We start from the raw sequence: 72,089 nt of genomic DNA on the forward strand, positions 1-72,089 counted from the left end.
TCGAAACTTCAACCTAACAAAGAGCAAGTTGAGAGCGGGGGAGGGAGAAGCAATTAATGACGCTAATGAGGGGACGGAAGGAGATTTTGTTAAATGATTTTTGTATTTTATCCTTAAAAGTTATATGTTAATTGTGGGGCCAGATGAAAGTACTAATAAAGCGGAAACTGGCCCGCGTATCAGTTTGGTAGCATAGGCGAGCGAGAAAGGACGAATTATGTTTCGCTCGCGGGCCCACTTCATGATGGCGAACCGCGTGAACCCCACTCCGCGATTGTGCACCGCATCATGCCTTCAACGTCGTCGTTCTCGTTCATTCGGCGTGAATTGAGGAAAATTGAAAAAGTTGTAGCGAAATACATCTGGCTAATCAATTCGAATAATAAACGTGGTAGCGAATTAGGTGTAATTTTGGGTGGGATTTAATTGGTCAAAACTTTTTTTTTATTATTTTTTTAACTTTTTTATTTGTTTAGCGTAGCGACAAAGGAAAATTTGAGAGAAAGTTGCCTCTTCGATATAAAAATATACCAACGTTCAAATTTCCAACATTCCCCCGGCATCAGCGTTTCATGTTAAATGACAAAAACACCCTTACTCCCTTATTTAATTGAAGGTCATTCAAAATCCCAAAACCTTGGAGTTTGGGCTGTTGCCTGTTGGGCACAGGGCCACATATTCCTACTGTGTGAAGAGTAGCCCCAATTCAGATTGAGAGTTGAAACATCATTGTAGAAGGAATTAAGTTTGCCTCCTTCGTAGAAGAGTAGCCACATATTCCTACTGGGTTTTTATGTGCACCTTGTGTTAAAGTTTGGCTACTTCGTAAAAGGAATTAAGAAGGATATAAGGAGTATCAGTCGGTGGAAAATAAGGACAAGTAACCCATGCAATATGATCTATGCTGGGTCATGATGAAGTTAGAAACACTAATTTAATGTTTTTAGGAATGTCTATTTTAATCATAAATAACAATTGTATCTAAATTTATATTGATTAATCAAAAATATTTCAAGTAAAAATAACAACAATACCAAATACAACCATAGCAATGCCATTAGTGCCACTTATTAGGCTCGGTTTGAAAAGAGTGCAAATGCAAATATGTGCTATGCAAATACATACAAAATAATACTAAGGCCCCATTTAGTACATCTTTTCATGCAGTCTTTCGGCTGCTTACAAGTCGGGAAGACCGAAAATCAGTCTATTCCCGTTTAGTATACAGAAGATCTTGCCGTCAAAAGATGGGGTGCCAAAAAGACGTGGGAAGCCCATTTTGGGCTGATTTTTGGGAAGCTCCAAATGAAGCTTCTTGCGTCTTCTGTGTTTTAATCTCATGTAGAAAGAGTGGAAACAACGCACAGAAAGATGTGTGTCTATCAAACGGTATTCGGGCTGCCCAAATCTTATGTCAAAAGCTTAATGTGTTTATTGACTGTCAGAGCTATGAGAAGATCTTCTCAAAAAGATTTGCCAAACGGACCCAAAAAATAAGGTTTTATACTCTACATATTTGCATTTGTACTCCTTCCAAACTAAGCCTTAGGTGTTGTGAGGTAAACCATCAATTTTTTATTTTGTTGAGGTTATTTTGAGTTAAAACAACCACATAAAATGTTTCTACTAGAAACATAAATCAGGGAGTAAACATCAAATTTCCTCCATTATCAGCCCCTTTGAAGAAGCATTCTAATTCTGGTGACTTAGCTCTTAATGGGCATTCTACATAGCAATGTAGAGATATATTCTAATGCATCACATACTAGTAAAAATGGATATATATATATATATCATCATAGACCTGTTCGTGGGTCAAGTAGCTCGACAGGCTCCCCTAGCCCAACCCATTATTTTTTAGGTTTAACCAAAACTTTAGGTCTATAGGCTTGGGCTTGGGCTTTAAACACTAGGCCCAACTATTTTTTGGGTTGGGCTCAAGCTTTCTCACATAAGACTTGGCTGATAATATTACATATAATAAAAACATATCTATGTTATCTATTTTATTAAATTACATTGTAAATAGAACATTTTATGTGTAGACTATGCTTCGGGCTTGACTTTGAGTTTTAAGCTTTATATAAGGGTCAGGTTGGAATTACGATCTAGGCCCAATGGTTGAGATAGGCTCAGGCTCAAGCTTGAACATTTTCGGTTGATAAAGAAGCCAAGCCTAGCCTAACCCCAACCCTAAACGGGTATATACCATTGAATACTCATAAACCCAATCTTCAAAACAAAGGTTTTTTTCCTCATTCTATGCTTCTAGAGCCACTAGATATACATCTAGTTGTGAATCTATATGTAATAAAATAATGGATTGATTATAAAAAAGAACATTTATCTTTAAATTTAAAAATGGGTTATACTAGCTTGTGAGAATCATAAGGTAAGGTCAATTATGTCACATGGACTTATGGAGCAGAGTGTTGGGCAATCAAGAAACAATATGAAAAGAAAATGAGTGTAACAAAAATGCATATATTAAGATAGATAAGCAAGAAAACTGAAATGGATCATTTGTAACATAAATGCATGTGTTAAGATAGATAATCGAATCGAATTCAGATAATTCAAATCATATATGTGGTCGAATTCAAATACCAATTTTTTACTGATAAAATTGTCAGATCGAATTCGGATATGCATTGATTTGATCCGATAAATATCCAAACCAATTATATATATATATATATATATATATATATATATATATATATAAGAGAGAGAGAGAGAGAGAGAGAGAGAGAGAGAGAGAGAGATATTATAACTAAAAAGAAGGTAAAAAAAAAACAATTTCAGAAACTATAATTGAGAAATGACTCATTCTCAATGAGAACATTCGAACGATCGAACCTTACCTCTCTCCAATCTCCATCTCCTTTCAACTTTCAAGTTTCAAACCCTAACCCCAACCCTTCGTCCCTCCCTTCACCATTGCCGGGTGCCGCTTGAGCAACCACCATCACCAGCCACCGCCCCTCATCCTCTACGGCTCCGCCTGTCCTCAGTCCTCTCTCGTGAGTCATCTCTCATCTTCTCCTTTATCTCTCACTCTCTTCGTCCACTCACTAACTCAACATTGTCGCCGCCCAAGCAACCACCATCACTGACCACTACCCCTCATCCTTAGTGGCTCCACCTCTCCTCAATCCTCTCTCGTTAGTCATCTCTCATCTTCTCCTCTATCTCTCACTCTCTCAGTCCACTCATTTACTCAGCATCGCCGGTTGCCGCCGCCCAAGTAACCACCATCACAAATGGCAGTGTCAGTGATAGCGATGGTCGAATTCAAATCGAATCAAATATCCAATTTAATAATTGAAATCGAATTCGAATTGAACTATTTGATATTCATCGAATTCGGATATTATTGTTTATAACCAGATTCGAATGGCCATGAGACGAGCTTCTCACAAGCTATTTGAGCTTAGCTCAACTCAGTTTAAACCAAGCTTCGAGCTGATCTTCAGCCTGATATATAGGCTCATTTGCTAATTGGGTCGAGCTCGAGCCCAATAACGCTTGGCTTGTGGAGCTCGCGAGCCTAGTATAATAAATAATTAATTTTTTATTATATACATACATACATACATACATGTACATATACATATTAATACATAAACATATATAATAAATATTTTTTGTTATAAATATAATAATATTTTAACATAATGTTTTTATTTTTTATGTATAATAGTAAATGATTTTTATAATTCTTGTTTTTTGTATGTAAAATAAAAGCATTTTTATATGTATATTTTTTATTTTTTGTATGTATAATGATAAATAGTTTTTATAATTCTTAATTTTTTTGAATATAAAATAAAAAATATTTTTATGCATAATTTTTATTTTTTAGAAAATAACTTGACTTGTAGTCGAGCTCGAGCTGAGCCAAGCTCGAACTTGCAAGCTTTGAACTGAGTCTAGCTCGAGCTCAAGTCTCTAGCTTGAATCAAGCTCAAGTTCTAACTCTAACACAGATTCAGCGAGCTGAGATTCTAACACAGAAGACCATGCAGAGCACCCACAAGAAGTTGTTAGACAGTTTTGTATGCCCTTAGCTTCAATCAAAATGATGTACTTTATGAATTTATTGTAAATGAATAAAAGTGCATATTTGGTTCATGTTCCGTTGGTATGTTTCTGTGTAATACCCTTAAACTGGACACTTAATGAGACTTGTGTTAGTTTAGAATGTTCACAGCCAGTGGGTCGGTCTGGGGAGACCTATCCTGACAAGGCTGACACTGTGGTGCCACCAAGTTGGTTGGGGTGACTTGTCTTAGCTACCAGGGTGAGACCCTAGGCACATACAGTGTGTGATTAATTGAATCTTTGAACTGGACAAGATTTCTAGTATTGCCCTGGACCTTGGAGTGATGGGAAAAACTGAAAAGTTATACCCGACCCCTAGACTCGATTATGATACTGCACTAGGTGTCGGATTCGGTTGTCTTTGATGTACCAATCAGTGAGATCATTAGCGGGGGTCAAAACCTAGGTATGTTGGGACAGTCTGAGAATTCATCTGAGTGGGTGATCATAGTGACAAGATCAGCCCCTTTGTCGGACAAAGGTAATGATCGGGGATGCACTCTCACTGATGGAAACCAAGACTGCTGGCAGCCGATTTCAATCATTGAGATTTGTTTTGCAAAATATATTTTATATGAGATATAAAAGTATATATATTATGGTTTCGAAATGTTTGCAAAAAGGTTTTAATTCCCGGAATCCATACTTGAGAGAGTGCAACACTGTTCCTTGCAGCCGAGGGAGAGGTCCTCTATTGTCGGGCAGTGTATGATCATTATGGGCTGAGAGGTTAAGTGTAAGGCCATTGAGGATAATACCTGATGGGCTAATCTTGCATCTGCCCACAGTCCCTGGGTGTTACAAGGTGGCTTGGCCCAGGGACCACTTAGGGTAAGTGTTGGGCCCATAGAGCCCATCTGATGGGTTTCAGGGGGTGCACTGTCCATAACAGTGTATTCGGCCAGGCCTTGTAACAAAGGTTGGGCTGAACCCATGTGGCTGATGTGTAGATCATTGTTTGGGTCCCACGCCATACAAGGAAGCCCAACTGCGCAGCAGTTTGGAAGGCTTAATGAATACATAACCCTAAATGGGCCTTAAGCCCATTTCAAACTGGGCTAATTTGATTAGTCTTTAAGGGGCAAATTCTGAGATAAGATCAGCTGATAGGATTGTGCCCACACCCTATCAACTCAGAGAGTCAAAGATCTAAATAAGATTTAGATTTGGAAACTTCATAATTAGATTAGGAACTGCCTGATCTAATCTACAGATAAGATAAGGATTATCCCTTATCTTAAAGGGACTTCTAATCCAGATATGATTTGGGTTAGCAATTCCTAATGGGATTAGGAGCTGATCCCTTTAAGTCTATAAAAGGAGGAGGGGGCGACAGCCTTTAGACACAACATCCAACAGACACAAGTCTAGTCTTCAGAGCTGAGATTACAAGAGGAGAGAATTTTGCACCCTGCAAATTCTCTCTAGCCACCTCCTTCCTACAGCCGTCGCCTATAGCAGTTCGATCTCCATTCCTTGGGAGAAATCAAGATTGGATCTTGATTTTCCAATCTTTTGGAGAAAAGATTGGTAGGAGTTGTATTCACTAGCCGTCCAGGTGATTCTTGGGAATAATCAAGTTTTTAGGAAGGACACTGTTGATTCTGCTCCACCTTACACTGTGCCATCTTCAGTGGAAGCAGATTTTGGTTTCTACCTTGGGCGTGAACACCTCCATTGAGAGATACTATTTCTCTGTATCAGGTATTATCTCCCTCTCCTCCTTTTGATTCAGATCTGGTTCAGTTCATGGTTCAAGAATGATCATTGAAAATATGGTTTTCTAAATAGGGAATTCGATTCCCAGTTGAAGGGAAAGAAATTTTTTTTAAATTCACCCCTTTTATTCCACAATCTTGTGCGTTCATGTGATGGATTTCCTATCCCTTCAAAAGTAATTTGTTACAAGTAGTAGAGGCCATGAGGTCAAAAGATAGATAAAAAAATGACATAAGTACTAGTAAGAAATTATTTAAGCACTAACAATTTAATAATAGATATGATATTATAAATAAAATCGATAGACAAATAGTATTCATGTAATCAACCCCATATAGTTGGGATAAGACTTGGATGATGGTGATGATAATAAGATAACAATGTGAAAACCAAACACAAGAGTCCACATCAGCGCTCCACAATGCCCTACTGCACATCCGGACCTAATATTGAAACATCTCCCGCATCTTACCAAAAAAGTTTCATGTTTGGCACTTTTGCTTTGAATTGGGATCTTCTGTGCACAATTGTGTGTAGTGAACTGTGTACAGTGGACGTAGGACAGGATTAAAGATCAAATCTAGATTAGCTGACCGTGAAGATTGTTTTACGGGGTATTGAGCAATAATAATGCCCCATGCCATCCATAAAATGATCCGGTGTTGTCCGGATCTAATTGCATATATAGTGTCATCTAAAGCAAGCTATATATAGTCTATAGATCTATAGACTCCATACTCTATAATATATCTTGATTCCATTTTTTTTAAAGGATATATCTTGATTCCATTTGTTTCTATTCTCACAAAAGTATCAACTAAGCAAGAGTGTTATCATCATTAAGTAACAAGGTTAAGATATGTTATTATGATTTAAGCTTGTCGATTACCATGTGGTCATGTGGGATCTGTTAAAGTTAAAATCCTGTACACAGGTGTGCAGTTTGAGCGGGTTCAAGTTGAGTTATAATCTATTTTACTTTACAATTTTATGTAGGTTGGGGTTGGATTTTTTATTTTTGGCTTTGATGTATATTTATGGTCTGGTTCATTTTTTGGTAAGTTACTTATTCGGGTAAATGCAGTCATCGAGGTAAATTTTTATTAAGAAACACTTAATCTATTAAATGTATTTATTCGTGTTCTTTTATTTTTCATGTAAATAGGGTAATAACTATTTTAGCTATAAAAATTCATTATTAAAAATAACATTTTTGTCTCATTCAAGTGTTGGCAACTTTCCTCCTGGGAAAATTATTTACCCACCTGGAAGATGGGTATCACTTACCCAATCCCCACATAAATCCGAAAAAAAAAACATGGGATTCTTGGTCAATGGGAACCAAAATCTCATTGACCAACTTTCCCCCTCTCAAAATCCAAAAAAGGAACGCCCCCTAAATGTTTGAGCTTTTTATTTTTTGTTTTAGGCTAGACTCGAGCCTAGTCCTTAACTAACTCAGATCTAACCCAATCTTATCCCAACCTAAGCTTAGTTTGACTATATCTATACTATTATTAAAAATTTGAATGAGAGTGTGGAACTTTTATTTGACTCAAACACCCTAATTTGTTAATTTGGTCCCTTTCAATGTAAGGATATAAATGTAATTTGAACAACCACTTTTCTCCTCATTTAAAATCTCTCTCATTAAGTCTTATATTTAAGGTATAAACTCCTATTTACATTCATTGAATCCTATTTTTTATTAGAATACCACCATATTTGAATTTGATCTCTCTAACTGTGAGAACAAAACACAAAATGTAATTTGAACTATTACATTTCTACTCGGTCACTTCTCTCTCTCATTAAATCTTGTATTTAGGTTATTAATTGCCACACTCTCATTAAATCTTATATTAATTGACCATATTATTAATGTTAAAAATAAGTGTGACAAAGATTTTTTTTTATTGATGATAGAAATAAAATACAAATTTAAAATCAACCCCAAAATGGAGTTATTTTCTTATTTAGGGGCAAGTCAACAATTCAACCTCAAATGTGTAAACCCTTAATGTCATAGTTAAATAATAACAATAATTAAAAGAACAGATGAAAAGATGCAAAAGTATAAAAATACAAAAAAAAATGTAGGAAACATTTGGATGCATCTTTAATATCATTTATTTATCATACTAAATAAAAATAAGTATGATAAATAGGAATATTTTTTTAACATAGAAATATAAAAAAATTTAAAAATATGTTATTTATTATCATCATTATCATCAATAAAAATTCTCAGTACGCATTTACTAGTACATATATACATACAAATATCTATATATACTTACATATATTTAAATCAATTTTAGTGTGGACTAATTGATTGACTAAAGTTTCACCTGGCTTGAATCCAACATAAATGCATCAAATTTCAGTGTAGATTAAATTTGGATTAGATAGTTCAGACTTGACCCCTTGAATTTAATTCTGACTTGGGCCACAACTCAGAAGGTGCCAACTGACTGGTTAATAAGGTCTTTGATTGATTTTAGCGGAGACTTGGGGTGAAATGTCGCCTGCACCATCAAGGTTGGACCTTAAACTTATACCTGATCCAACCCATCCGACCTGTACCAATTATGAATGCACGGCATCCAGCCATACAAAATACATCGAGAATATCTCTCGGGCCGGTGATCTGTGCTCGTCAATTACAAGACCACGGTCATGAATTTGGTTTCCTTACACGAATTAGACTTTTTTTTTTTTTTTTCTTTAGGTTACTGCTGGCTGGATCACATTGAGACCCAGCAACATGTGCATAGAAAGTTTGTCCCAATCAATTGTAGAAATTAGATAAGAATTAAGGGTACAGCACAACAGCCAGCCAGGTAGGTACAGGTAGGTCATGAATAACGATCTCTCGATTGCCTCCTTTCTCCATAGCAAACAAAAACAAAATATTAATAAAGACTTCATTGGGAATTGCATTAATCTCTCGACATTTAAAGACTTTATTACATGCTATTTGTTTACAAATTAAGAAAGAAAATGAAGATCCTATGTCACTGTGGTTTTTAATCAGGGGGAATCACTAATAATTTTCGACATTAAAAACTCACATATACACCAAGTACAATGAGAAAGAGCAAAAAGTGGGGCTCATGTGGGGCCCCTGGGAATGGGGTCCAGATCTCATTCACTTCAAAAAAAAAAAATCCCATTCAAAGGAGTTGCCGGTTTGTCTCCTTAGAATCATCATCTATGGTGACAATGATAATGTGTAGCACGTTTCATGAAGTCTGAATATTAATTGAGATTATTCAACTCTCTTATACCTCTGTTTTTTAAGTGATAATGGTAGGAATTATGGGTCCCACCATGTGTGTAGGGTGAGGTATCCAAAATGCTCAATTGGTGGTTCGATAACCGTTGTGGTATGGTTGGAAAAACTGGGCCCCACTTTTGTTGAAATGAAAATTGTCTACACAAACCAAGGTTTTGAGGTCTACCATGAAACTGATTTGATAGCATTCCATAAGCTGTGTTTTGCTTTTAATTTTTTGAACTTGCAACTGCACCCAGATGAAGGTATTCCATATAATACAAGGTTTCAATTATCACCATTGATATTTAATCGAATGGAAATGCTAGCATAAGTTTGTTTTTGGATAAAGTAACTTGCTATATTGTATTTGAGGATGTATATGATGGATGCATCAGATCAGCCTTGATGTTATGCTTGTATCAACAAAAGCTCTTTTTAAACCCCTCCGTATCTGGAATCATGTGATTTGTGTTTCTACGTTCATAAATCCATGTTAAAGTAAGGATGCAAACGAATGATATTATCATGGTATATTCGAATCCGATCCTATAGCATAAGTAGTAAAATTCAATACAAGCCAAAATTTTTTAAATAATACAAGCCAAAATTTATATATATATATATAATTGAATCATGATCCGATCCATTTGTACCTTTTATTAATAATACCAAATTGTGGTGCTATTTTCAAACCAACCAAACACAAATTTAAAACTACCCACCAATGGACTAGCTTATTTGATTTGAGTTTTTTCAACCATGCAATTTTTGTTGAAAGAAAATGTTCAGTACAAGGTTTTACTTTTGAAAAAGAATGTGCAGTGATTGGTTGCAGTGCAAATTTATTTGCACTAGTACAAATGCGAGAGAGTATAAATGTAAAAAATGCAAATTCTTGTTTAATTTACACCCAAATTATTTGCACTGCCATGATTTGCATCAGTGCAAATTTATTTGCATTGCAATCAAACACAGCCTAAGGCTCAGTTTAGAAGGAGTACAATTACAAATATGTACAGTATAAATACATACAAAATAATAAAAAATACAAAGTTTAAGATTATACATATTTGTATTTGTACTCCTTCCAAACTGAGCCTAATGCTGTCTTTGGTTGCAATGCAAGTTTATTTGCACTAATACAAATGTATGGGAGTGCAAATGAAAATTTTGGTTTAATTTTGTTTCAGATTTTACTTTATTTTGCTTTGTTTTTTTTTTACATCATTTGTACTACAACCAAACAAATAAAGTAAATTTTAAAACAAAAATAAATTAAAATTTCCACACAAATCATTTGTAGTACCATAATTTTGCATCAGTGCAAATAAATTTACACTACAACCAAACACATCCTAAATCACAAATCAATAGTTTAAGACCTGACCCAAACATCAACCCATTTTTCTCTTTAGGTATTAATTGGACGGTTCAGCTATCTGAATGAAATGGATTAAGCTGTTAATAAATTAAAATAGTCTTTAATTAGAATTTATGCGTATTAAGATTTGAAAGTACTCATTGAATCCATCATCCATCATTGATCTTGATAGTATTTGGTATAGATAGCGTTTCCAGAGCAATGATGCCAATTTAGCGCCAAATAGACACTTCATATAAAAACGACAAAAAAATGTTGAAACCTGAACCATTCTTCAAATGCTATCTCAATTAGAATTTATAGGCATTTCAGCTTTATAAAACCAGCAAGGGGAGGAAGCCCCTGTTTTGACCTAGGTAGAGTTAACAATTTCTCTCTCATTTTGTCAGTATCATCCACTGTAAATTTTATAAATAACTCTGGAGACTTCAACTATTGAACCACTTTTATATGAATTAAGATGTATCAGATTTTCAGGTCTTTCTACACCTAAAAAGGGAAAATACCCATTCCCAATTTGATTTAGCAACTTGGCAAGATACCAATATGTGATAATCAGTCTCCCCAATTTAAAATGTGTGCATTAGATCCGAACCCCTGAGCCCAGCATTTAATGGGTCCCAACACTGTGTCAAATTGGCCAATCCTTTATATTAAATTATTGAGGGTTCAATTATGATGTCCCAAAGATATGATATTAGAAAAACTTATAACTGTAAGTATCGCAAAATTGATCATCAATCAGGTAATTTTGTCAAAATTCATAGGAGTTTTGATTGGTCAAAGCCTTTCCGGTATTAGGTCTTTTTGTCTCCTCACAGGGAAAGGAAGACCCTTCACACTGTAGCAATGGTCACATTGCGATGTATTGACCCATTTCCATTGGTGTTCTACCTTGCCCCTGCTTGGTTGGGATGGCTTTTTTTTGCCACTAATCAGGTTCAGGGTGGGTTTAAAAAAAAAGGTTTGCAAATAGGAATGACCAAGGATAGGCGGGGCAAATTCGGGAGTTCCTGTTACCCACGAGGACGAGAATGGGGTTGGGACTTTTAGCCCTTTTAAGTATGGGGCAGGGTATTTAAATTTGGGGTCACGGAACGGATGAGATATGCAAAACCCGGCCCTGCCCCACCCCGTTGCTATATGTGATCTCTTAAAGCCTCATCATGAATATCCAAAATTAAAGAAAAAAACAGCCATTACATATAGCTTTATTTCAGTCATGCAATTAAAGAAGTGCAATAGGAAAGTTGTAATCCTAGGATATAGTGGGTCTTGATGCACTAAAACATGGTCTACAAAAACACAAATCATATGGATAAATAAAAGTAACATGATTATGATATAAATCTGCAAGTACGCAGGGTAAGTTAATGGAATAACTATTATGCAACCAATAAGTAATGGTGTCTCTTGCAAGCAAAAGCTCTGCACTCTCAAAGTGGGGGCACTCAGTAGCACATTAGAAACATTTTGGTTATGTTTGGCTTAAAGGAAAAGGTAGAGAAAAGAAGGGAAAGATAAGGAAAACTTTATAACCTTTCCTTTCCTTACATTTTCCTTTAAACCAAACATAGCCTTTATAAATGAAGGCTCAACTAATAAGGGGCATATGTTGCAGCGAAAAAAAAATAAGGGGCATATGGCCTCAGACTCAACCTGAAGCTTTTCAATTATTTGATGGTATTTGGTATAATAGTGTTTCGATCTCATCAGGAACAGAGGAGAGAGATTCTGGCTTGAAATAAGAGTATGATATTTTACTAATTTCAAACACGTAAGTGCAATTGGGCTTTTCACATGTCAAATGGAGTAGGAATTCCCTCCAGATTCAAGTTGATAGATAATTGAGGATAGGGCTGATTTTGATTGAAGGAATGAATACAAAATCAATATAAAATGTCTACTGTATATATCTGGATTCTGGACAGTTTTATGATAGCAAGACACCGCTCTTCGTGTTCGTGGTACAAGTAGCAAGCTTGCCTAGGGAAGAGTATAGGTGAATATTAGAGAGTTTGGACCTGTTATTTAGGCCTAGGGATGCAACTCGGGTTGGGTTGAGTTATGGTTTTACATTTCAGATCGGATTCATTAACTTTTGACAAAACCCCAACCCAAACCCGTTCAAATTGCATCCTATTTAGGTCATGACTGTTGAACTAGTTAAAATGACTTGAAAGATCACAGTTCGACAAACGATATGGTGGCCGTTGATAAGTTGATAGTTGATGGTAAGAAATGGCGGAAAAGTATTCATATAACAAATATAATTAAGATAAATTTCTTTGTTTAGTTGCATTGTAGATGATATATGGTTGAACTAACCAAAGACCATCAGTGTCATAGACTTGGCCTTACCCTATTTTGGGTACACAATTCACAGCTGAGCTGAGGGCCTGAGGCCCACCCATTCACTGCCCATCTGGGACTTGGGAGGGCCACAGCAGTGTTTGAAGGACTGTCTTCACTTTGGTGTTTTTAAATAGTTTATGCATGATTTAAAAAATCGATTTAGAAATGGAATCGTTTTAACCACTAGATTCCGGATCAAATCGTTCGATCGTCCAGTCCGAAGCTCAGTTGGGGACAGTTTTAGGTCCAACACCAGACCCAGAGCCATGACTGATTCTAAAATCAACCAGTCCAACCATCTGGTCTAGTCTGGTCCGGTCCAGTCCAGTTTTCAAAACCAAGATTTATGGAGCACTTCAAACAGCTGAGTTCAGCTCTCTCAAACGGGCCTTGAGTTTCTATAAAGGGACTGTTTGCTTATGTGGCTGTCATTTAAAAAATCAAAGCGTACATATTGACAAACGCCCCCCTAAGATGTTCATAATTTTAATTGCACATAAAATCATTTGTTCAGTCTTTAGATGTAAGAGCATTTCTTTGTCTGTGGTTTAGAAATGAACATGCTTCTTTTATTCATTTAAAATTAAAAGAAATGAATTACTTTCTGTTTGCTTGTGAAGAACAGAGACGTTTTGAAACAGTGGGCTGAGGCGCCAGGTGTGAGGAGCAGATCCAGTCTCCTGAAGTGACGGGATCTGCTCCTCACAAGCACATTCATCATGCCTTGGAAACATCTCCCATGAATAATAATCAATAGGTATGGGAGATGTTCCCAATGCATGATAGGATGTGCGTGTGTGAGACACCTGTGAAGCACCAGGTGTGAGGAACAGATCCGGTCTCATCACTGAAATGGTCAATTAAACACACCATTTCTCCGTACACAAATGTGGGCCACACCGGATCTTCTACTACACCTCTTCCCATATGGCTATCACCAAGACACTATCTCCATGTATTTGGAACATCTCCCCATGAATGCATGCCTGTACTGTCTCATGGGCAATATGTAGGAAGAATTTGTGGATAGGAGATCTGAGTTCAATGTGGATCCGGTGCATATGGAAACTGATTCTTCATGTATTTGAATTGGTTACACTTGCAGACTTCAGATCTGTTCTTCACAGTCACATCTCATTATGTATTTGGGAATATTTTCCATATTTATATGTTATTATATTTGGGAGATATTTCTAATACACAGTAGGATGTATGTGAGGTGAGTGTTAGGTGCGCTTGTGAGGTGAAGAGCAGATCCCAATTAATACTTGTATCATTTAATAAATCAAAATTGAAGTTTTTGAATCAATGTTTTAAAAAACGATCGGAACTGAAACCATTCTAGTCACTGGTTTTTGGGTTGATGGTTCAATTGTCTGATTCAAATGGATGGCCCGTTTTGATAAAAAATTTAAAAAATAATAATTAAAATAAAAAACGACCAAAACCATTGAACATGTCAACGGTTCAACCACCTGAATCAATATATCGTTGATCAATTCAAAGGTTTTTGGTTAGAAAATGAATTTAAAATAAAATGGAACCAATTACCTATACAGTTCTCGAGCCGAACAGTCCAATCATCCGAATCAATATCGATTCGAAAACATTGATTTGAATGCAGAGATTCTCCACTATCCTATTTTTTAACGGATCATATCAGCTCTTACTCACCTCATATTTGAACTTTGAAAATGGAGTTTACCGGGAGAGTCACCATTTTAATTCAATCATTAACCTTTATCTCTCATTCTCAGCCCAATTACCAAATTTAATCAAGCCCAGAAATTCCTGTCAGCCCCAATCTCCACCATAGTCTGCTCTCATGTCCTTACCATCCCTCAACGATTGAATAAGTGGCATCTTACCTCCATCTTTAAAATAAGAGACTATAGTTGTAGTTTAGAAAGAGACCTAGGTTCTTGTTTATAGATCTTTTCTCAATATAATTTGACAAAATGGCACTTCATTAGGGTTGATGCTGGATTCTTAGCTATTGGGACCCACTTTTGGATGGGTCCCAACTAAAGGTACCCTATTTAATGAGTTCAAGCATCATGTTCGGTTAACATCTGTAGAGCAACATTTTAATATCAACTGGTACATTTCTTTACAGCCCAATTAAATGCAGAACAATCAAAGGGTTTGGCCCACACACAAATGTTCTGGGTAAGAGCTCATTTATTCCATGTCACCTCAGAATTCTGAAACAAATGAGTATCGGAACGAGCCACTTGGACTAATTTGAAAGTTGAAACTGGAGGGAATTTTGTTCCTGCTGCTCCTCCAAATGGACTACAGGAGGACTATCTTGGAAGCATGACACCAATGGCAGAGTTGTCCCAATGTAACTGGTATTCCCCAAAACAACCCAAACCCATTAATTCACTCTCACCGGAAGGGTTATCTCTACAAATAACTGTAATAAAAGCTTAAGCTTCTGAATTTATCAATAAGGGAGCGTTCTTTTTTCAGATTTTGAGAGGGGGAAAAGATGGTTCCCATTGACTAAGAATTGTATATTCTTTTTTCAGATTTATGTGGGGATCAGAGAAAGTTTATTTTCTTAGGTATCATTTACTTGAGTGAGTGATACCCATCTCCTAGGTGGATAAATAACTTTCCCACATAGGGGGAAGTTGGCAACACTTGAATGGGACACAAATGCCCTTTTTAATAATGGATTTTTATGGTTAAAATGGACATTACCTTATTTACATGGGAAGTAAAAGAATTGGTAAATGCACTTACCTGGATACATAAGTATTTCCCAAGAAAAAACTTATCCAGATAACTGCAATTATCCCAAATAAATAATTTACCAAAAAGCAAACAGGGCCTAAGAATCTGCTAACCAGACATCACTGTAGGGGCTACACTTTGAATCATCCCCCTTGTCAATAGCAGAAAGTGATATATCATGGATTTCATTTTTCTTTTTGTCAGGAATTAAATGCTGAATTTTGGTTGCACAATCTTGTTCCAACGGGCCGTGGCCCGTGGTTCAGAAGCTATATTAAGAGTAAATGGACTCAACCATTGTTAGTCCAAAGCCAAAGACAAATGTTCACACCTTTCCTAATACGCATCTGGTCTAGATACCCAGTGACAATGGGTTCGGATTCAAACTCAGGCAAATTCAAAATTTAGCAAACTCTCAAACCCGTTTGAGAACTTTTCATTCTTAAGAATATACTTTTCCAAGCTCTAGAACCACTGCCTTCGCTAGGAGACCCCGGCCATGTATATTAAAAAGGTGGCTGTTGAGCCAATAGTGCTTATGTTACCATTTTCTTGACCTAATTGATATAGAGCATGTTTTAGAAAAGTTGGTTTCGATTAGTGTTTTTGAACCGTTGTTGATCCGGATGGTTAGGCCGTTTAGCCCCAAAACAATCTAGGCAATCGGTTCTATTTCACCTTTGACTTGGTCCTTGATAAAAAACTATTGATTAGGTCAGCAATTCTCTGACCCAGGCAGTCAAACCGTTGATCCATTCAACAGTTTTTGGTCATTTTTTATTTTAATTATTTATTTATTTTTAAGTTGGAACAAGCCATCTGTTTGAATCGGATGATGGAACTGCTGAACTAAAAACCGATGGGCAAAACAATTCTAGTTCTGGGTTTGTTTTTAAAACCTTAATTTGGATAAAACAATCAAGATGGTCTGTATGTATATAAAAGATTTTAAGTTAAAGGCAATTTTTTTTTTATAAAACAGGACAACTATGTTCTCTTACACATAATACTGCCCAAGTTGAATTAACCCCTTGAGTCTATGAAATAAAAACATTTGGGAAAATGAATCAGAGAAGTCGGAAGAACCTGAACCCAACCCGAGGTTTTGGGTTGGATTAGGGTTAGGATTGGGGGTTCAACAGTTTGGGTGGGTTGGATTAGGGTTGACCACAATCAGAACTCACCCCGGCCCAATTTCACCTCCTAACAACAAATTGCCCATGTATGATGTTTATAGTTTATACGGCATTTGATTTGAATGCGTTTGGTCTATGTTGCTCACTATGGAAGGGTTACATATTTAGGTCAGGCCAGGTAGCCGCTTGGAGCAGATGTAGCAATCCAAAATAACTCCACATATAATTCCACATGGCCTTGTATGTGAAAAAAGGTGTTGGACCCACATTCCTCCCTCAGTCATGTGGCAAAAAAATCATATTTGTTCACTTTATTCATTTTAAAGATGAATAAGTCGTAGAAATATTATCCCTTGGGCTCAGTTTGAAAGAAGTATAAATGCAAATTTGTAGAGTGTAAAACCTTGTATTTTATATTATTTTGTATGTATTTGCACTGTACATATTTGTATTTGTATTCCTTCCAAACTGGGTTCAATTTCAAAAGAGTGTAAATTAATACAAATATATACAATGCAAAACCTTATATTTTGTATTGCTAAATCTGTATTTATATTTTATATATTTGTGTTTGCATTCCTTCCAAACTGAGCCTTAAATAAAGATACAAACAAAAATAATAAAAAAATGTAGACACTGGATAGAGAATGGAATGGAGGGCTACTGGTAATCTGCTATGGTATGGTATGTTAGAGACTGGAGTTATTACAAGCTATAACAAAGTCCTGTAGTAGTGTGAAAATTTTCATGAGGATTGCTAAGAATTTCAGTTAAGGTTCTAAATATTGACACAGGCCAATATTTATTTTCATGTTTTACTTTTTTTTTTTTGAAATTAGTTCAGATGGATCGATTTAAGCCCAACTACCCTCTGAACTAGTGACTGTCCCGATACAACCCTTGTAAGAACATATTGAAAAGCCACTGGCATGATATATATCAGCCAATATGAGCCGATACGTAGACACTTTGAACCTTGATTCCATTAACACTAAGTCACAAGCTTCAATTCCTATGACTCTATGAGACACCACAAACCAAGGCCACTTGATGGCTCCCAAAATGTCAAACCAAGCAGAAGGCTAACCTCCCCAGTCCCGAGTAAGGTGTCAAGGGGAAATGGCTGGAATCTACGAGGAAATTTCTTAAACAATAATGCACTTCATATGCATGATATCCGCAAAGCAAGGATGCCAATTTCCAAGAAGTAAAATTTTATGCAGTTTCTCATCTCAGGAATTGTTAAATCTAGTTTTATATATTAAGGGTTTGTCTTTTTGTTTTCTTTTTCTTTTGGGCAGGGTTGTGTGGTTTATGAAGTGTGATTTTGTTTTAGGTTTTGGGGCAAGGCAGGTTACGTCTTTTCCTGTAATTTACCTTATTTTCGGAGTTGATTAATTAATAAAATTTTAAGATGACTGTCCCTCTATTTGGGTAAAATTTGGGGTTAAAGAAAAAGATGCCAATTTCAAAATAATCCATTATTTATTTATTTATTTGTGTTTTTCTAAGCTGCAACTCAATTGCTTTGAGCTTGTATCGTCCAAATGAAAGGTATGATAATTCATCATTAGACCATCTTTCAATGTTATCCGAGTAATTAAAATAATATACGACTTATTTAATTTGAGGGCTAGATTTCATTGAAATGAACAGTGTTATATATGAAATTTCAATCAAAAATAAAATAAATATTAATAAAACGAGTAGATCTATCAAAATCATTGATCCATGCTTATATCAATAATTTCTTCCAAAAAAATGCTTATATTTATTGGAAATGCCAAAAAAAAAAAAATAACAGAATAATTATCTTAGTAACTAGAATTATAAATTTGCATATGATATGTATCTTTGACATTCTAATGGATATATATTAAATGAAGGCTATGTATTTATACAAATCATTAATTAATATTTTAGTTTATAATTTATTATTTACAAAAATAAATATAAGAATTTAAGATTAAATTGTTGACATACAAAGTAAAAATAATAGAATAAAAAATAATATATTTTGTAATTAAACTTTAATAGTTGCATATAATTTGTCTTGGATCTTTATATTCTCTTGAAAGTAATACATTCTGTAATTATTAATTATTAATTAATAATCTAACTTAAACAAATAGGAACAATTTAATGGTTTTAAGCATATAGTAAATTTTAAAAATCTATATAGTATGTTTCTTGAATTAATGCATTATTAGTAAAGTTGTATGATCTCTTGCAATCAAGGTATAAAGTAGCGATATGTATCTTACGATGCGTATCATTTTTTTAAAGTAACCAAAATGCTATTTAATGAGAGTATTTAGACCCTTCTAAATGCCTAGGCTAATATATGTATTTCTAGAATTTTCAAACTGAAAAAAAAAATGTATCAATTGTTAAATCCTTGGTTATGTGATTTTTACATATCCATTGTATTAGTACTTTGAAGTTTGAATCATGTTCATTATATAGATTAAAATGTATTTCTTCAATTATGTATTTGGTGGGTTTGTGGGAATTTCTGTGATGTATCCAAAGCTGGGTTGGGCTGTGTGAAAGTCAAAGCAGAGATGATAATTTAATCCTCAAAAAAAAATTCATTTATGCTTTGGGCTTTGTGGAAATGCAGAAATCAGAAAACTTTCTCTAATATTTCTACTCCTTCTTTGTTCATTAAGATGGCTTGGAGGCAAGTCATTTGGAAGAGCCATTAAGACGGGATCCATTAAAATCAATTTTGACGCCTCTTGTGTGGATGGGAGGTGTTTTATTGCAAGCATTGCAAGAGACTTCTCCAGAAATGTTCTTGACATTAAAGGTTATAAATTAGGCTACACCACCATCAACGTTGCTGAGGCTTGGGCTGCATGGCAAGCACATAATCTTGCTCTTAATTTCAAAGACACCCCATCATCATTGAAGGCGATTCAAAGCCGGCCATTTCTTGTTTCAACGGTCCACATCCCCCCGTGGCATTTAACAAGCATAATTTCTAGCTGTAAGGAGCTCGTGGATGCTTTTAACCTGTGGATCTCTTACCACCATGTCTTCCAAGAGGCAAATCAAGTGGCAGATCTTTTAACCCACTTAGCGCTAGAGAACTCAGGGGACTCCCTCTCTTGACCCCTCTATTCTTCCCTCTAGTTTGTCTCTTCATTTGTTTTGCAGACTCGTGGGATGTGCTACCCCCCGTCTTGTGTAGCAATTTTCGATTTTCATAAAAAAAAAAGTAGAACAAACCTTGAACCATCCTTGAACTGACCCTGCACAATTTGTTATAGGGTAGGGTCTGGTTCCAAATTCTCGGAACTGACCCACACCCACGCCGGTTCCAAGGTCTAAGGATTTTACCTTACCTGAACCAACCCAATGAACCAGCCTTGAAACTGAATTTTCCTTGAAATAAACCCCAAAATACTTTTGAACATGTGAAGATTTAAATCAAAGAACTCATGGTTACAAAAGGCGACCATTGAGTTAAGTGATTTGATCATTTGTTTTCATTTTAATATTTGAATGTGTATAAAGAGTAATGTAAAAGTTAATATTTACAAAATTTAAATTATAATGATAAGTTTTAAATAATACATTAATATATCATGATAATCTACATATTAAATTACGCAATTTCATCTATGAAGATAATGCAAGTTTTAAACTAGATATTATATTTATTGAAATTCAAGTTTTTATAAGAATATGTTTCATTTTTTAAGGGGATAGTAAAGATCGAGGATAGATTTTGGAACCGACCCATATAAAGTAGGTTATAAGTTCTGCTATAGAACCAAACTGAACCAACCCATGCTCACCCTTAAAGTGGATTATTTGGAATGAAAGGTGCAATCGTATATATGAAGGTAAGAGTTCCTCATGGAAATTAACTACTATCATTATCAACCTTCTCAGCTTGTTTGTTCTTAAGGCTGCATTTGTTTGCGATACAAATGCAAATACATATTCTACATATATATATATATATATATATATACTTTCTCTTCGGTCCATGGATGCAAAATGATTCATAGACCATAGATGTAAACCCATCTTGTTTTCTTGTTTGTTTCAAATCTATGCAAAAGGCAGTACGGCTCTCTTAATCAACAAAATAAAGAAACCTTTTTATATCGATATTCGAAAAATACAATTTTATATCCATCAAATGGTTACAGTAATGCACTTTCTCATGATACGAAAATGTTTAAAAAAAGGAGAAAAAATAAAAACAGTTTTCCTCAATCGTTGCACCTTTGTGTGGTAAATAGACACTCAAATTCAAACAAAAGGTACAGAAATAACCCAATTCAACGTTTGTATTACAAACAAATGCAGCCTAATTTGCTTAATATTCCTATCAAAACTATAAAGGGAGTGAAAGCCCAGGCATCATCCTTGTTACTTGCCTGGAGTAAACTGAGCAGTCGGGAGATGGGATGTTTATACAATAAATAGTTGAAACTTGGAACCCGTTGGATCAGCATAATTTTGAAGTTGTAACACATCAAACAAGCATCAAGCTTCTTTGGATATACAAACGATTGATAAAAGAATATTCAAGGCATTTGCAAAGGGTCACCGAAAGCCAAAATAAATTTAAGGCAAGGAAATAAATTGGGGAAAAATAATGCTTAGAAAAACATTCCAAGGTTAGAAAAGATACTTCAGCAATTACTATACAGATAATAAATAACATCTTCCATCCAACCATTATCCGCAGAACAACAATTTCATGCATCTGGATATTGAGCATTTTGAACCTTTGGGCTTGCAGAAACATCCTGCGCATTTGGGCTTGCAGAAACATCCTGTGCATTTGGGTCGCCTGAAACATTTGGGCTTGCAGAAACATCCTGTGCATTTGGGCTGCCTGAAACACCCAGTGCATTTGGGCTTGCAGGAACATCCTGGGCATTTAGGCTTACAGAAACATCCTAAGCATTTGGGTCGCCAGAAACACCCTGTGCATTTGGGCTTGCAGAAACATCCTGGGCATTCGGGCTTGCAGGAACATTCTGGGCATTTTGGTCGCCAGAAACACCCTGTGCATTTGGGCTTGCACAAACATCCTGGGCATTTGGGCTTGCATGAACATCCTAGGCATTTGGGCTTGCACAAACATCCTGGGCATTTTGGTCGCCAGAAACACCCTGTGCATTTGGGCTTGCACAAACATCCTGGGCATTTGGGCTTGCATGAACATCCTAGGCATTTGGGCTTGCACAAACATCCTGGGCATTTTGGTCGCCAGAAACACCCTGTGCATTTGGGCTTGCACAAACATCCTGGGCATTTGGGCTTGCATGAACATCCTAGGCATTTGGGCTTGCACAAACATTCTAGACATTTTGGCCACCGGAAACATCCTGAGCATTTGGGAATGCAGAAACATCCTGAGAATTTGGGTATGCATCCACATTCTGAGCATTTGGGAAGGCAGGAACATCCTGGGCATTTGGGAACACAGGAGCATCCTAGGCATTTGGGAAGGCAGAAACATTCCGAGCATTTGGGTAGGCAGAAACATCCTGGGCATTTAGGTAGACAAAAGCAATCTGGGCATCCGCATTTGGGTTGGCAGAAACATCCTGAGCATGGGCATTTGGGTTGGCAGAGACACTGTGAGCATCCGCATTGGGGTTGGCAGACACAATCTGGGCCTGGGCATTTGGGTTGGCAAGCACAATCTGGGCGTGGGCATTTTGGTTGGCAGACACATTCTGGGCCTGGGCATTTGGGTTGGCAAACACTATCTGGGCGTGGGCATTTTGGTTGGCAGACACAATCTGGGCCTGGGCATTTGGGTTGGCAAACACAATCTGGGCGCGGACATTTGGGTTGGCAGACACAATCTGGGCGTGGACACTTTGGTTGGCAGACACATTCTCTGCTTGGGCATTTGGGTTGGCAGACACAATCTGGGCGTGGACACTTCGGTTGGCAGATACATTCTGGGCCTGGGCATTTGGGCTGGCAGACACAATCTGGACCTGCACATTTAGGCTGGCAGACACAGTCTGGGCCTGCACATTTGGGTCGGCAGAGACAAACCGACCCTAGGCATTTGGGCTGGCAGACACAATCTGGACCTGCACATTTAGGCTGGCAGACACAGTCTGGGCCTGCACATTTGGGTCGGCAGAGACAAACCGACCCTAGGCATTTGGGTTGACACAAACAGTCTGAGCATGGACATTTGGCTTGGCAGAAACAGTCTAGGCATAAGCATTTTGGTTGGCAGGAAGACTCGGGGCATGACCATTTGGGTAGGCAAAAACACTGGAGGCATGAGCATTTGGGTTGGCAGAAACACTTTGGGCACTTGGGTCGCCAACATCTAATTCCACAGCACCTAATTGAATTCTTCTTTTGACGGAGACTCTGCCGAATCTTTTTTAAGCGGATCTCTGTGGTTATATTTTCCATCTCTTGGATGAACTTGTAGACATGGCGAATGTAGTCAGGGTAGAGCTCCAAATTGCAATGCCCACCTCCCTTGATCCACAGGGGCTCAAATGGTTCTCTAGACAATTGCCATAGACTATTGCCATGGAGCCAATTAACTACATCGTCCTCTGTACCCTGTAAATGTGAACAAACCAATTTAAAGAGTTGCAAGCATGGGAAGAAATGTTGCATTTCAGGAAAAAAAATTGGTTAGAAGAAACATGGAGCAGTATATAAGTTTGAAAAGATCTCTTGTATTGGCACGGTTCAGTACACACCTACAAAAACCATTGGCACATTCAAATAGCAGATACACTATGCTGTAGTTAGTTGTCACATAGATACTAGTACTAGTTTAATGAAGCATGAGTACCAGGTTTCTTTTAATGCATTACAAATTTACAATCATTTGAATATGAAATGCACCAATTTTTTATTGTGACAAGAATGTTCTGCAATTTATGTGAATTGCTAATTCTGAATTTTGATTTGCAACTTCACAAGTTACAATATTGATCACAGATGATTCTTGTATAATTATGGATGATGACACTTCTTATGATGAATTCAGTTCTATATAATTAAATGCAATGGTTTATTATTAGAAATTGAAGAGTAAAATTTCTAATTTCACATAATTTTCTTCTTTTAATGGGATATTCATATATATTTTTTTAGCTTAATTTAATTACTTATTAGTTAAAAACGCATGCCCAGCCGGTTTGCCTTGCATCATGCTTCCACGTTTTAAAACATTGAGCTAAGCCCAACCTTTTTGCATAGGTTGGGCTTACAATTTCAGACTTTGGCTTGAACCTGACCAAAGTTGTGATGGAGTTTAGGATAGGGATGGCAAATTTCCCCATAAAACCGGGCCCTGCCCTGAATCTCCAATCTTAAACAAGGATGGGGTTTGCATATAATTGTCTAAATCTGGTGGTAAATTATTAAAATACCCTAGGTTTAATCTTAATTTCTAAAATACCCTAGACTTTTCCCCAAATTCCTAAAACCCTAGGATCTCATAATCCAATTTCTAAAATACCCCTAAATACCCCTAAATTCCCATAATCCTATTTCTAAAACACATTCAGAGTTTTAACATATTTTTAGGCCATTGCCTCAGGGAAAGGAAATTTTGGGGATACCCCATCCCTGATGGGGAGGGGGTGCCCCACTCCAAAACCACCCCATTGACATTCATAGCTTAGGACTAGCAAACTAAGGTTGGTGAAGACAACAACTCTAGAGCAGAAAGGGTGAAGGGTTTCTGGTAAAAGAAGATAGAAGCAGGCCCATGAAGGACTAGAGGCAACAGATAGAGGTGTAAATCGGGCCATGCCGCCCGTGGCTTGTGTGGCCCAACCCACGGCCCGGCCCAGATATATAATATAATATATTATATAAATTATAATTATATAATAATATATAGTATATAATATATTAATAAAATAAACAATTGTTTCCAATTTTATTATACTATTTTATTTAATTATTGTATATATAAACAATTGTATACATCAAAATTCATATAAAATAAAAATATTAAGATTTTTTTTCATTTTTTTAAATAAATAGCTTTGGCCCAGTCCATGGCCCAGCCTAGCTTAAGACTCAACCTATGGACCAGCCTGATGTAGACACTGAAAGGGATTGGAGAAGATCCAAGAAGCAGATATGTCTGCCAGTGAACTCTGTATCACTAGCCACCAAAAAATGACAACCATGCATGTAAAGACAACCCAGGTAACAAAAAAAGAAAAAAAAAAAGACAGATCCAAGCAAAAGCTCAAGGAGTTTGGCAATGCCAGTGCCAATTACATTACTGAAGAAGACGATTTAAGCAAGCATTTCTCCAGAGGAACTTGCTATACCAAACAGATGTGGCACAGCTCCATAGGACGAAAAGACCTTGATTCTTGCAACTGAAGTTAATAGAGATTTACAGAATGTCATCCTGTTCATCCATTTCAGCTTGTTATAAACCAGCCCTTTATAAGACCTCTTTTAGATTAGGAGGTAGATGAATGCATTTTCTTTACTAAGAAAACTTGGGGAAGAATACACTAACCACTATGGAAGTGATGTTAAGATGGTGGAAAGAATGCGGCAATGGTCTGTGGAAGATTCTAATATTAAGGGGATTTGCAGCAACATATTACCCAGAGTGTGCAGGAGTTTGCATGGTTGGTGACTTTAGAAGACAAATGACACTTGTTCATTGAAAAAGAGAGGCTCTAAAATGATAAGTAAATGCTACATGTGTAATAAAAGCAAAGAAGACAAAGGGCACTTGTTCATTGCATGCAAGGGTCAACTTTTCAATGGAGGTTCTTCTCTTGTTTAGACAAGTCTTTCATCTTCACAATCCAGATGAAATTTTTGTGGGCCAAATATTCATGGAAGCAAGAAGGCAAAACAAATTGCATTGGAAAGACCTGGTTTTGGTTCAAGAGAACAAGAAAAAGAGGAGAATCAATATTTACGGTGACTTTGTTTACTAGTGAACAAGATAAGTACTTCTTTGGAAACATTTCTCCCATGAAGTAGTTATGTACATAATACAGATAATCAGCATAATGACTGTCAAGACTATTAACTGTTAATATAAGAAATGCCTAATTGCTGATCAGTTCTTTCTGGTCAATACATAAGATTTACTGAGAGATGTGATCTTAAACGCATTTATATGCTCATCAATCTAGAATTTGCAGTTGACTGATACCACCAAAACTTTACATTTTTTATCAATACCATTAAAATTGTACATCTTCAAGCCTAATCATGTAATCTTTAAATTTGGCAAAGGGAATGCTTATGGCATCCAAATCATATCTTCTTACTGTACAACCAAAACAGTAGACCAAATGGTTAGGTTCATATAAGAAGTCTATGTTGCCCAGGTCAGACAAAGACAACTGGACAAGGGACCAGACATGTAAAGGTATCAAGGTATTAAGGTATTAAGGTATCACAGTTATAGGTTGATCCATGTAAAATTTTCCTAAGCAATGCCCTACCATCCAGTGTAATCAGCACATTCCCCACATGCTTGATGGTAAACATGCAGTACTAAATAAAATACACTTGAACTAGGTCCTTTTTCCCATTATGCAAAATGGTCATCAAGTTTATGACAACCTATTACTCAAAGTGAAGCATGCAATCCTTCATTCTAACTCATGTTCTGAGAAACAGATCAAAAACTGGAAGCATGAATCTGTAGAACCATGAATAGAAAGAAGTACTTACATGGATAACAAGCACTGGCGACTTCACCTTTTGAATTTTGTTTATGTTCTGCATCGTTTATGCATAAGCATAATTAGTAGGCTCAAGCATAAAACTCTATGAAGTGTAAATATGAAGCAACTACCAACCATGTGGACAGTGAAGTCTACCAGTAGGATGACAGTATAACAGGCAAAAATATATGGAGCAGGGAATTAGGATGTTTTCTATGCTACAAGAGTCGAACCAATTGGATAACCGAGACCATATCCTTTACAGAAAGCCTTTTCAAATGATATAGACGGTCAACTGATGCTGTGACATACCACCTGACAAATGGTAGTATGGTTATTAATGTTTATAAAAACAACAGATCCACTCCATCACCCTAATTATAATAACCAAAGAGTGGAATTATCCGTCTTAGTTGTATACTGCATCTGATTGGCTTCTTGAAGGACTTGGCCTCACCAAAAGCATCATCAAGAAAAACTATGATAAAAGAAAATCCATTTAATGCTGATGGCCATGTTCTGGTCAAAATGAATTGTCTGGGCCAGAGGATCAAATCCCATTACCTGATGCTTGTGTGCAGTGCAAATTGATATAATCAGCCAAGAACCCTTACCTCACAGGTAATCCAGGTTTACCATCTTTAAATAATAATGGCCAAGATGATCTACTCACCTTATAAATGTCAAAGCAGCATGTGAAATTCACATGACACAGCACACGAAGGCCAGAAAGTATAGCACTGTGGAGAATCACGCCCCTCAGCCTAGGTAGTCGAGCTGCCAAGTGCAATGTTGGCCCACTTCCAACTGATTGCCCATACAAAATCAAGTCTTCCTGACTTATTCCATACTCAGTCTGAAGACACTCATATGCTGCCTCTATGTCTGCATAAGTGTCGGCTTCACTTGGCTGAATTACATAAACAAAACACAATATTGAATACATGATTCAATTTACAAGATACAAAGCAGTATTCTAACTAATAATGAAGGCTGAACAACATCAGTATTGATGGCCATCCATAACTACCAACTCAAAGAAAGTATCAGCAGGGATGCTCAACTAGTGCACCAGTCCAAGTAGCACATTGAGTAGAGTTTGATTCACCACTTCCATGGACAGCAACACAGATATCTTCAAGAAAAATGTTGACCAGATTAGATGGTTTTATATGTAACCATCTATATGTAGATAGCCATATTCATTCCACAACCTTTCCAGTGTTTTAAAACCGTGAAGAGCAACTAAACTACTAAAGTACGAGGGGTTCCTAGCACTGGATGTCCAAGGAAAAAAAGCATGGTGCAGGCCAAAACAGAGTGAGGTTCCACTTTTGAAAAAAAAAATCAAAAGAAAATTTTAATACAAAAGAACATGAAAATATAAATTATGAAAAGAATATAATACTTCAAAAAATGTATTAGCTCAATTAGCAAGACCATAGTTATCAAGGGGGGCAGCTAAGACAATGTAACAGGGCCCCACACACCACCTTGATGTTAACTGGTTGGACAGGAGCCAAGGTGCCACCTGGGCACCAATTGGGTAGTGATTTTTGACAGGTAAAGGCTATTTATTTAATATGATCCATATTGGCATCTCTCATATTTTTGGTTAATATTTCCAGTTTCTTAAATTTCATTTAGCAAAAAATAATCAAGATGCATTTAAAATCATGAATTTTCATGTAGTAAGAATCAAACAAATAAGTAAAGCAACAAACCAATTGCATGAATTATAACATATATATGACTTTACATATTGTGGAGACACAAAAATAAATTAACTAAATGCAGTGCAGAACATATCATACGGCACCAACCTTGCCTCTTCCATTGCCCAGAGCCCCATAGAAAGCACCTTGTCACCTAAGGTTTTGTTTGGTTTGACAGAAAATAAGAGAAAGAGAATGTTGAGGTAAAGTTCTTGAGGAATTCGATTAAGGATCGCCATAACAATAATGGGTTAGAACTTGGAACATCATGTTATTAGAAAGAAGATCATAGCCTTGTGTATTAAGTACTATATAGGCCAAACTCTTTAAACTCTAAACTCTAAACATCATAGGTACAACCCACAATATACAAGATACCTACAACACCAACAAGCCAGGCAAGGCACAATTGGCCTCAGGTTAAGTGCACCGCACAAAATAAGCCTTGCCTATGAGCCTAGGCACACACCTTCTACCTTGAACCTCCTAAATCAAATTGAATGTTCAGGATCATCATGATCAGATTGACCTTCTCCAGCAAAACAGATCTTCAAGATTATTTATTTCTTCAAATTGTGGGGCAAACCACCTTTTCTTCCACAGGCTAGTATGCGATTATTTTTTATTTCTTCGTATTCTAATGCAGATTTGGTCCCCCATAAGAGGACAGTGCTATATGCTAGACCTAGTTAGCCGATTAGTAGGATTAGAATAGGAGGAAAGCACACAGGGCCCGGCCTACTGGCTTGGACAGAGTGGAGAGCCTGCTTCCTCCACAATGAGAGGGATGCCAACTGACAACTTAGAATACACAGTAGTTGTGCCATTAAGCCCATTATACATCTTTCTTATATTTCCAGTTTTCAACTTCCAAAGATTCATCTCAAGAAGGTGGAACAGTCCTTTAGTTTTCAAATGAGTGCTATTTTGTCTTTTCTATTTCTTTATGCATCTGTTTTTCCTTCAAAAATATGGGTAAATAGAGAGAAAAACAACAGGTCAGATAAGAATATCTAATGACTGGGTAGAAGGAATTCAACTGCCTACCTTACCAGTAGAGGCCCCATACCCCGAATAATCATACCTGCAGATGATAACCAGGGAAATATAAAACAGATATACCAATCGTTCAGATTCCAGTATTAAAAATTTGAAGAAATTTGGGATAGTAATAAGTAATAAAAGCAGGGGAATAAAAACCAAATGTCATCAGAAAACTCCTAAAAAATATGGAAATTTTTCGCATACCAGAAAATTATACAACCAAGAATCCCCTTGAAATGGAGATAAAAGGCATCCTAAACAGAAGAAAAAGGAAAATGGGAATTGCCTCTAATAAATAAAATAAATAAGAAAAAAAGAAACCCAAATGGAAATATTTCACCAATTAAAAATCACTTATTATGTCAATCAAGTCCATTTACATGCTGAAACAATAAGTAGATCTGTACAGAAAAAAAAAAATTGATCAAAATAATACTATAACGATATGAAATAATGACTTCAAAACCCCAAATAAAAAACAAAAAGATAAAAAAAAAATGTAAAGAAAAGAAAAGCTACTATCAAGAAAATCCCAAGCTAGTTAAAAAGTACGATAAAGCAAATAGTGCACGTTTCCAAGACCCAAAACACAGAAAGACAGCTTGACAAAAAGTAAAAGACTGCCACAATATGTTCCGAAAACAAATCCTCTAAAAACATCACAAATAGCAATAACAAATCTAACTAAACCCAGAAGCCCATCTCATCATCTCACACAAATAAAAATCTAGACACCTGTGATGGTCTCAAATAGAAATCCAGAGAAAAGATCTCAATAAAACCTAAAGTTAGTATCAACAAAGAAACGCTGAAATAAAAAGAACCCAAAAGGAATCTATGCTTTCAAAACAAAACCCATCAACCATAAAGATGAAAATTTTCAAAAAAAATCACTAAAAATAAGTAAAGGGTTGTTAAAGGCAAACTAACCCCATGATGTTAACCCTGAGATTGACTTTAAGCTGCACGAAGAGCTCATAGAGCTGTCCAAGGTCGACTGCATTGCCGTGGGAGTAAAGCAGTGTTAGTCGAGCATAAGGATTCCTGAGGTAGAAAGCAACGATCTTGTTACCCCGCTTGGTCTTAACCAGCCGGACGTCCAAGGAGGCATCGTCATGAGGGATTACAGAAGACTTCACCACCACCTTTCCACCTTCCTCCTGCTTCGGCACCTGGTAAGTCGCTGGCCGTGGCGGGAAGAATGCAAACTTCGCCGCCAGACGCGAAACAGGACACCCCATTCCCCCCAAGAACATCGATAAGAACACAACTCATTGACAAAACAGGAAATCCAATTGCATGTGTAGAATGTATAGAGACAGGGAGGACTTATTAGTTGAACCTTTGAAGCTGCAGAAGCACTGCTCTTCTTCTTTGTTTTCTTATGGGGTTTTCAAGAGAGGTCTCTGGGGTGAAGTGAAGAGTAAAGAAGGAAGTGTTTTTGGGTTTTTCAGTGCTCTTGTTGTTGATGGAGAGAGAGAGAGAGCAGATGCAGAGTAGCCAGTGTTTTAAAATTGAAAATTTTCCTTTCTTTTTTTGACCTGTCTGTCAGCTGTCTATCTATCTCTGTGTGAAATGAGATGAGAGGTGTTAGTTTTTTTTTTTTTTTTTATTTAAGGAGAGGATGGTGGTGGTGCAGTTGCAGGTGGAGCCGTGGAGGAGGAGCTGGTGATGGTGGCAGGAAGGGAAAAGACAAGGGGAGTTCAGAGTGAAGACTGCAAAGCTCATAGCCTCTTATACTGCCTTAACTTCGAAAACTGACTTCATTCATTTGTCAGTTTGAAAAACATTGGCAAACCATTTTATTTTTCTCGGCCCACGATATTTCGGTGCTGAAATAATTTATCGTCGCTCTGTCGTTTACATCGTCGAGATTCGAGAACCGGATGGTTTTCCTTTTTTCTTTATTTTGTTTTTAAAACCAACGAAATTTCGGCCCAGGAGACGAAAGTCTCGGTAACACCCCCAGCCCCCAGGCGCCAGGCCCCCCCCCCCACCCCCCACCCCCCACCCGTGTTTCCCTATCTCAATCCTAGTAACTAGGAAGAGATATTTACACGTCCCAAAGCATTAGCATCCCACGTAGCAGACTACGTGGCACTTCAAAGTAGCCAACGTGGAAATCTATGCACATGCTTATGTGCAAATTGCAACATACCTGCCACGTCACAAATCAAACATTTTTGGGCCTTAGCATTTGCTCGTTGTATGAGTTGCCTAGTCATCATCCGTGTGGCATCTCTGAAGGGGTGGACCCCACGTTTGCTACCTCACAGAGGCAGCTCGAAAAGCCGTGGAGTTTGTATGCATTTGGAACTGAATCACCACTCGCGCACAAAGACCATTTTAGAGACCGGATCTACTCCTCACAGAGAGTGCCACGCACATTCTATCATGTATTGGGAACATCTCCCGTATTTTTAAGTTATTATTCATGAGATATATTCTCAATGCATGGTGGATGTACATGTGAGGCCCTCAAGTGTGAGAAGCAGATCCCTTCTCTCCAAGTGGAGCCTTTCATTTGATTATCTGTTGAAACTTGCCACCTCAGATGTATAATGGGGAGATATTTCCTGGTCCTACCCATATAGGAAACATCTCCCCAAACCCAAATAAAGCATGTGCTTGTTAAAAGAGTCGTTCAGTAAAAGATCCATATGGCCCAATAATATTTTATATAGCAGCTTTAGTGCTTTGCAGAATTACAGTAACCCAGGCCACAAGGACCCCACATGTTTACCACATCACAATTTTAGTGATTTACAGTTCTACCATCCACGACCGTATATTTTTTAAGTAGTAATTCAACTAGATTGTCATCTTTTTGTAGATTCTTTCATAAATGATAAATATGATAATTCTTTACTTCTTTTTTCATTGCAATTTCTTCTTCATTCTAGTTCAAATGCTTGAGAGTGTGCAAATCAAACTTCATTTTTGTTTCACTTTTTATCCCAATAACAAATAAAATAAAAGTGAACCAGAATTTGTACTGAATTCATTTGCACTCACATATTTGTGGAATAATGCAAATGAAATTGCACTAAAGAATCGAAGCTGCAAACACCGCAGAGGAGCAGGGTTTTTTTTTTTTTTTTTTTTTGTTGGGTTTAGTGTAAATATCTAAACAACCCAATAAACTTGACATGCGGCAAATTAGTTTGGGGTTCAAAAGGGGTCGGGAGGAAAAACTGAAACCCCAGATACCATAAATTGAGCAAAACTTCAACAAGATAGGATTTGTCTATCTGATGGTCGGGACTGGCAACAAAGACGTCTTCATGTGGCAGAAATAAGTGGGGCCGTGTAGAGAGATTCTCTGCTTTGTAACTGTTATTATGTAAGTGCATATATTTAGGTTTGTGTTTCCTACATTTTTATTCTATCAACACCTGTCACATAATGATTGGTTAGTGCAGGAAATATGATGAACTCCACAATTCAGTACCCCTGAACTTTGTCCTACCAAATGAAAAATGTTGAATGGCTTGGATTAATTCGAAATCAACTTCTATATACTTGATGGAAGTTCAGCCTAAGATTAAGTTTCTCTAGACAACCCACACCTATCTGTGAGATACATAGAAAAGAGCCTAATCTACATATGCTGTATAGGGCTGAAATTTAAAAGCAGAATTGCCTTCCAACATGTGTGGCCCCCACTTTGTTCTTTGTTCTTCCTTGAATAGATTATTGGGTCATTTACAATTTTCTTAACCACTCGCCAGAAATTTGTTCATTAGAAGCAATAAAAGTAATAGGTCATCACGTTGACTTGGACGGTCAAACCATTTGACCCGGGAATTATTCAGGTAATCAGTTCCGTTTTATCCCAAATCCAGTTTTTGGCCAAAAACTGTTAAATGGGTCAATGACCTGTTAATTCGGGTGATCACCATCAACCCATTTAATGGTTTTTGGCCATTTTTTTATTTTCTTTAATTTTTGTTATGAGAATGAATTATCCATTTGAACCATACAATCGAACTATGAACCCAGAAATCAATGGCCAAAACGATTCCATTTCCGAATAATCTTCATGCTAAACCTGACCTGTTGCCATTATTGCATTGAATTAAGATTTGCAAATATAAGCTTATACATACTATTTATGGGATGGGGCGGGGTGGGTTCAATATCCTCTTTATTTGGTTGGATCAAGTCAGGTAGACGCTGGTTCTATTTGGGTTTGCGTTGAGGCAAATCCGCACAGAACCCAACCCATTGACATGTATTAGCTCTACACCCGGTCTTTGGAGTTTTTAATCAATAGACAATAGCATTAAGCCATTAGCATCCAAAGTTGCAATGCTTTAGTTTGAGAAATCAACTATAAATGACTTATTCCGATGAAAAAAAAAAACTATAGTTTTAGTTGTAGTGCAATTTTATTTGTACTAGTACAAATACATAGAAATGCAAATAAAACTTTTTATTTAATTTTGTTTTGGGTTTTATTTTATTCTGCTTCATGTCTTAATTTACTTTATTTATAATGCTATCAAACAAAATAAGCTAAACTTTGAAACAAAAAATTGGTCAGAATTTACAATCAAATCATTTGCACTGTCGCAGTTTTGCATCAGTGCAAATTTATTTGTATTGCAACCAAACACAGCCTAACTGACTTGTTCTATACATGCATGTAGCTAGAGGGTTTTGGTGTTTAAATTTAGTCCATGATCAACTAGAATAAGAAATATAGGGCCCTTTTGGGTCCAAAAATTCTAGTTATGTGAGATCTTTTCAGTCATTCTTCTTCCCTAGCTATGCAACTAACAAAAACAATCTCCAACAATAATAGTAGTAGCAGTGTATAATGACCATTAAGCGTGAACCGGAATTTGCATTTTCAATTTCACTAGTAAAAAAGAAATGCATGGGAGTGCAAATACGAGGGATACAATACTTGTTCATAGGTCAGGCTTTGGACTCGACTTTACATAAAAAAGAAATGCATGGGATGCAATACTTGTTCATAAGTCTGGCTTTGGACTCAACTTTAAACTATTTTGAGCTCTGCCTTCAAGTTGAAACCATTAAAACTTTGACAAAAGCCAAACCTGAGCGAACCATGAACATGTCTATAATGCAAAATGTGAGGCTTTTAATTCAATAGATAAAAAGGTTTAATTGGAATAATTTTTTATGTTACAGTAGCTAAGTTGCACAATAGTAAAATGATGAATATGCATATTTAACTTAATAAATTAAAATATAAAAAAATAATTTGTTACAAACATTTATTAATAGAAAACAACTTTTTTGCCTTAAGAATATCTAAAAAGGGCTTAGGCACAGACATTCAGAGATCTTCTTTATATAAAAGAGGTGGTCCAAAAATGTTCAAAAACACATGTAGAAATAAAAGAAGGGGAATGTGTTAACCCTACAATCAGGTGATGGTCATAGTAAATGTAGAGATTGCTACCACCCCAACATGACATGTGGCAAACAAGCCTTTGGCTATCTGTTGAGCAAGTTGAACTGAAAGGATATGGAATGATGTGAGTTCTAAAGTTCTAACCTGTTCAACAGATGACCTATGGTCAGGTCGTCTTATAGTTATAGCAAAGTCTAGAACCAATACCAGGTTGTAGGGTTAATTGGCAACCCTGACAAAAGAAAAGGTTCACATGCTAGGCTAAAAAGGCCATTAAGGTCCTAACTATTTGAGGTCTGGTAATTTTTTGCTCAAAGCGACTGCTCTCAGCCTCATTACACATATGGTATCTATTTATATGGTAAAAAAATGTAAATAAAAAATGATAAGTAATTCATGTAGTTCTGTTAAGTTGCCTATAAAATCATTGTCAGTATCAGAAGGAAATTATATATCCCTCACCTACTGAGTTCAGAGCTAATTATAACATTTATAGGTCAAATCAAATTTAACCTTTAGGCTATGTTTGTTTTTTGGATTTTGAAAGGGGGAAGCTGGTTAATGGGATTTTTCTTTTTTTTTTTTATCATTGACCTAGAAATTCATGTTCTTTTTTTTTTTTTAGATTTCTGTGGGAACCACAGAAAATGTATTTTCTATGAGTAAGTGATGTCCATCTCCAAGTGGACAAGTAACTTTCCCACTTGGGGGAAAGTTGTCAATACTTGGATGGGACAAAATTGTGTCTTTTAATAATGGTTTTTATGACTAAAACGGTCCTTGTCTTATTTACTAGGAAATAAAAGAACACAAGTAAATGCACTTACTATGATAAGTGTTTCTTGAGAAATATTTACTCGGGTAATTAAGTAGTACATTTATATGGATAAGTAATTTACCGAAAAGCAAACAGGGCCTTAAAGGTTATGAATAATTCAATAGCCATGTTAATTACTTTCTATTAAGTCCTGGGAGGAAATAAGTGCCTAATAATATTAATTAATAAACAAAAGGAATAATTATTTTGCTAGAAGCCTAGAACAAATTACATAGTTTCAACTTAAAATGAGGAAAAGCTTATTCTTTAATTAAGAATTTTAACAATTTCCCCTTATAAAAATGCAAGTATTTTGCACTATGGTCTATTTAAAAAATTGGCCTCGGCAATTGAAGCTATCTTGCCCCAACCATTGTCTTAAAAAGCGACTAGGAAATAGAATTGATTTTTACTCTAGGTCCTAGGTCATCAATTCAACTAATCAGGTCAAATAGGTCAACTCCTAATGCCATAAATAAGATAATAAAAATATTTAAAAACATAGAAAATATTTAAGACTCAGAAAGTACAAGGATAATGCATAAACTTTGCAAAATGAGATATATTCTCATATGAAAATAAAGTCTAACAAATAAAAAGCTATTATTATTATTATTAAATACATCAATTTAATAATAGAAATGTCTAAAATTTCAGAGGAAATGCAGGAACTAGGACACAAATGTGATTTTATTTTTGTAATTTTATTATGGGATATCATCTAAAACTCACCATGAGTTTTATTCTTTAAAACTCACATTTCATTAGCTCTCGGTGAGTGATTATTAACAGAATTTGTCCATATAAGCATTTGGGTATTTTACATGACCTAACTATCCCTAGATGGCCAATCAAGCTTACTAAATATTTTTCATAACAAAATTACCCCTAATAGGAGCCCAAGCCCATAGTAGTAAGGGTGAATTTTCCATCAAAATATTTAATAAGGTTGTTTGATCATTCAAGGGTAGATTGGTCATGTAAAATACTTAAATGCTTATGTAGACAACTTCTATTATGACTAGTAACAGTGGTTTAACAAAAATCTTAATGGAATGTGAGTTTTGGACGATAATACTCATTGACAAGGGGTTTGGAGGTTTTAAAATGTCATGGTGAGTTTAAGAAAAATATGGAAAAGTCATGGTGTGATTTAGATAACATCTCTTTTGTTATTAATTTATAATTAGCCCATGAACACTCAGATGAACTATTCAAAAGTTCAAATGGCCAGCTGGGTTGATGGTTCACTGACCAATTCGACATTTGTTTTCCCTAAAATAGTGGGTTATAGGGTAAATGGAACAGGAAATGTGCCTAGTTTTGGGTTGAACAATTCATCCTCCAAGTCAACAGTATTTTAAAAGCAACTGCCCAAAGAGAGAAGATGAAGCCAATTTCAAATTCGATAATTGCATGTTAATTGTTTATAGGGCTTCAACTTCCAATTTAATTAAGGGGTATTTTCCAATATGTGTGATTTTTTTTTCAAAACAAAAACAATGGAGACAAATTGTGCTAACAAATATGATATTGCAAAAGATCTAGCAAGAAAGCATTCATGTTTCTATGGGTTTGACTATGGTGCTAGAAAGACATAATATGGAGAAACTTATAACCAATAAATAGGCATTATAAAAGCAGAAACCAAACATGTGGATTTTCACCAAAATTCATAGAATTGTCATTGGTCAAAGCCTTTCCGATATCATATCATTCCGGCATCATAGATTTTCCATGCTTTTATAATTATGGATAAAAATTGTCATATTTTATAATATATATATATATATTATAAAAATGTTAATAATTTATAATAATATATGTAGGAAAATGATTTCTTACTTGTCAAGTCAATTAAACAAACTCTTTCTTTTGAGTGATGGTGCTCTGTTTTTTTTTTTTTTTTTTTGACTAAAGCTGACCAAACTTGAAAATTTTCTAATGAGATGTATAGCAATGTTTTTGGACTAAAATACATTCCATGAATCGAGTCCAGTGCTACAAACAATGCCTATAAAGTAAAAGGGGTGAAAACTTTTGTACTTGTAAATTGCTGTATCTAAGTTGAACCTCAGAGAAAAGTTGGAGGGATTCAAAATCCAAGTCATACCTTTTACATCATCATGATCATCACTTGTCGCAATCCTTCTTCATGTAAGAGAGTTTAACTACTCAACATATAAAAGTTGAATCCATCATCCATGGACTTGTCTCTTTCATCAACCCTTCAATCTCCCATCACAATCAACCACTTCATACACTTTGACCAATTGAAATACATTTTAATTTTAATTTTATCCACTGATTCAGCCAACCCAGAGAATGCCTTCCATTTACGGCCTCCAAGAACAAAAGTAATAAGCATGCATCGTCTTTCCAACCGTTGAAACTGCAAGCAAGCTAAGTCACCGAAATTTTGTTTGGTTTTTCTAGGTTTTAATTTGCTGGCTGTCCAAAGCCCAAAGGATACATGGGGAGAGTTGTCAACCATGGAGAATGCTCTACAGTCTACACTCTGGTAAAGCTATAAGATGAGGAGAATTGTTTGGTTTTTCTGGTTGTCCGACGGATAAAGGTATAAGATGAGTATAGTTGTCACTTGTCAACAATGGAGCTCAGCCAAAAAAGGGGGAAAGCTCTACACTCTCACAGTTCGTCACTTCAAAATGGGAAAGCTAAAGAGGTTAACTTTACAAAACAACACAAAAGAATTGAATCTCCACTTGCTTCAGTTTTTAGCTGTTGAATATATATATATATATAAGATAATCATGAAGCGACAAGAGATGGAGAAAATACATGAATATATGAGCTAGCCATAATTTTCAAGGCGCCAAGGGGAGGCTAGGCCACTGGGGGTGCCTTGTCACCTAGTCACCTAGGCAATGGATTTTTTTATGCCAAAAACATAGATCCTAGGGTAGTTCCTTAAGTACCATAATCATATTTCTTTAATAATTATTCATGATTTTTATAAGAAAAGTATAAATTTCTTATTAAAGTAGAAAATTAGTATATTCATGAGAAGAAAAGAAAGAAAGAAAATAAAATTCATAAAATATAGGAGCTGAACCCTTATTTTTGTTATAGGAAAAGAAGAAAATAAAAAGTATTGATAGTAATAGTAGAACAAGAAGAACAAGAAGTAGAAGAAGAATATATGGAAGAGGAAACTGTATTGATTAGATAAAATTTTAAGTTCTTCCTTATTAGTTCAGGTTTTTAAGTCTTTGAGGGTTCAATACAGCATTTAACAATGTTTGTGTTGATTAAATTCTAATAAATAAGAAAATACTAAAAAAAATTAATATATAAACAACAAAATAAATATTTTAGTTTAATAATATCTATTTTATAATTATAATTTCAAAAAAGAATGAACAAAAAAGCATTTTATATTAGGAAGTAGAAAATTGCTTGGCGATTAGGCAAGCTTCAAAGGGCGCCTTGTCAGTTAAGCATCACCTAGGCACCTGACTAGGCTTGGTCTTAGACAACTATAAAGCTAGCACACAACACAAGGATCAACAATGGATCGTAGAAATGTGGTTGTAAGAGTTGTACCTAGCTAACTTACACATGTCTTCATTTATTATTCAATCTATTCTTCATGAAGGTTCAAAGTATTGATACAATACGTATTTCGGCCGTATCGTATCAGTACTTATAAATGGCTGATACACACTTTTTTTTTTAGTTTTTTTTGGGAAGCTTATAAAATGCATTTTATTATTAAAAAAATTGAGGATCCAAAAAGAGCAATTAATATTGTAAAAAGCTATAGCTAAATTCAAAAACCTTTAGGTGGAGCCACCAACGACTCATGCATTTAAGATTTAACAGAGTATCAGTACCCAAAATCAAAGACTTTTAGCTTGACTCTTACACCATTGCTTCATGCATCCTAACTGACTATCGGGACCCACCATTTATTGAATGGGTTCCTTTCTAAGTGATTGTCCATGTTTAAATTAGTCAATGTGGGTTTGATAATACAACTTTTAAATGTGTTTGCCATGGTCAAAATTGGTCTATCAATTTTTTTGCAAAACCTATTAACTAGGTAGGTCCCACTATCCTCCATTGAATTATTAACCTACAACCTTAATTAGTAATTGAGCTAAAAGTCTCAAAATAGCTAGCCGGAGCTTTCTACAACATTAGTCCAAAGAAATGTACAGCCAAAGAAATAGAGGAAACTACCACATTAATTAAGTATATTTGGTACCATCAAATGCCACCACATTTATACAATGTAAGAGTTTTGACTAACCAAAATCTGATTCAAACAATGACTTTAGATAATCAAAATACCACCACATGCACTATGTAAAAATGACTTTTGATAAGCATTTTTGACATTTCTTGCTCCAAAGGGACATTTTCAGTGCTAATATGCATTAAAGCTCGGTTTGGAAGGAGTATAAATACAAATTGCGTAGGGTGCAAAACCTTATATTTTGTATTATTTTGAATGTATTTACACTTTATTTTTTTGTATTTGTACTTCTTACAAACTGAGTTTAAACAATAATAAACAAATGTATACAGATTATATGCAAAACTTAACCAATAACCACGGTATCAAATACCCCTTAAATGGCTGGCATGATAAAGTATACAACATTACATTCCAACGTTGATAAGCGTGGCACATCAAAATTATCAGGCGCATAGGTGCCTCTCTTGTCAAAATATCAATTTTGGTCTATTCACTAGGGATTTCCTCCTTTGGCTGCGTTTGGAAACGATTCAAATAATGTAAATTTGCATTCTTGCTCACTTTTGCCTGTATTAAGCAACATTATATTTTTGTATTGATAAATGATAGATCAATGCATATGTATATTGATAATAAGATGTAAAAATACATTATTAAAAAAAAGTATATATTTTATTGGAATTGGCGTTTACATCCATTATAGCTAAAATTCTGTTTGATAAGAAAGCAAATTTGTCGATGCAAAATTAACCCAATTTTACAGTTTATATAAACCATTTTACACTCTACATATTTGCATTGTTTCCAAACGCAGCCTTTATCATTAAAAAGTGATATGTGCTCTAATCACGACTTATTATATATGTAAAACAAGAAACATAAGACAAATAAAGGTGAGCTTATTAAAACTAAAACTCGATTAATTCTCCCATGATGTTCAGGGGCACTAGCATGTATTTAATTCACATTTCTGATTTCTATGCACATTTCTATATGTGACAAGTCATGTCAAGGGCCTCAACTTTTTATTAAAATAAAAATTAACTACTGAATCAAAGCTAACTAAAGGGTGGAAGTACTTCAACTTAAAATGATGCATGACAGATACGGAATGTAAAAGGAACATAATTCAATGTGTTATCTACTTTTATTTTTATTTTTTGGTAGAAAAACAATGTGTTATGTATTTAATGCATGGGTACAAAACTTATGAAAAATATAAATTTATAATATCATTAAATGGAATTACAATATATTTATTCTAGGGGGTGACATATGTTCATGCAAAAAAAAAAATGACTCAGTTAAATGATGAAATCTTAGGTTATACAAGATATAACGGTAGATGATGATGATGATGACATCTTGGGTTAATGCATTGATCTGGATGGTTGGACCATTGACCCATTAATCCAGAGAAAGAAGCAATTCAAATTCTTGTTCGAGTTTTAAAACATTGTCTATTAAGATATTAGCAGAAGGGCTTGTGTACAAATAAAAAAAAAAAAAGAGTTTGACTATGATACCAGAAAAACTTACAACCAATCAGCTGGTATCATAAAAGAGGTGGCCAATCAACTGGGTAGAACCTGATTTGTAATTATCTGTTTTTTTTTTAATGAAATCCTGTTTTTATCAAAAAAAAATCAGGTGATATTCATCAAAATTCATGGGGTTGCTTTGATTGGTCAAAGCTCTTGCGATATTATGTCTTTCCTGCATTATAGATTTTCCCAAAAATAAAAGATAAAAAGAAGAAATGTTTAAATTTTAAAAGATTTTTTTTATTATACTCCTTTAAATGCTATTAGATTTAATTTGGGGATTAAAGTATTTGATAAATACTGTTTGTAAACATTAACATTATAACATTATAGAATGTATTAATATATTCTAATTTAATTTTTATGGCCTGGGATGTGAAGCCAGGGCGGATTTATTTTATCCTTTTTTTTATATAAGATATATACTCTTTTTATAAAAATGACGTATTCAAATAATTAGGCCTCTATCCTTCCTAAGAATGATATGTCCATAAATCATTGCCGGTTGGTTTACACCGTTTGGTTTGGTAGAAAATAATAAGAGAAAACAGAAAGTTGAGGGAAAGTTCTTAAGAGTTGTGAAACTTCTTCGTTACTTCCCCTCAACTTTGATGTTTTTCATTGTTTCTCTCTTATTTTCAATCAAACAAAATATAATTAACCTTAAGCATTTATTTGAAAAACATGGATAGTATAGGTATTTTCAAAATAATATGATGGCTAAGATAAAAAAATAAATACTTATTGAATAAGTACTTAAAAATAAACCCAAATTTTAAATTTATTGAATAAACACTTCCCAAATATAAATAAGCACTTATTAACATGGTCCCGACTTAAAATAAATATTTATTCGAATAAATACTTATTTTTTAAGCATTCTCAAATCTAGCCTTCAATTTATATATTTATGAAATATATTTAAACACTACATGAATACATGAACACCAGTCATTCAAATTGATGACTTTGACCTGATTTAGATCTTGGCTAAAAAATTAATATGTTATTCAATTTAATTAAAAAAAAAAAAGAATTGGACCGTTATGAACCGTTCAAGAGGTGGACGAAGATTGGCTGATTGGGTTGACTCACATGGGTCAGGTCACGTGCATGATAAACTGCAGCTCAAGGCAAGTCCCTTTTTCTGACGAAATTAATAACTTTACTCCAATTGTAAAAAGTGTGTAACGTGACCGGGCATATCGGAATATCGGAGTTGAGATACGAGACGAGAAATGGATAATATCAAAAAGGCCATCGTATATATGAATTCGAGAAATTGGTGATGAATGAATAGTTACGACCTTTTCAGGTGCTACAGTGAAATCATGTATCTCTATCTATGGCCATGCTGGTTGGTGGGTGTCAAGACCCAAAATCTCTGTGGTAACAAAGAGAGAGAATAACGGTAGGGAATGCTCCTTTTGCACAGTGGAAGATGAAACCACGTCACCCATTTTCATACTGAAGAATATCTTAAACTTATGAATGAATGAATTAATTTTAAAAGGAGCCAAAGTAGTACTCATTGGACTGGTGCTAATCAAATGTGTACATGCATAAGCAGATTGATTGCCACGTGGCTAATTCTGAAAGAGGAAAAAAAATGCTCTGAAATTGACGAGTTCTCTTTGGCTCATAGGTCTATGTGCATGTTTTACCATACCAACCATTGAGATAGATCCCACATCAAAGGGTGGTCAATTTCAGATTAAGAGGCACCACCAAAAACTGAAAAGAGGGAAACATAAACATGAAATGAACACGAAATACGTCGAAAGTTGGGGTCCAATCTAACCTAGCTAAGCATAAGCTGCCTTTTAATCAAGCTTGAGAGTACTGGTCTCGGAAAGAATATTGAAAAAGGCAATTTTAAGATACTAGCTACGATTCCTGATCATCTGCCAACAAAATTCATTCCAACATCTTACTAACAGGATCTCACACTGCATATCTCATATATGGTGGGTTTCATATTTATAATAGGTCCTAGTCTCATAGTGAGATATGTGGTATTAGATCAAATTGATAGAGGATTTGAATGTGTAAAGTAGTTCAATATGTATTGGCTTTGAGCGTCATCAATACGTTAAATATTTAGAGGACGTAGAATACCCTAAATAGTCTAATAAACCACGGTATCAGAAAACCGAGAACTGGTTAGGTGATTAATTCCGTTTAACCCCAAAATCATTGATTTAGTCAGCAAACTGCTGATTCAGGTGGTTGAATCATTCAACAGTTTGGTAGGTTTTTATTTTTATTTTTTTAATTTTTATCAGAACGTGCCATTCCTTCGATTTGAATGGTTAGACTATTTGACATTCAGTTCTCAAGAATCTCAAGATGAATTTTGTTGGAGCTTGAGTTTGTAATTTGTCCTCTGGAGGAGTTGGCTGTATTCTCAGAGACTCTACTGTATCCTTCTACTTTGCAAGGGCTATTAACCTGACTGTTGGTGAACCTCTGGATTTAAAAGCTCAATCAGCTTTATCGGCCTTCTCGTTTGCTCAAGAGTTGGGCCTCATTGTTAGAAGTCTGTTGAACCCTGATGTTCCTCCTCCTTGGAAGATCAGACACTTTATTGAAGATTGCAAACACATTGTGTCAAGTCTCTCTCATTCCTAAACGAGCATTGTTGCTCACTCATCTTGTTATTTAGTGGGCATTCTTCTTTTGGATTTTGAGAGGGGGGAAGTTGGTCAATGGGATTTTGGTTCCTATTGACCAAGAATACCATGTTCTTTTTTCAAATTAATGTGGGGATCAGGGAAAGTTTATTCTCCTATGTATCACTTACCCTGAAAAGTGATACCCATCTCCTAGCTGGATAAATAATTTTTCCACATTGGGAGAAAGATTCCAACACTTAAATAAGACAAAAATACCCCATTTAATAATAGATTTTTATTGCTAAAATAGTCATTTTCTTTTTTATTTGGGAAAAAAAGAACATGAATAAATACATTTACCTGGGTAAATGTTTCAAAAAAAAAAAAAAAACATACCCAAATAACTACATTTATCCAAGTGAATAACTTACCAAAAAGCAAATAGGACTTTAGTACTTTTTTCACCTGGTTTCCTTTCTCTTATTCTCTCATGGATTGTAATTCCGAGCATTTAGTTGAACGAATTCTGGCTTTCAACCCTCTCTATTAATAGGCCTTTTTTACCTCAAAAAAATTTCAATTGTTAATATTCATCTCAACGAACATGTGTACAAATTATCAGAGCAAAAAAATTAACATAGTATTGAAGTGGTTAAACGGTTTTAACCAAGATGGCACCAAAATAAGGTCATTCCTCCCATGCTACATGTCAGTCAGTTTGGAAACTCAAATTTATACAAAATAAATAGTTGCGCTTTACATATTTGTATTTATACCCTAATCTACCATGGATCCCCTATGACATGGAACCATCTCACTGATGGGCCAGAGAGAAGTCAAAATTAACTAATTGGATCATTTAAGGCATGCATGCAAAGATCTAGGATTCTTTGAGTTCCAGGTAGAGTGAAAACATGGATGAGTAGTGTCCAAGGACAACCTGGATCAGCCACACAATTCATCTGCCTGGTGGAGTCGTGTAAGGATATGTTCCCTAGCGCTGCATTTAGAAACTGTGCAAATAGAGTATAAATGGTGCATTTTGCTTCATACAAATATAAAATTAGTTTATTTTGCATTGATAAATTCATTCTCTTGCCAAATAATTTTTAGTTATAATGGATGCAAACACGAATCTCTATATTACAACGGAGTGGTGGATCGGTTGGCATGTAACTAACTGGGTAAGCCCCAGACACAATGTGGTTCCCAGGCCCCTTATTAACAGCTCTAAATCCACCTTCGAGAAGAGTGTAATGTTGCTAGATAAAGCTTGCAGAACTATGCTGAGTAATCAATACTAAAAAAAATCCCTATATTGAAATATATACCCCTTTTAACATTGATCGCTTTGAGTGTAAATATTTGTTTCATTCTTTTCAATGCAGAATCACCTCTCATTTTGGATGTAAACATGCCTTCAAAATTGTGTTTTCTATCATTGTCAATGCACAATTGTGTTGTTGTAAAAAAATGGCTTAGTGTGGATAGGGGTGGCAATTTTTCACCCAATCCACCCATTTGGCGGGTTGGAAATAGGTTGATCACCCATTGGGTCAATTTAAATGGGTTGGGTTGGGTTGGGTTGGGGATAACCATTGGGTTAAGCATAGTTTGAAGTATCGATATGTCTATGTGTATCGGCAGGGGCATATCAGTACAAAAAAATAACTGCTTAATGTTTTTTTTTTCCAAAACTTGATTTTTTAAATGTTTTAAGTCTTTTTTATTAAAATTAATGGGGTCCCGAAACACCTGTAAATAGGTGTATCGAGACCAAAAGATACGCCTGATACGAGCCGTATCATATCAATACTTTGAACATTGGATATAAGTATTAATTTCTTAGCCATTTTTTTTAATTTTCTTCATTTGAATGAAATAATTTATAATTAAAGCATTTATTTTCTATTAATTATTGACTAAAATTAGTTTTCTCGAATAAACACACTTACACACTTCACCCAAATCGACATAAATCCAAATCAACTTGACTCGAGTCCAGACCAGCTCAACTTGGCAATGTTTTAAAAAATGACCCGAAAATGGAACTGTTATGGGCACTAGTTTCTAGGTCAATGGTCCAATCATCCGGTTTGAACAAATGGCTCGTTCTAACAACAAAATTAAAAAAAATTAAAAAATAATTAAAAAAAATGATAAAAACCTGTTGAACAAGTCGACGAGTTGATGGTTCGACCGCCCGGGTCAACGGTTTTTTACCAGATTCTGGGTTTTGGGTAGAACGGAACCGGTTGCCTGGACGGTTCTCGGGCCAAACAGTCCGACCGTCCGGGTCAACGACGGTTCGAAAACGTTGCAACTTGGTCTAAATATGAATAGACCCGATCACCTCGGTTTGGTTCATTTGGCTCGATCAGCCTAGTTTGAACCCAACCCGATCCATGATAGGTTGATCCGAGCCAACCCGAATCCAAAAACGGGTTTGGGCGGGATGGCAACCGGTCCTACCCAAAATCCGCCCAGCTTGCTTTGCTCGGTTTGGATCATTTGATCCAACCCATATCTATACATCTCCACCTGAATTTGGACCGGTCTAATTTACTTCTATTGACCTGCTTCGGGCCAGTCAATTTGTTCCCAAACCCATGCACAAACTTGCTATGTGCTGGTCCAAATCAATCCGCCATTGATTGAACTTGTCTAGACTGGCAAGACTGATTCATACCTAAACGGTTCAACCACCCTTGATGTGATTAGATCAAAGACAATCCAATTAGATAGTTCAAGTTGGTCTGACCAGTTTGAACCTAAGTGGTTCGGTTAAACCCGAAACCTAAACATAGTTAAATGGTTTCACCGCTTGTGTAAAAATAACATGCATGTAATATGATTTGAACATTAACCACTTGTGTAAATAGCAACTACTATTACTACCAAGTTATGACTAACTTATTTGTTAAGAGGGAGTTTTTTTTTTTTTTTTAAGTACATAAATATAAGTTAATGAGTTTGAGCAAGTTGGATTGGGTTAAAGCAGGTTTGGGTTGAACCTAACCCATTTAATTTTATATAACTGGGTCATTAATGGATTGGCGGGTTGGATAGATTGGGTTGAAGCTCAACCCAAACCAAACCCAACCCAACCTGCCTAATTGCACCGTTAAGTGTGGAAGGAGTACAAATACAAATATGTACAATACCAATGCATACAAAATACAAGGTTTTGCACTCTACATATTTGTACATGTACTCCTTCCAAATCGAGCCTAACAAAATCAATGTTTTAAAAACTAACCTGGAGTCAAAATTGTTTTGGCCATCGGTTTCTGGTTTGACAGTCCAGTTAGAATGGATGGCCCATTTTAACAAAAAAATTTAAAAATTAAAATAAAAAAGGCCAAAACCATTAGAACAGGCTGATGGTTCAACCGCCTGGGTCAACGAGTCATTGACCAATTCAACGATTTTTTGTTAGAGACTGAATATGGGGTAAATGGAACTGGTTCCCTAAACGGTTCTCGGGTCAAAAAGCTTGACCGTCCAAATCAACAGCAATTCGAAAACATTGAACGAAACTGAAGCAAAATGCATATATGCACTGAACCGGGATTTGCACTCTTTCCGAACACTTGAGGCTGTAAAATTAATTCCTTCAACTTTCCCACAAATTTTTGTTCCTTTCTTAATTTTCTATCAATCCAAACATAACCTAATTGTCTCAATTGGTGCAAGTAAAACTAGAAATTCTAATTTTATTTATTTACGAAATCAAAATTCTACCAACAATGATGTCATCATTCTTCAATTTTTTCGACATGACCAAGTAAGTACGAGTAAGATGGAAATCGATTTCTTGATTAATTTAACAAGCTTCAAATGTTTACTAATCCCTCAATTAAGTTAACATTTTGATTTTGGGATCCCGTTGCGAAAGTTGACATTACTTTGCATGATTAAATTTTGAAATATTTGTTTATCTTTGAAATGTCAGAAATCAAATCAGTCGTATTAGACTTCTTTCATGCGCATACCAACTGATAATGTTAGATACGCATTTAATTCCCTCAACCGACTTTGAAAAATGGAATTATATTAGTGGTGTGTATAAAAAATAAAAGACAGAGTACGACTTGAGACAAAGCACATAATTTCAAATAAAACGGTATTAAATGCACTTGATTGATGTCTGTATTAAGGGAAGGGGGAAGGGCGTATCAATCGGCTCTGGATCATCTGTTAACCATAATTATTCTGCCCACGTCTACTCACAACATACTCTCTTCATGCAAATTATTATGTAGATAGATGTGGGCAGATTTTGTGAACAATATATCTGGATTCGTATAAAAATTGAATTAACTGAACATAATAATAGTTTGGCGTAACCTTGTATTGAAAATTTCAATGTTTCCGAAGCAAGACTGTAAAGGCTGTTCGAATGGTGTTAGAACAATAAGAATGATCAATTGTGGGCCATATAAATATTTACTTGATGGCTGATGCTGATGTGGAGCATTGTCATTGGTCGAACAGCTCATAACACAGCCATCAGCGGAGACGTGGGATCAATCCCACCAGTCTGCTCAGCTTTCTTTCTGTATTTCTGTTCAGTTTGTGACATGTATGTGAATTATGATTGTCCTCATTTGTGCAGGAAGCGAATGGAAATGCAACATGTCAGGACTCCCGAGTGGGTGTAAAAACCCACCGACATTATTAATTCCTTATTCGAGGGCTTTTGCCAGGTCAGCATTTCCGAAAGCCGGTGCTCAAATAATTCAGTTTTTTTTTTCCTCTACTACAGCCTACAGGCTGGCTGTCTGAATGATCCGATCCGAAACGATACGATACGATACAATCCAAACTCTTTCCAATTCCAACTGCATCCAATCAGTCATTCACCGTTGAGGCTTGAGCGAGAAAAATCAAATCTATAACGTAGGATGTCACCCTAGCCTTTCTTATTATTACATTTTATTCTCTTTCAAAAAATAAAATAAATCAGGGCATCTACGGAGCAAACCCTAGGCTGGGTTTTCCACGCAAAACAAAAATTATTTAATTAAATAAAAATAAAGAAAAGAAATTTGATATAGACTTATTGAGAAGATGAAGAAGATCTACTTCGTAAAAAAAATCAAGAGGGAAGGAACCAAACAATCAGCAGCAGCGAAGATCTCTCTTTATCTCTCATCTCTCTCTACTGGAGTGCTGCTGTTGCATGAGAAGGCAACACAGTGATTCAGTAAAAGCCCAGAACCAGAATAGAAAATCCAAAGAAACAGAGGGAGACGTCAAATTAAATGATTAGTTTATTCCACGAGAATGTGAGATGATTCGAAAGCTCCTCGTTGCCTGTGAATTGTGTGAAATGACTTTGTTTTTTGATAATTTAACAAACAACGACTTGCCTTCTCTCCGAGTCCGACCTCTGTTCTGTTCTGTTCTCACTGTAATCCTAATGCCTACAAAAGGCCAATTATATATGATTTGTTGCTGTGTCGCCAGCCGGGCTTTGAGATCTACGAGGGAGTGGCAGGGAAAGGGGAAGCCAGATTTGCAATTTTGTTTTTATTTAATTGATTGGTCAGTCAGTGTTTTTAACTTATTGTTGACCGGTCACTCAGACCGACGATCCACTCATCTCATCACCAGCTCCCGTTCTGTATCATGATTCAAAGTATGGACACGTGTTTACTTCCAAAGGGCGATATTTTTTTTCATTTATTTTCTTTTTTTAATTGGCTTTTTTTATTTTGTTTTGGATAAATTATAAAAACCTCCCCTCATTTTCACTTTAGTTATCTCCCTTCTATCTTTTTGTCTCAGTGGATACTTCTTAGGCCATCTTTTAATATAATTCAAAATATCAGATTTATCCTTCTAAAATTCACTATACCTAGTGTTTTTATAGAGTAAAATTATTCAATTCTTTTCAATTTGATTTGGGGAATTTTTTTAATTAAAGTGAAAATTTATTTTGGAGGCATTTTATTAAATTTCTATTTGAATCGATAAATATAAGTGTAAAATGAGCAATTTCGAAAAGCTTATGCATTAGGTTAATGTTTTCTGTCCAAGGCAACAACGAAAGGGATGTAACTGCAGTTTTTTTTTTTTTTTTTTTTTTTGGGAATATTATAGGGGGGTTTGTGAAAATAAAACATTAAAAGAGGTTTTATCATTGTCACAAACTTTAAGGGAGGTTTTTATATTTTACCCTTTTATTTTGTAGGCTGATGTTTCAAAGATTAGGAGGGGTTTTTATCCGTAGGGATTTAAGTTCTATTTGTTTTTGTGATATTTGGGGCCGAGCTACTTCCATGTTGTGTATCTCCTCCTATTTCTACTGAAAAAACAAAGTTGAAAACATTCATCATATGCAAAAATTGCTTATGAACAAACAATATATAGAATTGGACTATGATATCGAGAAAACTTACAACCAACCTACTGGTATCATAAAAGAGATGACCAATCCGGTGGTATTCATCAAAATTCACAGAAATATTTTAATTGGTCAAAGCTCTTCCAGTGCCATGCATATAGTGCATTATATGTATGTATAATGTGGTTGTTTTTCAAATATCATATCTTTTCCATATCATACTCGAACCCTACTATTTTAAATCTTGGTTTAAAGGGCAGATTCAAAAACCAATACGCATAATATATATACACGTTTGTGAAATTTTTAACTTTTATTGACATCGACCTCTAATCAATTATGTAAATAAATCGATCAAAGATCCATTAGTCTAAACGGTAGAACCGTTTATTTATCTGATATGATCTTTTAAAATTTTATATTGATGATATTATGGATTACTTAACCTGTTGATCCGTTGAACCACAGGGACAAGGACTCTAGATATTTTTGTATTGTTGCTTCAAAGAGAAGGAGGAAGAATAGTATCTACTGCCTGAAGGACAACAATGGGGATTGGATTTCTAACCCCAAATTAATCGAAGATACTATTTGTTGCTATTTCATATCTTTGTTTACCTCTTCCCATAAGGATATAAATTTAGTGGCTACAAATTTCTTTAGTAGTTGTATATCAACTGATGATAATCTGTCTCTTTGCGAAACTCCTTCTAGTGATGAAATCAAAACTACTCTCTTTGGTATGGCACCCCTCAAAGCTCCGGGCCCAGACGGACTTTATGCCTTGTTCTTTCAAAATGGCTGGAATACAGTTGGTGAAGACCTTTGTTAGTTTATCCAATCCTACTTCAATGATCCTACAATCATCTCTACAATTAATGATACTACTACTGTCCTAATCCCAAAAAAGGAGGATGTTTCTTTGCCTAATGACTTCAGACCGATCGGCCTAGTAAACATTACTTATAAAATTGTTGCTAAAGTTTTAGCAAAAAGATTGAAACCTCTTATTGGGAAACTGGTATCTCCTTTTCAAAATGCTTTTACGCCAGGCAGACAAATTGTTGATAATATCATTCTGGCTAGAAAAATAATGTATTCAATGAACAAAAGATCTTCTACCCCATGTCATTTTATTCTCAAAATCGATCTTTCTAAAGTTTACGACCGTGTTGAATGGCATTTTCATTTTCACTATATGGAGCTCCTGGGTTTCTTTGAGGTTTTCATCAGTCTTGTAAGTAATAGTTTAGCTTCTTCATCTATGTGCATCCTTGTTAATGGTACTTCCAATAAACCTTTCAAGTCAACTAGAGGGCTCAGGCAGGGGTGTCCTCTCTCCCCATACTTATTTATTATTTATCTGGAATTGCTATTCAGAATGCTCTCTAATGCTCTTAGTGCTAGTGAACTCAAAGGTTTTAAATTTAGAAGATCAAATTTAAAGCTAAATCATCTTCTTTTTGTGGATGATTTACTGATTTTTGATGAAGCAACCACTTCGGAGGCTCAAAAGCTAAAACTATTACTAGATCTATTTTGTTCTTGTTCTGGCCAAGCGGTGAACTATTATAAATCTTCAATCTCCTTCAGTAAATGCACACCTCTTTTATCAAGATCTGAAATCATTGATATATTGGGAATAAAAGAGATGAAGTTGGAGGATATGTACCTGGGTGGGCCTCTTCTTAATGCCTCAAAGAAGCACTCAAACTAGAGATTTATTGTAGATAAAACAATGCCAAAACTTAAGAAATGGAAATCAGGAATCCTCTCTCATGCAGGTAGATCTGCTCTCATCAAATCTACTCTAGCATCCCTCCCCATTTACCATATGGCAACCTATGCCCTTCCATCCTCCATCTACAAGGAGCTAAGATCAATTTGCCGTGATTTTTGGTGGGGGAAGGCATCAGAAGAAAGAAGCATCTACCTTAAAGCATGGAAGTCATTTTTACTCCCTTAGGAGAAATGGGGTCTTGGCTTTAGAGACCCGAGTTCGATGAACAGAGCTCTCTTACTTAAGTTGGCTTGGCATCTTCTCATAGAAACTGATTCTTTATGGGTTAAAATACTTAAAGAAAAGTATTTTATCTCATCAAATTTCTAGAAACAAAATCATAAAAGTTCACTCATTGTTGTGGCCCAACTTATTAGCTTGCTGGGAAGATCTCATTAAGGGTTGTAGATGGTTAATCTCAAACATTTGGGATGTAGATATTTTCAAAGATTCGTGGATTCCTAATGGACTGATTAAAAAGCCAAATAACTAGAATCTTGCTTGTAGCAAGGTGGCCATGCTCATGAATCAAAACTCACAGATGTGGAACACCCAACTCTTACATATGCTCTTTGATGAAGACATTATTAACCAGATTAAAAAGATTGTTATCCCTTAGGTGAATCCTTTAACTAATGACAAGCTGATTTGGTCATTTACTCCTCATGGAAGGTTCTCTTTTAACTCTGGATATAAACTGTTGAGTCAAGATGTTTCAGAATCTTCTCATGCTTCCTGGGTTTGCGAAAATCTTAACTGGAAAGAATTGTGAAAAATGAAAATTTTAATTCCCTGTGTCAAGATGTTCTTATGGAGATGATGAAAGGGAGCTATTTTTGTTAATGCAGAGTTGGCTAAAAGATCAACTAAGATTGAAGCAACTTGCTACTTGCGCAAAGTCTCGGACGAGACTGTGGATCACCTCTTATTTCAATGCCCAACTGTTCAGCCCATATGGTTTGCCTCCTTGGGTATCCGGACTGAGAATACTCAAAACAATAATTTACGTTATTGGTTACAACCTTGGAGACATATTGACAAAATAAGGAATCAACATAGAAATAGAACGATATTTGAGCAACACCCTTTTAATCCATTACAGACGCTTGTAGCCATTGAAGCTCATTGTGCCTTACTTTCCAGACCAGCTATTTCAGATTCAAACACTAATAGTGTTCACTCTCAAATCAGCATGGATCCTTAGCCGATTCAGAGGTGGATTAAGCCTGCTACTAGAGTCATTAAAATTAATACAGATAGGGCGTGGAGTGCTTCTCACTCGGCTTTTGGAATTGTTATCAGAGATCACAATGGCTATTTCATACTGGGTAGATGTGCTTCCCTCCATTGTTCTTCCCCGACAGAAGCTGAAGTCTTAGCAATTTTGGAAGGTCTAAGGTGTGCCATTGCAATGGACCTTGTGGCTCTCATTATTGAAAGTGATGCAAAACACATCATCGACATTCTCTCTTCACGTGCAGACCCTCTCTGGATATTACATTATACTATTCTAGAAATTAAGCATCTTGTTTATGGCTTTGTATCAACCAATTTTATGCTTATAATTGCTTATCATGCTTTGACCTGATTCCTCCAAATTTCATCAAGTCTATATTTTTAGATGAGATGTAAGCTGTTATTTTGAATTTTTTTTTTTTTTGCCTCTCGCTTAAAAAAAAAAGAACTTCTTGCAAGATTTTGAAACGCCATTGGAAGTTGGATCGAGGGTAAGGATGGAGGCTATAGGAGAAACGTGTACTAGTTTAACAAGTGGGAAATTTCTAACTCTCATGTGTTTGCCCAGTGGCATATTCTTGGCTCATATACCCTACGGTTATTTCTCTTTCTTTAGTTGAGACAAAATGTAACTCCAAGGATTAGGACCCACCCACCATTCAAGGCGGGTCCCACCACGGAAAATAATTGAGCAAGAGCTGAAGCTTTTTTGCTGCTTCGCGTTTCACTGTAGAAGAAAGTTTTGTCCAAATGAAGATAAGGTAGAACCATCAGACGGTTAAGAGTTGTTAGATCATGTTGGTTTTTGCCCAAGTGCCTGTTTTCGGTGGCAACAAACAGTATGGGCCCTACCTATTAAAATAATTTAATAAATAAATAATAATATGGGCCCTGATCATCTTGAGGTGATGGACATAACGTGTAATGAGGGAACCTTCCTATCCCACTACGATGGGTCCAGTAGCCGCAAATCCAAGGCAATCCTCATTTGATGGAAAGCCCAAACTTTCAATCAGACAACTAGCTAAAGAACCCGTACTTTGTACGGGACAACTAGATTTCATGTACTTAGTTTGTTTGGAACTCATTATTTAACTAAATCTTAGAGACATTTAAACTCAGGTCTTATTTAATTGAAGAGACTAATTAGATTCGATTTGTTTTTTTAATACGTGTTTGTGTGTAAAAGCTTCTGGGCTTGATTTTTTCCTCTTTTTTATTTGGGTCGGAAACTAAATCAGATTTGGCTTATAATTAAGGATATAAGCTCCACTATTAATTAAGAAATAACTTGATTTTAGAGTAGAGTGGAACCCATGATACTTTATATATATTTTTTTATTTTGAATTAAGAGATACTTTTACCAATGTGTTTAAAAGAAAAGCTCTCTGTTTTAAGGACTTTGTCTCTCTAAGATTTGAAGCGTCTAATTTTTATACAAGATGAATTACTTAGATTTATATATTACCTAAAAGATAACCTATGGAAAGTATTCAATGGGCTTATTTGGAATTGGAATCAGAATGGGAATGGTCCATCCATTTGATTGGGTGGAATTGAAATCTCATTCCCATTTTTGGTGGAGTGGCCATTCCATCCCCAAATCGGAATGGTTTATGATTCGTCCATGAGATCTCATTCCAGTTGGTTCTAATTCCCATTTGAACCAAACAGGTTATGATAATAGATCATTCCAATTTCAAGGGATTTTGATTTTGATTCCAATTCTAATTCCAGAAATTCAAGAAGGGAGAACAAACCACAGAATTTTAAGGGATTGTGAAACAATGTGAAGATAGAGAATAAACTGATCTGCTGATGTAGACAAATGCATAAGTATATAAATATAGATACTACAACCTTATAACCTTATAGATTTTTTAGCGATAAATTTACTCATAAGGAAAATGAAGATTTACATCCTAGGGACCTAGAAGCTGTGAGCGTCCTCCCAAACCATAAGAGACAGCTCAACCGAGAAAAGCATGGAGTACAAAGAATTGCTATGTGAAGGACAGCTGAACCTATGTTAGGTTTTTATCATTCACTTTTTTGAATGCATATGGTGTGGATAAGGCCGCATTTGGTTTCTAGTCCAAAGCATTGCTATTTGAAGGTTAAAATTTGAGTTAAGAATGATTTTTAAGTTTTTTTTTTTTTTTTTACTTTTAAATCTTCAAAATAAGATTCAAAATATCAATACGTATCGGACCGTATCAGTTGATAGATAGCCTTTTTATACACCTTTACAGTGGGTGCTTTGGGATCAGACCTGGTTCAGGGATAGATAGGTCTTAAACTAATCCCTCTCAATCAGTTTAAAATATATATATATATATATATAAGCGAAGCTTGATATAGGCCGATATGCCCCAATTGACATATTGGCCTGTATCAATATTTTGAACCTAACTCCAAAGAATCATTTTTTTAGAATGAGTCTTGAGTTTGGAACAAAGATTTAATTCCAAACATCTTTCTTGAATCCATACTTCTTAGAATCACAATACTTATCAGAAGTGAATATCTGAAAGTATGCAGTCTGAAATTTGCTCAAGACACTCTGGTCATGGTGAAGCTAGAATGGAGAATTTCTCTTTCTAAAAGTTCTAAATTCTTCAAAGAAAAAACTCCCCCTTACTTGGTCCACAACTTTGTCCACATTAATCAATCTTGTACAAAATACAGAAGAATCAAAGAATTGATATCATTGTTTTACAGCAGATACCAGGATGGACAACCCAATAAAGTAGTGATTAATATGAATGGTGGTTTATGAGTCAAATTCTTATAATCATGAGGTTGAAACTCATTGACAAATTATGTGTCCTACTGTGTGGATATAAACATCCAATGTAGGGCCCATGTGTTGGGGGATTTGAAATCATAGCCATATATCATTGAAAAGGAATTATGATTTATACACACATGCAGTTTGTTTGTGATAAAAAATAATAGACCGGTTTATCCCATCAATATACAAAGCCAAACACCATGTTTGTCCTTCTTGACAACTTCTCAAGCACAACATGTATTGATCCATATCAAGTCATAAGCCTCCAGGTTGTTGGATAGAGTATATCCCAAAGCATTATAGAGAAATTGAGTCATTGGGTTAATGATTCAGTTGGCAAGGTCTGTGCAGGTCCACAACTTTGTCCATATTGGTTAGTAATGCATCCATTACAATAAATAACCGACCACATAGACTGCAGCTTGATGTCTAACATCTTACCTGCAATCTGTTGCACCACACAACCATGTATGAACAAACTTTGAGGTTAAGTCTCTTCATATGGTGATCTTGTTTCTCACACAGTATTTAAACATTGTCTTTTTATTCCTTCCAATTACTAAAATAATTCAACCCCAAGGCTTCAATTTTTGTAATAGCATGTTGATGTTATTGCAATTATATATATATATATATATATATAAATATAAACCAGTGATGGATAGGGGGAGACTATAAATCAGTAATGGATAGGGGGAAACCGGATCTGCTTCTCCCACAGGGCGCCTCACACTGATTTCACACGCAGGTCCTATCATGCATTAGGAATACCTCCCATACTTATACGTTATTATTTATGGGAGATATTTCTAATGTATGGTGAGATGTGCATGTGAGGTCGGAGTGAGGCGCTCTGTGTGAAGAGAAGATCCCAATCCAAATAGGGGTGCAATTTGAGTGGACCCAACAGCTTGGAATTTTGGTCCTCAGGTCAGGTCTAGGTCTAAAACTTTGCTTTTTGTTTTTTGTTTAATTTTCGGGTTGGGCTCAGGCCTCACATTTAGATAGTCCCAACCTGGCCTGAGCCCAACTCAACATTATCAGAACCTGTGCCTGTCCTGATTATATACATGCATACACTCATATATAGATACATGTTTGCATGTAGTATATGCATATATGTATTAAATTACATATAGGTACCCTTAACTTTCAATTGCAATGCTTGAGTACCATGAACTCTCAAAATAGACATTTGGGTCCATCAGTTAGTATTCTGTCAGTTAAATATTACATAATGTCAAAAAATGCCCTTCTCATGTATGTTTGAAATCATTCTGTAGAGTAAAATCATTACCAGAGATTGTAGCTGTCGAAAATTTTGAATCAGTTTCTTGTTGTCCATGTGAGAACATCATAATGGGGACAGATTTAGTTACCCGAGAATGATCTCATAAATACACAAGAAGGGTATTTTTGATATTATATAATATTTAACTGACAGAATACTAATGGATGAACCCAAGTGTCTATTTTTAAGAGTTCAAAGTACTCAAATGTTACAATTGAAAATTCAAGGTACTTATTTGTCATTACCCCCAAGGTATAGGGTACCTATCTGTAATTTACCTTACTTTTTTTGGTAAATTATACATATATGCATACTTTTCTTGGTAGAATATATATGTATGCATAAACTCATGCGTATACACATGCATTTATACAAATTTTAGTGCCGGTAATTGCAACCTGAGCCTGGCCTAGGCCCAACTCAATTTGAATGTATCAAATTTCAGTGCAGACTGGGCCGGGTATGGACAATTGGACAGTTTGAATTTGACATTAGGCCCGGTTGACCTTAAACCCAGCCAGCTCACCCCCTAGCATTGTTAAATTTGTAATTGTAAATATAACTTATAGAATACAAGCCAATGAGGCAATGAAAAATAAGTAGATGTGATATTTTTAACATGATTTATTGAAATATTGATTGAACAAGAACTTTGTCCAATGAAAAACTTCCCATGAAATTTTTATGAAAACTGATTGTCACCTGTTTGGTTACCATTTTTATGAAACTGATTTATTTTATTGATTGTTAAGTTTTTTGGGCATCACAACTATTGATTATCATAATCTCTCTTTTTTGAAAGATGACATATTATTAAGTTGGAAACCAGACTTAGTCATGGTTTTTATTGGTTAATCAGCTGGTTAGCTCCTTTTAATTGTGAGAACCTTCAATTAATCAGGACCCAAAAGGCCAGCATCATCACCAGTTCAATCATCTGGTCTGATCCAAGCCTGACAATATTATATCAAACCCTTATTCAATTTTTTTTACGCATTTGAATAAAACTATGCTTTGAGCTGTGATATTATGTTTCTATCATCATCATCATCGTCAAAGACTGTCGCAACTATCCTGTTTGGCCATAACTCTTATTAAGAAATTACACAATCAATTATTGATTCATTGTGTGTAAACAGCACACCCAATAATATATCATACTTCATTGTTGCAATGATCCAGTTGATGCGTTCCTTTGAAAGTTTGGTGGCTGGAAAATTTAGTGAAGAAAATGACAAATTGAGAGTTTGGTTCCCTTCCTTTAAAACAAAGTCCCAACTCCCAAGACCTCGAAATCACAAGCCAGAAAATGAAAGCTGAGAATCATCCTCTTAGGATTGGGAAATATTGCCAAGAAGCATCGTGAATTGAAGAAAGGTTACTGGTTTACCGTCAAAATGGGGGAAAGAACTGAACGCCTAATACGCAATTGCACATAAGAAGTTGCAGAGAAATAAATGGATAAGAAATTACACAGAAATGGATAAATCGCCAACCCATCCCAAAATTGAGACAGAGAAGCGTTTGCCGTCCTGTCGTCTCTGTACGTTTGTCCCCACCTCGTGAGGATCACCAAAACCAAGGAACAAGGTACAGAAGAACAATGACACCTGCTGCTATCAATCCATTATCCATCCCTCTTTCTTCTCGAGTAGACAAGACACATCGGCGAGGACCCCTTCGTTCTCGTGTCAACTTCGTACAGTAGTTTCCGTCCTCCAGAAATGGAAATCTAATGCCCAGGAAGGAAAAAAGGAAAGCAGAGATATCGAGCTGTCAGCTAAAAAGCTTTTCATTGCAAGGAGAGCATTGTCAAGATGCAAGCAATCAATGATTCAGTAAGCTAATATGTGATTTCGACACGTCTCTCTGACTCTCTTTGCAATTTGGAAGAATTCCGACAGACTGAATTACCATTGGTTAATTTCCCAGTCGAAAGTGCATTCGTGCTGAGCAAAACAACCTCTAGTTTTGGTGAATATGAGCCATTTGTCGTATGTGATGGAGAGCTCTGTGAGAAATGAAAGGTTTGGAAGAAACAGGGTGGAAGAGAAGGAGATGGGTCGGAGTAGTGAAATGAACCTATTGCTGCCTGGTTCTAATTGGATGTCTATTGCTAGTTGAGATTTCAGTTACTCTGTTTGTTACCTTGTTGGCAATTCTGATTCCTGTCCTGACCCCCTTGACTAGCTTGAGTGAATCCACTATCCACAACCTTAGGAATTGAAGTTCTGATTCTGCCCATGGACATTTCCTTACCGACCTCTGCTCTCTGCCCGACAAATGCCTGGATTCATTACTCTATCTATTTTCCTTCCTCCAATTTTTAGTAAGGATTGTATTATTTTACATGGGTTTAGAAATTACAATTGTTGTGCATCAAAACAATAAATTAAGAAACAAAGGAAAGAAAGAAGATCTTATGGCTAAGCAAAGAGATTTCTCTTTTTAAAATTTGTGCTGGTAATTTGGAGGATATATTCCATATGCTATATATTTGGTTCTATTGGCGTAGATAAGTGTTTATCAGATAAACACTTTTATCGAAAAACGTCACTTTAAACATTTATTGTTTTTTTTATTTGGTTGGACGTTGGGAGAAATCAGAATTTTGAAGTTTCGCCAAGAGGCTCATGCAGATTAATCCAAGTGTTTCAAACAGTGGTTTCATGCAACACCAAAATAGTGCTGATGTGACGATAAATGCTCATGATCTCTACACAGTTTACAGAAATATAAATTATTTATGATGAACCTTGTAACAAATTTAAGAACAGTGGTTCATTAGCAGAGATACTTTTTATTTTGAATCATCTTTTTCTTTTCTTTTCTTTTCTTTTTTTTTTTTTTTTGAAATTAACTCATCAAATCAATATGGTCCGTTCTGAACTTCTGATTAAGATTAACCAATTGGACGCCAGAATACCCATCTGACATTTGAATGAAGAAAGACCTAATAGACCTCGTTGTGCAAAAGTTTGGTAGGATAATTTTGGTCTAGACGATGATGTCTCACTAGGATTACTAATTGGAATCTGGCATGCAATTCTTGCCTGAATTATATAAACCCAGGCCCTAGGCCCATAATTTCAAATATGTTTTATATTAAAAAAATATAATATTTTACATTATACAACATATAACATGTATAAAATATATTTTTAGGGCTGGACTGAGCTAGAAATGATCACCCCTAGTGAGAATATTTTCAAACTTGAAATCTTAAACCTGCCAAATTCCAACCAAACTCACCTGAGCCCATCCTAAGTTATATTGGGTTTAGCTCGGATGGGGTTTGAGTTGGGAGACTTGGGCTAGTGAGAATATTTTCAAACTTGAAATCTTAAACCTGCCAAATTCCAACCAAACTCACCTGAGCCCATCCTAAGTTATATTGGGTTTAGCTCGGATGGGGTTTGAGTTGGGAGACTTGGGCTTTTTCCTTGGTCTGTAGCTGGGCGCAGAGATATCTAGGGAGCGGCGTGGGTTGGCCATTAACTTAGCAACCCATCCAATTTTTTTTTTTTCAATTTATACCTCTACTATATTGGAGAGTAAAAGGAAATATAAAGATTCAAGGGTGAAGGATTTAATGGAGAGAGAGAGAGAGATGTACAGCATTGAGGCGAGAGGACTCTTGCCAATTACCATAACACGTATAGAACATAGTTTAGAAATCGGATAACCTATTGATGTTATTGATGCTTTGATCGGGAGTGTTCTCATCTGCCATGAAGAAAACGATTAAAGTTAAAAGCACGGACTCAACCATGTACACAGAGCCAACCCAATCTTTATGCCAGGTTGAGCAGGAAACCTAGAACTCAAAGGATTTAAGTTAGACTTGTACAGTTCTGCTGATATGAGTTTGGGTTAGAATTAGGTTGAGGAATTCGATCCTTTTAAGTTCACTCATGAAGCCAGACAACAGCAGCAGCAACAGAAGCAGATAAGTTGAAGTTTAGAAGACCATCTATACACGACAGTCAACTTTGCACAATTCAGGGTAGCCACGTTTTCATGTGAAAAATCTTTGTATATGTGTTGTCAAGTGAAAATCTGTTCAACATGAATTATTTACATGCAGCAATCAAGAAAGCAACAGATATATAAATCAAGAAGAGTGCACACTCTTCCATTCAAACACCAAATCGATGGTCTCCGTAACCTGGAAAACCTAACATGACTACCATCAATGGGATCCTCTGGCCTACAACATGAAACCCATGCATGCATTGAAAAATCAAAAGGCTATGAGATCATCTTTTGGTGACTGCTGCTTCTTTGGATCCTGGCTCCCTTCTGATGTGCCACCTGCTTTCTTCCCAAAAATCATCTCATCAAGATCATCCATAATGTCATCCTCTCCTGCCCGAGCCCCACCTCGAGAACCCGAGGATTTCCTGATCAGTGTTTCTTCCTTTCCAACACTGGGGGATTCATCAGGTTCGATGGCAAAAGAACTCATTGCAGCCTGTGTCTCTGGTGGAGCTACAGAAGCTACAGAAGGCTTCTTAAGTTCTTCGTATTTGGAAAAAACCTTCTGAATTTCATCATTAACATTCAAGGCCTCAAAAAGCAATGCTTCATTGTCACCTGCAGTCTCAATAATTCTCTGGATAGTGAATTGGGACTGCCGGCACTGTTGTACGAGTGTTGTTGTCAAGTCATCCTGCCCATAGAACTAAAGATTATTATCAACTGCAACTGCAACAGGCGTAGAAAAAGCACATTATATTAAAGAGTTTATACAGGAAAACACATTTAGCATACATTCACCAAATTATTTACATGCATCTTGCATACTGCATTGAGGGGCCTTTACTTGTTGTAATAGTAAAATGTCGGGCTAGCAAGCCTGAGAATGTAGGTTCAAGTCAAAAAAATCCAAAGATTATGATGATATCCAGTCTATCCCTACCAAGGCCCTAGATAGCTGGGGCCAACATTGAGCAATGGCCTTTATACTGAACACTACATTGTCATTAGAAAATATATGGTGCATTGTCTTAAAGGTTCCCAAGAAATGTAGTATCACCAAGAAAAAGGTGATTCTGGCCATTAAACTTAAAGAACATGATAATTGGGCACAAGGAAAAGTTTTAATGTAGACACAATTATATGTAGATACAATTATCCTATTCAACATTGATGATGAAGTGCCAAACACAGAATCCGAAAAGCAAGAAGATAATATGTAAATGTGCTGCAATACAGCATGCTTACAAGAAACCAAGGGGGAAGCTAAAGAAATTGATTACCATAGACCATTGTACGCGGCAGAAGCAGATAATAGAAATGGAGTAGCAATAATAATAAATAAGGATCTAAAAAATGGAACTATAAATGTTATAAGAGTAGGAGATGGAATAATTTTAATTGTACTTTTTTACTAACATCATTATTGCTTATAAGGTGAATTTAGAAGGAAACATTAAAAGACAATTTTGAGAAAACATAGACGTATTCAAAGACTAAAGCATCTGCATAAAATTTGATGAGGGCAGATTTGACCCTCCAGTGAAATTGTGACACGTGGCATCTCGTGACAACTAGGAAAATACCCAGCCAACAAACTTACGAAGTTGGTGACCCACTCAGGCACCAGTCTGGCTGGCCTGACGTGACCTACGCGGTGCGTGCGCGGCCTGTGCGAACTGCGCATGGCCTGCGCGAGCTGCGTGCTGCGTGCGGCGTGCGGCCTGCGCGACCTGGCCGACCTAGACCAGCCTAGCGCATGATCCGGCCAAGGCGCCCACCGACTGACACAGGCACCAGCTTGACGACCTGGTCTAGACACTGACCCGCTGACTGACACAGGCGCCGACCTGACGACCTGGTCTAGACACTGACCCGTCGACTGACACAGGCGCCGACCTGATGACCTGGCCTAGACACTGACCCGCCGACCTGACGACCTAGTCTAGACACCAACCCGCCGACTGACACAGGCGCTGACCTGACGACCTGGCCTAGACATTGACCCGCCAACTGACGTAGGCACCCCTCTGACAACCCGGCCCAGGCGCCGACCTGGCCGCCTGACACAAGCGCCAGCCTGACGACCTCGAGGAGGTCACCACCGTACCTCGGTTCTGACAGGATGCGACGAGTCTTACCGTTTGGAGGCTTTTCACCCACCAAACCCGCGATGACTCCAGTATATAAAGACCTCACCCCCTAAGGGGAGGGGGAGAAAAAAGGGAAGTAACCCCTGCTCTCTAGCTCCCTCATATTATCTTCAAAGCTCTCTACAATAAGAATGCTAACTTAAGCGTCGGAGAGCCCCCACCGGGAAAATACCCCCGGGACCTCTGATTCAGTTACCGCAGGTCCTTCAGCTCCCGCCGCCTACAAAGAGGAGGAAAAGATGGAGTTCTCGCAGGTCTCTCAGCTCCCGCCACCTACAAAGAGGAGGAAAAGATGAAGTTCTCGCAGGTCCCTCATCTCCCGCAACCTACAAAGGAAAGAAGACCACCTCATGCTGAGGGCAGTCGGATTGCGCCGCACCAGGGAGCTCCAGCATTCTCTAAGGCATCGGCCGCCTAGTAAGCAGCTCGCCACCAGGCAGTTCGCCATCAGGTAGTTCGCCACCAGGTAGTCCGCCCCCAGGCAGTTCGCCACCAGGGAGCACCACCAGGCAGTTTGCCACCAGGCAGTTCGCCATCAGGCAGTTCGCCACCAGAGAGTTCACCAGGCAGTTCGCCACCAGAGAGTTCACCAGGCAGTTCGCCACCAGGCAGTTTGCCACCAGGCAGTTCGCCACCAGGCAGTTTGCCACCAGGCAGCTCACCACCAGGGAGTTCGCCACCAAGCAGTTCGCCCCCAGGCAGTTCGCCACCAAGCAATTCGCCACCAGGCAGTTCGCCACCAGGCAGTTCGCCACCAGGGAGCACCACCAGGCAGTTCGCCACCAAGCAGTTCGCCACCTAGCAGTTTGTCACCAAGTAGCTCTCCACCAGGGGGCTCACCACCGGGCAGTTCACCACCAAGCAGTTCGTCACCAAGCAGTTCCCCAGGGAGTTCGCCACCAAGTAGCTCGTCACTAAGGCATGCCACCACCGGGTCAAATAACAAGGTACTTAGCCAAAAAATTTTACATCACAAAACATTGGTACGTGGCCGAAAACGGTTACATCAAAATCCATTAATACATTAATAACACTAAATTTAAGATCAAAATATGATATAAATACATAGAAAATGTATATTATATTTTAATTAGTATATCATACAATTTTGTTGACAATCCATCAATCAAGAGTCTAAGACACAAAACACATGCAACTATTATATTTTAATTACTATATCAATTATTTTCTAATTTACTAGTTTACTTTTTAACATTAACAAAAATGTCAACTAAATATTAAATTTTCAAATGTTTGGTAAACAATAATTTGTAATTTTTTAACAATAAATATATTATAGTAAAATGTAAATTAAAATACCAATTAATAACTTATAAAATATATAACTTTAACTCAAAATATATCAAATATATTAAATTTTTAATATGTATATTATATGAAAATTCATAATTTTTAATTACTAAAATAGTTATTCCATTATTAACATTTTTATTTCTGTACATTTTCTGAAATAAAAAATCATTTTTGATATAAATGTAGAATAATGGATTTGATAGTCAATTTAATATTATATTCTTGGGTGTATTGTAACAAAACTTTCATTTTTGTAAATAATATATATATATATATATATATATATATATATATATATTGTTATTTGGTGTAAATTAAAATATTAATTAATAATTTATAAAAATATATAAATATTTCAAGATACATGTCAAGTGCAGATTTCTAAATATTAAGTACTAAAAAAATTATTATGTCATTAATGTTTTTATTTGTATAAATTTCTTGAGATTATCATTTTTTATATAAATGTGGATTTGATAGGTTATTTATTCCATTAATGTTTATAAAATACTAATTTTGAACATTATTCTTTTTAATTTTTCAGTTGGAATTGTTGAACATAAACATTTGGTGTTTGTTTGAATTGGATCTTTATAAAATACTAATCCTGTTTTGCCATTCACTGCCATAAATGGATCAATTATAAAAAAAAAAATCCAAGAGAAAAGATCTTTAGAAGAAAAAAAATTAAATGGACATATAGGAAAGGTGTTGGGACTTTTAGTAATCCAATAGAAGACTGGCCCTTGAGAAAAAAAAAAAAAAGATTGGAAAGGTATGGAGGCCAGATAAATGAAGAAAGAGCATTTTAATGCCTATATTTTAAAAACAGGGCAATATGCAAAGTTCTAATAATTACTGTGGGATTAAATCCCTTGGACCACTCAAGGTAATTTAGTCCATCAAAGGGAATTACAGCCATGGGGAAACTCATATCCAGACCCCAACCATTGAAGTTTGATTTCTAGAAACCCCAGAAGTTGCAGAATTCTCAGAAGACATGGTTCAGTTCACTATTCAGCCTCAAAACACACTTTAAGTTCCCTCCTGAAACCGAAAAACAGTCCTAAAAACACACCAAAGATGCAACCCATATGCACACACTGCAATCTGGACACAGTCTGAATATAGACCAGCTTTAATTCTCTAAGAAGAAAAAATTTTAAGTTGATTTCAGTGTTGTACTTCCTTAACTGTCACAATCCACCAAACTTTCAGATCACCCAAACACACTGACTACCAGGAGGGGTCATAAAACAGTGTTGTCACACCAAAAAAGGTTAAAAAATAGGTCATCCATGACCTATAGGTGTTCTATTTTCAGGTACAAGATCACATAATCCATAGAAAAAGAGGTTAGAACCTCACAACTTCTTTGACAGCATTCAACAGTCTTGATTCATTGGTCTTTCTTGGTACACGACCAAGAGAAAAGGAGAAGGAATAAAAAATAAATTGTCTCAGTCGTAGGTTGTCTTTTCTTACTTCAGTCTGGAGAAGACAGTAGGATGGAGAAGAAAAACTTGTTCAATTTGGTCTCAAACCCAGTAGAACCGCTCTGATACCATATTAATAGAGAAATAATGGAAGGAATAGAAAGAAGAAGAGAAGAGAGAGAGAGAAGAGAGAGTTTTTGGAGAGAGTATCAGTTCTGGCGGAGATAGAATATTTTATTATATATAGGGCATCACTTAAAAGAGGGGAAAAGACCCTTATGCCCCTGCATACTTACAGTGTATAAACAATATAGTACTAAATATAAAACTGAACTATTTTAACATAGTAAACAGAAAATAAGCTAAACAGAATAATAAACTATACTATTCCAACATATAGCTCATCTCAAGCTCAGACCAGAGACTCAGATTTGGCATATTCTGAACTACTTTTTCTCAGTCTAAGTCAATAACAACCTAAATGTTAGGCCCAGCCTAAAACATAGTCCCAAGCCCAAACATCACTAAAAGGCAGACTAGTCTTTTCCCTTCTTTTTTTCACCCTGTTTAGACTTGCCTTCTTGTCTTGTCTCCTTTCTTTATTGCAAGTATCCTTATGGCCAATGCTTTGAAAGCTGTGGCAGGTTTAGTGGTTGAACTATTAGAGCCATCAACTTCCAGGAGCTCTAGTCTCCATATGCGAGCCAATTACCAAATGCCTTTTTCCTTAAAAATCATTAACTGGATCAAAGAACCATTCAGATATCCAATTACCATCAAATGTTTGAACAGTATCCAGTCTAAATAACTGAACAATTCCACTCATGTTGCTTTTTCCCAACTATATTTTAAATACCTTAATATGAAATGATTTAAAAATGGAATTAAATAATTCCAATTGTGGGCCAAAATCAAAACATTGATTTTGTTGTAGGAAAATGATTTTACCCCATTTTCAATCTACATCCACCTTATAAGTAATTTGCTCATAAAAAAATCCACCATATGGGTAATTAATACAACACAGGTTGTAAATTCTACACTATAAGCTATTGCAGATACAAAAGCAATCAAAGAATCCATGGAGAAATGAATCATTATTCCAATTCCTACACTAGTTTCAAAATTTTTAAGTGATAGGGATATTGGTACTTTTGAGTTTTAAAATTTATTTTCTAGTTATTATCAAAAAATCATTTTCTAGTTATAGGTGTCTTAAGAATAGGGTCTCAAGTCTTCAAGAAATCAACTATTAGTTTATTAGGATTGCTCTCTCAAGCCTTAAAGAAAAACTTGTATATGATTTCTTTGGGTCTTCTTCTCATCTGGGGAGGGTTGGAAATTGGGTATCTTAGATAACCTAGTTTTTTATGAACCTTGGGAAAATAGATACCTATGGGATCTCAGTCCTACTAGGATGGGTCGTTTACCTGTAAATCTTTCTTCTCTTCCCTCGTGGACATTTCCCCTTCCTAGTCTCCTTCCCTGTTAAAGAAGTTTGTTGTGCCCCTATACCCTCAAATGTTAGTGTGTTTTGTTGGCAAGTTTACCATGGGAGCATCAAAACAAGTGATTTATTGCAAAAAAATAAAAAATAAAAAAACCAAATTTGTGCTTGTCTCCCAATTGATGAATTTTTGTGTAAGTTGAATCGTGAGACTGCTTTCCATCTCTTAATCTCCTCTTCTTTATTTTGTTGTATTTGGGAATGGTTTTGTTCTCTCTTTGGTTGTAGGGGGATCCCTCCTGTTAGTTTGGAAAGACTAAACCCATCCTCCTGAGATGCACAAAAAGAAGAGGCCGAATTTTGTGGAAGAGTACTAGAGCAACGATTCTGTGGACTATTTGGAAGGAAAGGAACTTAAGAATCTTTGAAGATAAAGAAAGAAACAAGAAACAATTTTGGAGACTATTATAGTAGTTGCTCACTGGGTAAAGAATTTGAAACTATTCTCAGATTTCTCAATGGTTGACTTTTTTTTGAAGTTGGGGTCAATTTCCCTTTCTTCCTCTAGGAATCAAAAGGTCCAAGAGATTTGGTCTCCCCCAAGTGGAGGATGGGTGAAACTTAACTTTGATGGAAGTAATTTTGGCAATCTGGGTCCCTATGGAATTGGAGAAGAGATTAGAAATGGGAACGGGAACATTCATGGCGGCTATTGTTGAGGTGTAAAAAGATTAAAAAAAAAGGAATCAAAAGGCTGAAATAGTCATTGGCTGGCTGAAAAAAAGGACAAGGGGCATTATGGCATTTCAGAAATGAATTCAAGCAGTTCAAGATGCTGTCAAGACAAATGCAAATTCAGTTAAGATGGGTTAGGAGGTCTGCTAATGGTTTGGTGGATGGATTAGCTAAACATGGAGTGAATAGACATCATTTGTTTTGGGCTCAATGTTAATTGGGTGGTGGTCTCTTCATTGTAATGGGTGTGTTGAGAAGAACCATCTATGATGGTTTGGGCATGTGCTGAGAAGAACCATCTACAACAACAGTAAAAATAAGTGATCTATTACAAAATGAATGGGCTAGAAGAATTAAGGGTAGACCAAAAAGGACATGGGGTGAAATAGAGAGAAATGATTTAAGGGCCTATAATTTAACAATGGATATGGTACTAAACATAATGAAATTGTAGAACAGGGTTCATGTAACCAACCCCATATAGAGGGGACAAAACTTAGAAGATGATGATTTGACTTTTCGTTTATGGCCCAAGAAAGGGGTAGAATTATACCCACTAAATGGACCCATTTTATTGAACGGGGATATCAAATGGTGTGATATAAAGCACCAAAATTTCTTTGTCCTCAATGAAACATGAAAACAATAAAACCAAATGTAAATGTATCTAGTTAAGACTTAAGACTACACATTTACCTTGTAGATTTCCTCATAAACAGGCAAATACAGGCGTTCATTGGCCGACTCTCCCCATGCTTCAATCATAATGAGAGCCTTGTTCCGATTGTTTACAACAGTCTAAGGATGGTCAATCAGCTTCACCATCTCATCAAGGACCCTCTCTGTAGCAACATCTGAGAATGCCTTCTCACAGTTTTTCACAATTGTCTCCAATAAGACAAGAGCTAGGTACTGCACCCTGGGGTTCTTCAGCATAATCCGCTTCTTAATCCCATAGATCAAATCAACACTGTTTATCTTCTCATTATCAATCATGTCACAAATGTCAAGGTATGTGGCCCAATCACGCTCCTCTAACGTCTCGGCAGTTGCCTCCTCCACAACCTTCTCAGCCTGATTCGGCCCCTAGAAGAGCTCCTTCATCTTAAAGCTCATTGAGCTCATTCCAGCGGACATCTTCCTACCCACCTCAGCTCCTTCAGTCTTCAGGCATTGCCCGAATGCAGTGACTTTATCCATCAAATTGTCACTCATCTTCAAAACCTTACGTGCAAAGTCTCCCCCGCCAAACCAAACCTAAACGTTAATTCCAACAAAAAAAAAATCCTCCTTTAAAAAGAATCTCAAGCTCTAGGGTTCAGAATATCATCAAAACCCCAAATTCAATCGTTCTGACTGACCTGATGCCCGATCCAATTTCCTACAAATCACAGAAACCCATTATATCAAATATCAACCCAAACAACAAAAACCCAAAATTTCCTAACAATAAACATGAAAGATAACAGATTGAACAAAAAAATGAAAATCATGTAAACCCACAGAAGAATAAAATGAAAAGCAAATGATCTTCAGCACAGTCAAGCAATATCCATGATTGATCAGACAAGCTCTGAATAAGGCTAAAAAGAATCACCAAAACCAAATACTCAGATATCCCAAAGTGATTAATTTCGTTAAGTACCTTGCAATTGAAGGTTCGCCTGCAGCAACGATGAGGATGACTGAAAGAGAGTTCCACTGTTTGTTCCTGGGAGTTGCAGTCCGCTTCATATAGGGGATTAGTTAATGATGTCATGTAGTGATGAACATGAAAAACTAATATGGAATTAATCGATTAATGATTTAATTCATATGTATAAGGATAAATTGCTGAAACCTTCTCCTAAAGTTTCTGGTTGTTGCTGAAACCCCCCTGAAGTTGAAGTTTAGTAATTACAATCATCTTTCTTTAAGCTTTGCAAATAGACCCTTTTTATTAGAATCTACTAAAAAGAGGCATAAAATGTTCAAAATATCTATGCAATTACTTTTAACCAAAATGTTTATTTTCCAAATTTTCACTTCATATGAATTTTTACCCCAAATCCTTTTAATCTTTTTTTTTCTGAAATTGGTTTATTTTCCAAATTTTCCCTTCATATCAATCGTACAAAGGTAAAGTTACAATTTTAAATTCTCTTATTATTTTTTCTATAGAAACCAGCCTCAATAGAACTATATGGGTATTTTGGACATTTTTATACCTCTTGTTAGAGGATTCTAATGGAAAGAGTCTAATAGCAATTGTGTAAGAAAAATTGGGGGTGATTGAAATTACCAAACTTCAAGGAAAGTTTTAGCAACGTTCCAAAATATAAGGGGAGGTTTCAATAATTTGCCCTATATAAAATATGGTTGTCTACCTCACTCTTTCTCTCCTTTCCCCATTTTCCCTTGCTTCTTCTTTAATTCTATCTCCTTTCTCCCTTACCCCTCCCATTAAGCCACGTCGTCAGGGGTTTTCGACCAATCTTAAAGAATCTAAATTGTGAAATATAAGGAAACTTGCCAAAACCCACGTACTTTGATTTTGTATAAGTTTCCCTACCTTTTCCTTCAAACCAAACATAGCCTCACCAAGAAAGGTTTCTTTTTCTTCCCTCTCCCAAACTCAAACTCCTCCCTATCTATTATCAAGTCTCTACTAAGAATGGTTATCAATATCCTATTATCACATCTCTATTAGGAATGGTTGTAGTTTCCATAGTTGTAACCATGATTTCAATTTCCTTGTAGGTTGAACATAATGCACACAAGATCGAAGAAGGTGGTGTTTTTAGAATAACAAAAGAATCAACCAGCCTTCATAGAGATTTTTCAAGTTCAAATAGGTTTGTTTTTCACGAAAGTTTTTATTCTTTAGGCTGAGTTTGGAAGGAGTACAAATGCAAATATGTAGAGTGCAAAACCTTATATTTTGTACTACTTTGCATATATTTACACTGTACATATTTGCATTTGTACTCTTTCCTAACTGTTGCTTCTCTATTTTTTATCTTTATTTTCAGGAGAAATAATCGCTTTTCACTAAAAGATTAAAAATAGAGAATTGTAGTTATGCTAAAGAATCCATGGAAGATAATAGTTCATTTCTCACTCTGTTTTATGTTTGAAGTTGTAAAACTATTAAACATTGTAGAAGAATGGAATAGGGATGGCAAGTTTCCCCATAAAATTGGAGATCTACCCCGAATGGGGTGGATTTTCTCTAATCTTAAATAGGGATGGGGCGGGGTTTGCATATAATTTCCTAAGCTTGCCCCGAACCTGATGGTAAACTAGTAAAAAGTTTAATGTTAATTCCTAAAATACCTCTAAGTTTTTCCCAAATTCTTAAAACCTTAGGATCCCATAAATCCATTTTTATAATACCCCTAAATTTCCATAATCCAATTCTTAAAATATCATAAATTCCCATAATCCTATTTTTAAAATATCTTTAAATTATATATATTTTTAGATGATTGGTCAGGTGGGGAAAATTCGGGGATTTCCCGTCCCCGAAGGGGAGAGGATGCCCCACCACTAGGGACAGGGTATGGTATTTTGACTATGGGGCGGGGATAAGGTAGGGGTTCCCCACCCCGTTTCCATTCCTAGAATGGAGTGAATGCTAAATGTAGAGTGAGATCTAGAACAAAGAACTATTAAATGTTGCATAACTATTAAACATTTTCAAAACTATCATGTTAGAAGTTGTAGAGATTGTTGTTAAAGGTGTTTTTATGAGTGTTTTAGGCGTAGCCGCGTAGGGGGATTTCTTGTGATTTTTATTTCTTCAAAGGACCACTCTATACTTATATTTCTTATTAATATATTAGGG

At 36.0% G+C, this 72,089-nt stretch overlaps 2 protein-coding genes, 1 long non-coding RNA gene and 1 pseudogene across 5 annotated transcripts in view; all 4 read right to left on the reverse strand.

Annotated features, from left to right (window-relative positions):
* LOC148864740 (uncharacterized) overlaps positions 1-265 on the reverse strand; it is a 1,779-nt gene extending 1,514 nt beyond the window's left edge. Inside the window, exon 1 of the long non-coding RNA XR_016110466.1 lies at positions 1-265. This exon is cut by the window's left edge and continues 194 nt beyond it. This is a non-coding gene — a long non-coding RNA (uncharacterized LOC148864740).
* A 21,060-nt stretch (positions 266-21,325) lies between these two features.
* Positions 21,326-30,935, reverse strand: LOC148864741 (uncharacterized). Of its 3 annotated transcripts, none has more exons than XM_088974186.1 (5): positions 30,090-30,935; positions 29,163-29,199; positions 27,074-27,310; positions 26,408-26,455; positions 21,326-23,290 (listed from the first exon to the last, which is right to left on the reverse strand). In XM_088974186.1, exons 1-5 carry the CDS (start codon positions 30,413-30,415, stop codon positions 21,419-21,421), a joined length of 2,520 nt encoding a protein of 839 aa, XP_088830312.1. In that variant the 5' UTR covers positions 30,416-30,935; the 3' UTR covers positions 21,326-21,418. The 3 variants fall into 3 exon arrangements, 2 of the variants coding, with proteins under 2 accessions (XP_088830312.1, XP_088830313.1); XR_016108868.1 differs by lacking the exon at positions 21,326-23,290 and adding an exon at positions 27,465-27,535 and having other exon boundaries at positions 30,090-30,858; XM_088974187.1 differs by lacking the exons at positions 21,326-23,290; positions 26,408-26,455 and adding an exon at positions 27,465-27,535 and having other exon boundaries at positions 27,258-27,310; positions 30,090-30,858.
* Positions 30,936-61,198: 30,263 nt separating this feature from the next.
* Positions 61,199-70,052, reverse strand: LOC148864742 (TOM1-like protein 1). Its single transcript, XM_088975975.1, has 3 exons — positions 69,909-70,052; positions 68,960-69,644; positions 61,199-61,872 (listed from the first exon to the last, which is right to left on the reverse strand). The coding sequence occupies exons 2-3, from the start codon at positions 69,026-69,028 to the stop codon at positions 61,444-61,446; spliced, it is 498 nt and encodes a 165-aa protein (XP_088832101.1). The 5' UTR covers positions 69,029-69,644; positions 69,909-70,052; the 3' UTR covers positions 61,199-61,443.
* On the reverse strand, positions 69,062-69,478 carry LOC148864743 (TOM1-like protein 1 pseudogene; annotated as a pseudogene).
* Positions 70,053-72,089: the final 2,037 nt, after the last annotated feature.

The sequence above is a fragment of the Nelumbo lutea genome, chromosome 3 (assembly GCF_056320005.1).
Source record: "Nelumbo lutea isolate HS-2025 chromosome 3, American lotus-T2T, whole genome shotgun sequence".
NCBI lineage: Eukaryota > Viridiplantae > Streptophyta > Magnoliopsida > Proteales > Nelumbonaceae > Nelumbo > Nelumbo lutea.

What these genes read in the sequence shown, in the direction of transcription:
- LOC148864742 (XM_088975975.1), bottom strand. Translation starts at nt 69,028, where the DNA reads ATGATTGAAGCATGGGGAGAGTCGGCCAATGAACGCCTGTATTTGCCT. An exon ending in TTTATGAGGAAATCTACAAG is followed by an intron (nt 61,873 to 68,959) that starts GTAAATGTGTAG and finishes TTCTATGGGCAG; the next exon opens with GATGACTTGACAACAACACT.
- LOC148864741 (XM_088974186.1), bottom strand. Translation starts at nt 30,415, where the DNA reads ATGTTCTTGGGGGGAATGGGGTGTCCTGTTTCGCGTCTGGCGGCGAAG. An exon ending in GCTGCTTTGACATTTATAAG is followed by an intron (nt 26,456 to 27,073) that starts GTGAGTAGATCA and finishes TAAACGATGCAG; the next exon opens with AACATAAACAAAATTCAAAA. An exon ending in CGCCAGTGCTTGTTATCCAT is followed by an intron (nt 23,291 to 26,407) that starts GTAAGTACTTCT and finishes TCACATTTACAG; the next exon opens with GGTACAGAGGACGATGTAGT.